Source organism: Gymnoscopelus braueri (assembly GCF_963280865.1).
Source record: "Gymnoscopelus braueri genome assembly, chromosome: 24".
NCBI classification, from domain to species: Eukaryota; Metazoa; Chordata; class Actinopteri; order Myctophiformes; family Myctophidae; genus Gymnoscopelus; species Gymnoscopelus braueri.
The window spans coordinates 4,516,556-4,586,871 of NC_137626.1; the positions used below are offsets into that span (position 1 = coordinate 4,516,556).

The 70,316-nt window shown below is 42.8% G+C and overlaps 1 protein-coding gene across 1 annotated transcript; it reads right to left on the reverse strand.

The window, feature by feature from the left end:
• Window positions 1-28,921: 28,921 nt before the first annotated feature.
• LOC308080239 (double-stranded RNA-specific editase 1-like) lies at window positions 28,922-60,084 on the reverse strand (the record flags this gene model as incomplete). Its single annotated transcript, XM_080422015.1, has 10 exons — window positions 28,922-29,473; window positions 30,583-30,761; window positions 32,371-32,555; window positions 36,818-36,986; window positions 41,318-41,472; window positions 45,368-45,536; window positions 47,617-47,731; window positions 51,351-52,424; window positions 56,772-56,815; window positions 60,021-60,084. The coding sequence occupies 10 exons, from the start codon at window positions 60,082-60,084 to the stop codon at window positions 29,297-29,299; spliced, it is 2,331 nt and encodes a 776-aa protein (XP_080278141.1). The 3' UTR covers window positions 28,922-29,296.
• Between the last annotated feature and the right edge of the window lie 10,232 nt (window positions 60,085-70,316).

Here is a 70,316-nt window from a genome sequence, read left to right on the forward strand (position 1 = left end):
CAGAATCGTAAATAATATTGGTGGGGACTGCGTTTGCCCCACTGACTGTGTAATTAAACTTACATAGACTATTTCTGTTTTAAAGGTTTGTGATTTCTGTTTGACTGTGCAGGGCAGAGGCGTCAATTCTCTGAGTCATGGTAACCGCAGACCCTCGGATTTAAAATTATTTCCACTCTTTCTTAATTCCAGTTAAAGATGTGTTTACATTATATTTTATAACTAAGGGATAGGTGCTAAAAGGTTACAAGCTTGGAATCCAGTTAGCATATCTACAGTTCTGCTGTTCACACCTCCATTTTGGAAGACAATGAGCTCCCTGTTGATGGCCCAATTGCTGATGGCTCTTGGTATCAATGTGTCTTCATTAATATTCTCACTAACTCAACAATGAGATCTCCCACTCAACTATGTGGTTTGATGTAGGTGATCAACTCCATTGTTTAGTTTAGTGAGAATTTGTGAAGGGTTTCAGTTCTGTTGGGCAGTTTAAAAGTTTAAACCACCTGGATATTTTGTGCTAAGTCTTGTGATCCATTCTTTTTCATGGAATCTTCTCTGTCCAATTGTCCAGCGGTCATTGTATTCCAAGCCACATACCTTTATAGCCTCAATTCCATGTGTCATAAAGTGTTGAACAATTAACAAATGGGTATCCTTTTCATTATTAATGGTATATTTATGTTGGCTTATTCTAATTGCTATGGAGTTGCTCGTCTCTCCTATATATTGTAATCCACATACTTGGCAAGTAATCAGATAAACACAATTTCTGGTGTTGTATGTGATGTTCTGTCTTAGGATAATTATATTTTTGTTTGTCCTGTTTTTAACAGTTTGTTTTGGGCTAAAGTAGTTAGGCCTTGTCCTAATTACCTGGTTCCAGGGTTTCAATTTGCTGTGGACCAAGTGGTCTTTTAAGTTTTTGTTTCTCCTGTAGGCCGAGATTATGTTGAAGTTCTGTAAGAGGTCCCCTCCCCTGTTTTCAAAATTTCTTTTGATGGCTCTGTTTGCCAGTAAACTTTGGCTAGAAAATGTGGTTACTAAAGCTAGTGTGGGTTTCTCATTCCTTATTTTCACTTCCTGGAACGTGTTGTATGCTTTCCTGAGAAATGTTCTTGTATATCCACGTTTCCTTAATGCTGTGAACAGAGTCTTGTAGGCTTTTTCAAAATCTGCTGCTTGTGTGCAGATTCTCTTGAAACGTAGGAGCTGTGACTTGACTATTCCTGCAAAACAATGGGTTGGGTGGAAGGAAGTTTTGTGGAGCAATGCATGTGTATCAGTCTCCTTAAAAAATACCCTTAAATCCAGTTTGCCGGTGGTATTGAAGTCTTTTCCTTTGAAGACTGTCACATCCAGGAAGTCAATATGTTCTTTGTTAGTGACATATTTCACTGTTATTGAGGCATGATGTGTGTTTAGGATTTGGATGAACTGCTCAAATTCCTCTGTGGAGTGCTCAAAAACTCCAAAAATATCATCTAGAAACCTGAAATAATGTGTGGGTTTGAATCTGCACTTTTTGAGTGCGGTTTCTTCCCACAAAGCCAAATAAATGTTGGCATAAGATGGTGCAAATTTCTTTCCCATGGCTGTTCCACTGATCTGAAGGAAGGTTTTCCCATCAAATGTGAAATCGTTTTTGGTCAAATTTATTTCTAGCAATTTCAATAGTTCTGCGTCTGGTCTTTGCCTGTCAGGGTACTTTATAAAGATATCTCTGATTGCCTTCAGCCCCGCCACTGTGTTTATATTGGTGTACAAACTGTCAACATCTATTGAAAACAAAATGGCCCCCTGAGGCACTGTGATGTTTTTTATTTTATCAATAAAATAAAATGTATCCTTAATGTAGCTTGGATGTTTTACAGATAGTGGGTTTAAGTAGAATTCAATAAATTCTGCTGTGGCATATGTTTCTGAGTTACAATCCGAAACAATTGGGCGACCAGGTGGAATTTCATAAGGAATAGTCCATGTACTAGGGTCCTTGTGGATTTTGGGTAAAAGGTAGAGAATTCTAGCTCTTGGGGAATTTTCGCCCCGTAGGTACTTCTCTTGTTTCTGATCTATAAATTTTTTCTTTCTTAATTCGGTGATGACACCCCCAACTTCTATTGCTGTTTGTTTAAAAATGGGTGCCTCCAACTCCACATAGTGATTTGAGTTATTCAACTGTCTTAAACCCTCAAAAACATATTGTTGTCTGTCCAAAATGACTATACGGCTCCCTTTGTCTGCAGGCTTAATCACAATGTCCTGGTTGTTAGCTAATGATCTTAGAGCTCTCACCTGATCTGTTGTGATGTTATTTTTTTCTCTCAGGTGTCCTGGTACATTTTGTACTGTGGCTCTGTCCATCTGGATCAATTGTTTTAGGTTGTCCGGTATTTTGTCCTCGTCTGGTTCCCAGTATGATGGAAGGTGGAAGCGCGGAATTTCCGTGTTGTTTCCAACTCCAAAATGTGTAGCTAATTTGAGTCTGCGATGGTATTTTGACACATCTATTCTCAAGCTTTGTGATTGTTGTTTGTAGATGTCCAGGGTGGGGACGAATGACAAACCTTTTTCCAAAAGTGTTTTCTGGTGTTCGTTTGGTCGGAAAAAATGAGACAGATTAATTATATCCGACTCTATAAGGCCCTGCCGGTTTGAGCTGTCGGGCCGTATTAGTTTAAAGAGTTGAGCCAGTGCTGTAGCATCAGTTTGGCTGTGTCTTCTTCCCAGTGGACGTTGTCTGATCCTGTTTTGAAGTGGGTTGCGGGCAATTTTGGGAGGTGGGGCTCTTTCTTTATTTCTTCATTTAGGCTTATCAGAATATTCTTCGGGTCAGTTCCTAGGCTTTCTGAGTAGTTGATTAGTGCTATGCGTCTGTCTGCGCAGGGGAATTGTTTTTTGGCTGTTGTGCGGAGTTTCTTCAGGGCTGTGTGGCTTGTTTTTCTAGTTCTTTGGTTCTTGTTGTTGATTCCCACCGAGATGATGAGGTGTGTGGCCGTCTCATTTTTCTCAGCTTTGCTCAGGACTGTTTCGGCCCATTCCAGGTTCATTCCAGAGTAGGATTCTATCTGGACTCTGTCATCTGTGATTGTCGGGATCCGAGACAGGTTGGAGTCTCCAATTATGATGATGTCTCGGTTTGGTACTAATCTCCATTTGTGTTTGTTTTCCTTATTTAAGCCTCTCCAGTGGCGTGGTTTTCTTGGTTCTGTCTCGTTGGTTTCTTCTCGTGCTGGGGACTGACTGACTGACTGACTGACTGACTGACTGACTGACTGACTGACTGACTGACTGACTGACTGACTGACTCCCGGCCTGAATTATTGTCCCAGTCTGGCCCTGCTTATAATTACAATTGTTGTTATTCAGTGTATGCGATGTCCAGTTACCAGGTACCTTTGAGAGTATCTCAGGGGGTTAGTTTTCATCAGTGAAACATGGGTTTTACAACAGAAGGAAAATGAAAAATGGAGTATGCTGTATGTATGCAACAGATACAATGGTAATGACTAGACATCATTAAAGTAAGGAAAATGTAATTTTATATAGCTAAGCTCTATCACATCTCAATCACACAAAAACAAAAACATTTATTTTTCTTTAGGGTGCATGACATTTAGGGGTGCTTGAGCACCCATGCATAGGGTCGAAACATTCAACTGCCTCGGTCACTGGCAGTGGTGTAAAGTAACTAAGTACATTTACTCAAGTACTGTACTTAAGTCCAATTTTCAATACTGTTACTTCTACTCCACTACATCTCAGAGGCAAATATTGTACTTTTACTCCACTACAATTATTTGAAAACTTTAGTTACTAGTTACTTTGTAGAGATTGATTATTATTACGCCAATACTTGTTAATTGAATTATTACTTCAATACTTAGCACTTGATTTTCTCCTACACCAAACCTCTTTGCCAAGAAAAATAGCAGATCTACAAGCTCACAACGCCTCGCAGCGCGAGGCGTTGTGAGCTTGTAGATCTGCTATTTTTCTGCACATACATTACCCACTTCAGCCCTATATACATTTCGGCCATTTGAAAATAGCAGATCTACAAGCTCACAATGCGTTGCAAAGCTTGCAGATCTGCTATTTTCAAAATATTTGTATACATTTGAAAACTGATGAAATGGGACATTTCACAAGTTGGGGGGGGGGGGGGGTCCAGGGGCCCCCAGCTAAAAGTAGTTAACAGGGTAATAGCATCACAATCATTTTAAACACTTTATCCATTAATATGGATTAGGATTGCTCCGTTTGAACAAAATGCCTCAAATCATGAACGCAGCTTGCGATTTCCGTGAAATTTCACAAACATATTTCCACTAGGCCAAGGAAGAAATGCCACCCTTTTTCACATTGGCCTGTTATAGCGCTACCAGCAGGTCTAATTTAGCAAAACACATTTTTAGAACAAAATGCCTCAAATCATGAATGCAGTGTCCGATTGCCGTGAACGACCTAAGAATAAATGGCACCCTTTTCACATTGCCTATTATAGCGCCACCAGGAGGCCACAATAACTTACCTGACCTGGCGGAGACCTGTGCTCCGAGGAGAACTTTTTCTAGTTTGGTTATGTTATAGTTTTGAACAGAGTTAAACTCAAAAGACGGAACGACAAGCGCAGGTGACAATCCGTTGATCATTTCATTGTAGATTTATAAGCAGCCTATGAGCCTACTATTGACTGTATTACAATATGGCTTGGCAACAGATGGCATTGAACATGAACTTGGATTTTGGAGCTGCAATGCTTCCGAGAAGACCGTGGTGTGAGTAACAACTTTAAATGATGAATGAAATGCTGCGCTGATGTAAAATGTTGTAAAAACGACCCATAACACTCCCTCCCTCCCTCCCTCTCTCTCCCGACCTCAGCCAGGACCTCCTGTTAAAGGTGGCTCTTTAATTGCTTCAGTCATCAAATCAATAGGTAAGCTTTTTTTATGGATGAAATTGCAAATGATACCCATTTTCCATTGCTATAATGCCTGATAAACTCCCCAAATTCACCAGAATACAGGAATGGATCTACTCTAAGGTTCTGTTGGAGGACCCCCAGACCCCTATATCTATCTGTTGATATGAAATGAAACTTGTTTGATTCTTTGTCATTCTTCTGTTTCTTATGTGCCTGTCTGCCTGCCTGTCTGCCTGCCTGCCTGCCTGCCTGCCTGCCTGCCTGCCTGCCTGCCTGCCTGCCTGCCTGTCTGTCTGTCTGTCTGTCTGTCTGTCTGTCTGCCTGCCTGTGTGTGTGTGTGTGTGTGTGTGTGTGTGTGTGTGTGTGTGTGTGTATGTGTCCGTCTGTCTGTCTGTCTGTGGACCGTTGGCCCGATTGACGTGAAACTGTGCAAACACACTCCCTGGATGCCAGAGCAGAACCTCTGCCCCAAATGCTCGATTTTAATTGCTTCTACACTTGTAAATATCCTACCAATTTCATATGAAACATCATCGATGTATGACTTTACAAAATAAATGTTTCGTATTATTGTATTTGCGAACGCAGCGGAAGGAGGCGCGCCGAAGGCAAGTGGAGCTTACTATGAAACCGTGCTTGGGTTGTGTGTGTGTGTGTGTGTGTGTGTGTCCGTCTGCCTGTGGCCAGTATTGTGTGCACTGCCTGTGTGCAGCCGCGCCCCCATGTGGCTGAAATCTGCCAGTGCACTACAGTGTGGCTGAAATCCGCCTGCCCCTGGGTGACTAATTACACTCCTCTGACAGAAATATAGCAGCTACAGTCAAAAATAACACATCTAAAAGCATCTAGACGAGTTCATCTATTGGGATATCTAAGAATTCCATGTCATTTGTGCATATTTCAGGCCGGATGGCAAGTTGCAAACGCCTTTAGATTGAGGACAGTTTTAGATTTCTTCAGACAATGCTGCTCCACATGAAGAAAACATGTGTAGACAAATCCTACACGCCCTCAAACCAGACGTGAGATCTGAGCGTGCCGTACGCTCAAGTCAAAGTCACGATGGAACCATAAAATGCCGACAATTGTGGTGATCTGGCCGTACGGCCATTATTTGGTCTGCACCACTTTGATAAATGAGGACCAGTATCTCTATGGGCATGTGAATGATGTGATCAAGACGGATCTGTCCAAGTTTTCATATTCCATCCTGATTGGCTAAGATTGAATTGGCATTGGGCACATTGGGCAAGGGGAGTCACAATAGGGCAAGACATGAGGGCATAAATGACAGGGAAGAGGGTCAGGTCACAGAGGGCATGGGGCAGAGGCCATGATCATGACAGAGAGAAGCTGTTAAAATCCCTTTGGGTCAAGGAGAATGGGGCGTGACAGACAGACAGACAGACAGACAGGCAGGCAGGCAGGCAGGCAGGCAGAAAGACAGGCAGGCAGGCAAACAAACAGACAAATAAGAGACAGAACACTGACAATGAATCAAATGGTCGATTTCATATCAGATAGAGGCTTGGTTTTTAGATTGTACATTGAAATACTGCTGTATTTAAATCCAAATAAATATATATATTATCAACCCTACTCTAGATCAGGACTCGGTTCCACAGATACAAATTGTGAAATTAGATCTACAAGCTCACAACGCCTCACAATGCGAGGCGTTGTGAGCTTGTAGATCTGCAATTTTCATTTTTTTTTTACCTCTTTCTTATATTATTTGACTATTTGGCCAATGTTTGACCAGTTGTTATGGTATAGTTTGTTGATTACTTTTGATGCAGTAATGGTCTTTTTCTTTTCTGTCTCTGGCAGGCAGGCTAAAATGTCAACGTTTTCTTTTTTGATTTTGATATTTAGTGGGTATCGTCCGAATACGTTGGATGCCGAGAGAGGATTTGCAGAATTCGGCATCAGACTCTTAATTTGGTGTTTATCCCATTTCTCAAGTTCTTGATTGGCAAGTGGGCCCCAGACTCTCTCTCTCTCTCTCTCTCTCTCTCTCTCTCTCTCTCTCTCTCTCTCTGACATTCCCTTTACACGCACTGACTTTTAATCACTGTCTTGTCACCAGTAGCAATGAGTGAAATTCCACCCCAGGTGCCAGGGCATTCCATGAAATTTTAAATGCTGTGAGGTGATGAAAGGTTGTGTAAAAAATGCCATCAATGATTAGGATCTTGAGTTATTCACCACTTTGGAGAGTGGCTTTTAAGACAAACTGAACTGGTTATTTAGTTTGATCGGTATGTTGGAATGCTGAGTGAAGTGTAGTTCCACCAATGTGAGTTGAATTTATTCTTATTAGACCGGTGCCCTTCGAGCATGTGTGTGTGTGTGTGTGTGTGTGTGTGTGTGTGTGTGTGTGTGTGTGTGTGTGTGTGTGTGTGTGTGTGTGTGTGTGTGTGTGTGTGTGTGTGTGTGTGTGTGTGTGTGTGTGTGTGTTCGCGTCCGTGTGTGTCCGTGTGTCCTGTCCGTGTGTTAGCAGCTAATCTCTGGCACCGTTGGCCCGGTCGCTGCGAAACTGTGCACACACAGTCCCTGGATGCCAATTCAGAACCAAAAATTCCAATGGGCCTGTTATAGCGCCACCTGGAGGCCGATATGTGCAAAACCCATTTTTTTACATTACTCCTACAGATTTTATCCAAACGTCATGCAAATCGGTACACAGTATCTCTATAGTCATGTGATCAACACGGATCTGTCCGATTTCCCATATTCCATCCTCATTGACTAAGGTTCGCTTCCAAATTTAGCAGGATTGCTCCGTTTGAACAAAATGCCTCAAATCATGAACGCAGCTTGCGATTTCCGTGAAATTTCACAAACATATTTCCACTAGGCCAAGGAAGAAATGCCACCCTTTTTCACATTGGCCTGTTATAGCGCTACCAGCAGGTCTAATTTAGCAAAACACATTTTTAGAACAAAATGCCTCAAATCATGAATGCAGTGTCCGATTGCCGTGAACGACCTAAGAATAAATGGCACCCTTTTCACATTGCCTATTATTGCGCCACTGGGAGGCCACAATAACTTACCTGACCTGGCGGAGACCTGTGCTCCGAGGAGAACTTTTTCTAGTTTGGTTATGTTATAGTTTTGAACAGAGTTAAACTCAAAAGACGGAACGACAAGCGCAGGTGACAATCCGTTGATCATTTCATTGTAGATTTATAAGCAGCCTATGAGCCTACTATTGACTGTATTACAATATGGCTTGGCAACATATGGCATTGAACATGAACTTGGATTTTGGAGCTGCAATGCTTCCGAGAAGACCGTGGTGTGAGTAACAACTTTAAATGATGAATGAAATGCTGGGCTGATGTAAAATGTTGTAAAAACGACCCATAACACTCCCTCCCTCCCTCCCTCTCTCTCCCGACCTCAGCCAGGACCTCCTGTTAAAGGTGGCTCTTTAATTGCTTCAGTCATCAAATCAATAGGTAAGCTTTTTTTATGGATGAAATTGCAAATGATACCCATTTTCCATTGCTATAAAGCCTGATAAACTCCCCAAATTCACCAGAATACAGGAATGGATCTACTCTAAGGTTCTGTTGGAGGACCCCCAGACCCCTATATCTATCTGTTGATATGAAATGAAACTTGTTTGATTCTTTGTCATTCTTCTGTTTCTTATGTGCCTGTCTGCCTGCCTGTCTGCCTGCCTGCCTGCCTGCCTGCCTGCCTGCCTGCCTGCCTGCCTGCCTGCCTGCCTGCCTGCCTGCCTGCCTGTCTGTCTGTCTGTCTGCCTGCCTGTGTGTGTGTGTGTGTGTGTGTGTGTGTGTGTGTGTGTGTGTGTGTGTGTGTGTGTGTGTGTGTGTGTGTGTGTGTGTGTGTGTGTGTGTGTGTGTGTGTGTGTGTGTGTGTGTGTGTGTGTATGTGTCCGTCTGTCTGTCTGTCTGTCTGTGGACCGTTGGCCCGATTGACGTGAAACTGTGCAAACACACTCCCTGGATGCCAGAGCAGAACCTCTGCCCCAAATGCTCGATTTTAATTGCTTCTACACTTGTAAATATCCTACCAATTTCATATGAAACATCATCGATGTATGACTTTACAAAATAAATGTTTCGTATTATTGTATTTGCGAACGCAGCGGAAGGAGGCGCGCCGAAGGCAAGTGGAGCTTACTATGAAACCGTGCTTGGGTTGTGTGTGTGTGTGTGTGTCCGTCTGCCTGTGGCCAGTATTGTGTGCACTGCCTGTGTGCAGCCGCGCCCCCATGTGGCTGAAATCTGCCAGTGCACTACAGTGTGGTTGAAATCCGCCTGCCCCTGGGTGACTAATTACACTCCTCTGACAGAAATATAGCAGCTACAGTCAAAAATAACACATCTAAAAGCATCTAGACGAGTTCATCTATTGGGATATCTAAGAATTCCATGTCATTTGTGCATATTTCAGGCCGGATGGCAAGTTGCAAACGCCTTTAGATTGAGGACAGTTTTAGATTTCTTCAGACAATGCTGCTCCACATGAAGAAAACATGTGTAGACAAATCCTACACGCCCTCAAACCAGACGTGAGATCTGAGCGTGCCGTACGCTCAAGTCAAAGTCACGATGGAACGATAAAATGCCGACAATTGCGGTGATCTGGCCGTACGGCCATTATTTGGTCTGCACCACTTTCAGCCAGTATCTCTATGGGCATGTGAATGATGTGATCAAGACGGATCTGTCCAATTTTTCATATTCCATCCTGATTGGCTAAGATTGAATTGGCATTGGGCACATTGGGCAAGGGGAGTCACAATAGGGCAAGACATGAGGGCATAAATGACAGGGAAGAGGGTCAGGTCACACAGGGCATGGGGCAGAGGCCATGATCATGACAGAGAGAAGCTGTTAAAATCCCTTTGGGTCAAGGAGAATGGGGCGTGACAGACAGACAGACAGGCAGGCAGAAAGACAGGCAGGCAGGCAAACAAACAGACAAATAAGAGACAGAACACTGACAATGAATCAAATGGTCGATTTCATATCAGATAGAGGCTTGGTTTTTAGATTGTACATTGAAATACTGCTGTATTTAAATCCAAATAAATATATATATTATCAACCCTACTCTAGATCAGGACTCGGTTCCACAGATACAAATTGTGAAATTAGATCTACAAGCTCACAACGCCTCACAATGCGAGGCGTTGTGAGCTTGTAGATCTGCAATTTTAATTTTTTTTGTACCTCTTTCTTATATTATTTGACTATTTGGCCAATGTTTGACCAGTTGTTATGGTATAGTTTGTTGATTACTTTTGATGCAGTAATGGTCTTTTTCTTTTCTGTCTTTAAAAAAAAATTAAAACAGGCAGGCAGGCAGGCTAAAATGTCAACGTTTTCTTTTTTGATTTTGATATTTAGTGGGTATCGTCCGAATACGTTGGATGCCGAGAGAGGATTTGCAGAATTCGGCATCAGACTCTTAATTTGGTGTTTATCCCATTTCTCAAGTTCTTGATTGGCAAGTGGGCCCCAGACTCTCTCTCTCTCTCTCTCTCTCTCTCTCTCTCTCTCTCTCTCTCTCTCTCTCTCTCTCTCTGACATGCCCTTTACACGCACTGACTTTTAATCACTGTCTTGTCACCAGTAGCAATGAGTGAAATTCCACCCCAGGTGCCAGGGCATTCCATGATATTTTAAATGCTGTGAGGTGATGAAATGTTGTGTAACAAATGCCATCAATGATTAGGATCTTGAGTTATTCACCACTTTGGAGAGTGGCTTTTAAGACAAACTGAACTGGTTATTTTGTTTGATCGGTATGTTGGAATGCTGAGTGAAGTGTACCAATGTGAGTTGAATTTATTCTTATTAGACCGGTGCCCTTCGAGCATGTGTGTGTGAGTGTGTGTGTGTGTGTGTGTGTGTGTGTGTGTGTGCGTCCGTGTGTATCCGTGTGTCCTGTCCGTGTGTTAGCAGCTAATCTCTGGCACCGTTGGCCCGGTCGCTGCGAAACTGTGCACACACAGTCCCTGGATGCCAATTCAGAACCAAAAATTCCCATGGGCCTGTTATAGCGCCACCTGGAGGCCGATATGTGCAAAACCCATTTTTTTACATTACTCCTACAGATTTTATCCAAACGTCATGCAAATCGGTACACTCTGGCCCTCATTTATCAACGCGGTGCAGCCCAAATAATGGGCGTAGGGCGAGATCACCGCACCTTTCGGCATTTATCAATATATCCTGACGTGGGCTTCATCCTACCATACGCTGAGATCTCACGTCTGGTCGAGACCAGTTGTTGACGTTGGCTGCGCCCGTTTATTCCATTCTAGACCTGCGGAGCAGCATTGTCTGACTGTCTGACAGGCATCTGGACACATAATCCACTCCTAAATGTATATCTACACACTAATAAATAATCCCTGTGAAAATATAACATTTTATAAAGTAATTTAAACAAACTGCTTTAACAGTCATTCAGTTGCATTGGCTATTTTAAAATAGCAGATCTGCAAGCTCAAAAACGGGTCGCATCGCGACGTGTTGTGAGCTTGTAGATCTGCTATTTTCAAAATATACGAGCGCTTTTGCGTCGGGACTCGGGAGTCCCGCGGTCGGGACTGCCGACGATCTTTTCATGGACAGTGCGGTGTACAAACTTACAGTAGCGTGTCCTATGTTATGGAGTTATGTCATAGAGAGTTTTGAAGACTACAACCTGGATGGGTTAAGGATATAAACCCGACGCTCCAATCTCTTATTAACGGGACGGACCGAAACCACTGCCGTCTCACGGGGAATATCCTACATGACTGCTTGTGCACTGCTCGGTATGGGTTAAATAAATTAATATACAAACGTATTCCATTCATGGCGATGTGATTGGTATCATAATATGTCATTCATGTAGGCTACAAGCCTACGTGACAAAGATTGTACCGCTACGGTACGGATTACAATACATGAAAAACACAGCTGGGCGGGCGTGTGTGTGTGTGTGTGTGTGTGTGTGAGAGAGAGAGAGAGAGAGAGAGGGGGGGGGCGTGTGCGTGTGCGTGTGTGGCGAGGCAGGCGGGGGAAACTCTTTCTCATTGGCTTTTGATGTCTTTGGTCGTATTCTGGTCCTTCTTCATGTCGTAAAATCGGGGCGTTTTGAGAATATTTAAGGGCGTGTTATTTAAATGACGCTAGGTTTCAGCCGTGACATTTATCAAGCCTGGGACCAAATGTAGGTTCGGATCAGCTGTGTAGGATTCGTTGATAAATGTGACTTCGACGTTGGTGTACGGCCGAATATATGGAAAAATATAAGCCGGTTTATACGCTGCGTTGATAAATGAGGGCCAGTATCTCTATAGTCATGTGATCAACACGGATCTGTCCGATTTCCCATATTCCATCCTCATTGACTAAGGTTCGCTTCCAAAATTAGCAGGATTGCTCCGTTTGAACAAAATGCCTCAAATCATGAACGCAGCTTGCGATTTCCGTGAAATTTCACAAACACATTTCCACTAGGCCAAGGAAGAAATGCCACCCTTTTTCACATTGGCCTGTTATAGCGCCACCAGCAGGTCTAATTTAGCAAAACAAATTTTTAGAACAAAATGCCTCAAATCATGAATGCAGTGTCCGATTGCCGTGAACGACCTAAGAATAAATGGCACCCTTTTCACATTGCCTATTATAGCGCCACCAGGAGGCCACAATAACTTACCTGACCTGGCGGACACCTTTTTCTAGTTTGGTTATGTTATAGTTTTGAACAGAGTTAAACTCAAAAGACGGAACGACAAGCGCAGGTGACAATCCGTTGATCATTTCATTGTAGATTTATAAGCAGCCTATGAGCCTACTATTGACTGTATTACAATATGGCTTGGCAACAGATGGCATTGAACATGAACTTGGATTTTGGAGCTGCAATGCTTCCGAGAAGCCCGTGGCGTGAGTAACAACTTTAAATGATGAATGAAATGCTGCGCTGATGTAAAAAAAAGAATTAAACGACCCATAACACTCCCTCCCTCCCTCCCTCTCTCTCCCGACCTCAACCAGGACCTCCTGTTAAAGGTGGCTCTTTAATTGCTTCAGTCATCAAATCAATAGGTAAGCTTTTTTTATGGATGAAATTGCAAATGATACCCATCATTTTCCATTGCTATAAAGCCTGATAAACTCCCCAAATTCACCAGAATACAGGAATGGATCTACTCTAAGGTTCTGTTGGAGGACCCCCAGACCCCTATATCTATCTGTTGATATGAAATGAAACTTGTTTGATTCTTTGTCATTCTTCTGTTTCTTATGTGCCTGCCTGCCTGCCTGCCTGCCTCCCTGCCTGCCTGCCTGCCTGCCTGCCTGTCTGCCTGCCTGCCTGTCTGTCTGTCTGTCTGTCTGTCTGCCTGCCTGTGTGCGTGTGTGCGTGTGTGTGTGTGTGTGTGTGTGTGTGTATGTGTCCGTCTGTCTGTCTGTGGACCGTTGGCCAGATTGACGTGAAACTGTGCAAACACACTCCCTGGATGCCAGAGCAGAACCTCTGCCCCAAATGCTGGATTTAAATTGCTTGTACACTTGTAAATATCCTACCAATTTCATATGAAACATCATTGATGTATGCCTTTACAAAATATATGTTTTGTATTATTGTATTTGCGAACGCAGCGGAAGGAGGCGCGCCGAAGGCCTAAGGCGCGCCTCCGCGCAAGTGGAGCTTACTATGAAACCGTGCTTGGGTTGTGTGTGTGTGTGTGTGTGTGTGTCCGTCTGCCTGTGGCCAGTATTGTTTGCACTGCCTGTGTGCAGCCACGCCCACATGTGGCTGAAATCCGCCAGTGCACTACAGCGTGGCTGAAATCCGCCTGCCCCTGGGTGACTAATTACAGTCCTCTGACAGAAATATAGCAGCTACAGTCAAAAATAACACATCTAAAAGCATCTAGACGAGTTCATCTATTGGGATATCTAAGAATTCCATGTCATTTGTGCATATTTCAGGCCGGATGGCAAGTTGCAAACGCCTTAGTTTGAGGACAGTTTTAGATTTCTTCTTGCTATGTTATATTCGAGCTGCGTTCGCTTCCCGCGTTCGCGCGTCTTACTTAAGTATTATTTCTTAGTTTTAGAGCTATACATTTTTTAAGTGAATACATAATTATGTTTAGATGCCTCAGATTGTCAGACAATGCTGCTCCACATGAAGAAAACATGTGTAGACAAATCCTACACGCCCTCAGACCAGACGTGAGATCTGAGCGTGCCGTACGCTCAAGTCAAAGTCACGATGGAACCATAAAATGCCGACAATTGCGGTGATCTGGCCGTACGGCCATTATTTGGTCTGCACCACTTTGATAAATGAGGACCAGTGGCCCTCATTTATCAACGCGGTGCAGCCCAAATAATGGGCGTAGGGCGAGATCACCGCACCTTTCGGCATTTATCAATATATCCTGACGTGGGCTTCATCCTACCATACGCTGAGATCTCACGTCTGGTCGAGACCAGTTGTTGACGTTGGCTGCGCCCGTTTATTCCATTCTAGACCTGCGGAGCAGCATTGTCTGACTGTCTGACAGGCATCTGGACACATAATCCACTCCTAAATGTATATCTACACACTAATAATTAATCCCTGTGAAAATATAACATTTTATAAAGTAATTTAAACAAACTGCTTTAACAGTCATTCAGTTGCATTGGCTATTTTAAAATAGCAGATCTGCAAGCTCAAAAACGGGTCGCATCGCGACGCGTTGTGAGCTTGTAGATCTGCTATTTTCAAAATATACGAGCGCTTTTGCGTCGGGACTCGGGAGTCCCGCGGTCGGGACTGCCGACGATCTTTTCATGGACAGTGAGGTGTACAAACTTACAGTAGCTTGTCCTATGTTATGGGGTTATGTCATAGAGAGTTTTGAAGTAGTCAACCTGGCTGGGTTAAGGATATAAACCCGACGCTCCAATCTCTTATTAACGTGGCGGACCGAAACCACTGCCGCCCGTCCGAGTCTCACGGGGAATATCCTACATGACTGCTTGTGCACTGCTCGGTATGGGTTAAATAAATTAATATACAAACGTATTCCATTCATGGCGATGTGATTGGTATCATAATATGTCATTCATGTAGGCTACAAGCCTACGTGACAAAGATTGTACGTCCGCTACGGTACGGATTACAATACATAAAAAACACAGCTGGGCGGGCGTGTGTGTGTGTGTGTGTGTGTGTGTGTGTGAGAGAGAGAGAGAGAGAGAGAGAGGGGGGGCGTGTGCGTGTGCGTGTGTGGCGAGGCAGGCGGGGGAAACTCTTTCTCATTGGCTTTTGATGTCTTTGGTCGTATTCTGGTCCTTCTTCATGTCGTAAAATCGGGGCGTTTTGAGAATATTTAAGGGCGTGTTATTTAAATGACGCTAGGTTCCAGCCGTGACATTTATCAAGCCTGGGACCAAATGTAGGCTCGGATCAGCTGTGTAGGATTCGTTGATAAATGTGACTTCGACGTTGGTGTACGGCCGAATATATGGAAAAATATAAGCCGGTTTATAAGCTGCGTTGATAAATGAGGACCAGTATCTCTATGGGCATGTGAATGATGTGATCAAGACGGATCTGTCCAATTTTCCATATTCCATCCTGATTGGCTAAGATTGAATTGGCATTGGGCACATTGGCATTGGACAAGGGGAGTCACAATAGGGCAAGACATGAGGGCATAAATGACAGGGAAGAGGGTCAGGTCACAGAGGGCATGGGGCAGAGGCCATGATCATGACAGAGAGAAGCTGTTAAAATCCCTTTGGGTCAAGGAGAATGGGGCGTGGTGTAGTTTTAATTGTTGGTGGAATGAAGAGAAGTTGAAAACGTAACAAAAAAAGCTGCTGTAGCAGGCCCGGATACAGAAATCATTAACTGGGGGGGCATTAATAAATGCTGGGGGGGCGGCGAATTTTTTTCGCGTTTTTCTTTAGTTTTTTTCGGCTGTTTGTGTAATACTGCTTCCTATTGTTCTTTTGGGCTTGTTTTCCTAGGCTTCTTTCTCTCGCAATATCTGGCAACACTGCCCATGGAAAATCAGGGCAGAGGATTATTTGAATTGTGCAATGATACATGATGGAATATGATTAAGGATTATTTTGATTATGGTAAGCTCACATTTCATATCATGACATAAATGTAGCTTTCAAACCGAGTAGCTAAGTATGTACACATTTGTGTGTGTTTGTGTGTGTGTGTGTGTGTGTGTGTGTGTGTGTGTGTGTGTGTGTGTTATGTGCGTTGTGCGTTGAAACATAATGGTCAACATAGAAGTTATAAATAACCTGTTCTCCTACTTGTGAGTCTCTCTCCCTCTCTCCCCCCCCTCAAGGTACACCTGAAACCATAAATCACAGCAGAGTGACAAGCTAGTGTGTGTATGTTTGTGTGTGTGTGTGTGTGTGTGTGTGTGTGTGTGTGTGTGTGCATGTGCATGTGCATGTGCATGTGCATGTGCATGTGCGTGTGCGTGTGCGTGTGCGTGTGCGTGTGCGTGTGTGTGTGTGTGTGTGTTGGGGGAGGGGGTGAACAGCTTCACATGTTGTGTTATCACATATAACCTTGTTTATAGAGCTTCTCATTGTAATCTCCGAGTCCTCAATATGATTAATTAATTCCTTCATTGTTAAAATCAATTGCTTTTCACATACATAGACAGACAGACAGACAGGCAGACAGACAGACAGACAGGCAGGCAGACAGGCAGTCAGACAGACAGACAGGCAGACAGACAGACAGGCAGGCAGGCAGGCAGGCAGGCAGACAGACAGGCAGGCAGGCAGGCAGGCAGACAGGCAGGCAGGCAGGCAGGCAGGCAGGCAGGCAGGCAGACAGACAGACAGACAGACAGGCAGGCAGGCAGGCAGGCAGGCAGGCAGGCAGGCAGGCAGGCAGGCAGGCAGGCAGGCAGGCAGACTGACTGACTCCCGCCCGGCCGGCCGGCCTGAATTATTGTCCCAGTCTGGCCCTGCTTATAATTACAATTGTTGTTATTCAGTTGTTATACATTTCAAACCAGTTGGGGGGGGGGGGGTTCCAGGGGTCCCCAGCTAAAAGTAGTTAACATAGCATCACAATCATTTTAACCACTTTATCCATTAATGTTGGCTATTCGAAAACAGCAGACCTAAAAGCTCACAGAGTGTCACTTCCTGCCGCACTGAGAGCTTGTACATCTGCAATTTTTTGATTTATTTGTATTATTTATTTTCTGTTTTTTACATAAATCTTCTCTGCTGGTGAAAAACATTTTCAGATGGGGGTCCTCGGCCAAATAAATATCAATTTGGGGGTCCTTGACTTAGTGATTTACACACACGTTCAAAAATAAACTCCCAATGTTTGATAAATCAGGATGAAATCCTGACACAGGAATGGAGATGGAAAGGTAATGGTGGAGATCTTTGTCCCTGTCCAAATGGACTCACCACCAGCTCCACAGTGACTCCTACAGGTCATCACATGCACCTGCAAGACAGACTGCATCAACCTGAGGTGAGCACTGTAGAACTGCAAAGGAATGGGCTAAGTAGCTAAGTATGTACACATTTGAGGTATCTTTACTTTACTGGAGTATTTAGAATTTTCAATAATTTTACTTCTACTCCACTACATCTCAGAGGCAAATTGCAGTCCACCAAAATTATTTGAAAATTTTAGTTACTAGTTACTTTGTAGATTTTTGTTTTCATTTACAAAACATACATTAACCACTTTAGCCTTATATAGTATGAAGTGGCAATCTCCTTTCTTCCCTGTTAGATTTGCGCACTTCTGTGTAGCAGTCATTGGCAATCAGCTTGACGCACAAAATAAGTCTTCAGACAGTAAAACGTTAACAAAGGTGCTTTACTTAAACTAGAACAGTACAACTTATTTTCTTGTGAGTGTGGTCAAAAAACTATGTTGCTCCCAACACTGCTTCACTCTAGTGCATGGGGTCTTCAACAGGGGGTCCGGGACCCCTAGGGGGTCCTCAGAGTTACTACAGGGGGGCCGCGAAATCTTTGTGTGGTATGATTTTTCTTTACCACTTGAACCCGAGCATCCCTATTCCATGGAGAACTTAAGCCAAAAATAGCAGATCTACAAGCTCACAACGCCTCGCGCTGAGACTGTGAGGCCTTGTGAGCTTGTAGATCTGCTATTTTTGGCACAGGGATATAGGTGTCGAAGGAAAATGGAGCAGACCAAGTAAAACTTTTTATACAATATAGGGGGGTCCCTGCTTCGTCCCTGCAAACACTCTGTGACAGTATTTGCGAAGGACTCACTGGGCTTTTTATTGAAACAATGGCGCGTCCACAGGGGGGAAACCCCTGGTGCCGTTTGGTGAAGATATTTTAAATCATAAATTAATAAACAAACCTTCGGGGCTCTGTGTCAGTAATTGTCCATGCATGCGTTTGTCCTTCACGCCCTCTGCGTGGGATTCCAGTCCATGAACATTCCGTTTACACTGTGTCGGGTCCTATGTTGCCTAGAACAGAAACATTGGAATTAGTCTCCGACATATATAACACCAAGTACTGAGGAGGAGAATAAGTGGAGGTTCGCTTACCGCCTGTGCGCCTGTCTGGTCAACGCGGAGAGTCAGGCCACACGGAGGCAGAGACGGTGCTTTTGGTCTGTCTGTGCGCTCCCCCAGCTGGGCAATGCAGGTGCGCTCACTTCAGGGTTATTCCGCAGATAGATTGGCAGGTAGCCTGGGAAGCAAGGCTTTTCGGGTCTATGATCCGGTCGGTCGGGAGCGGAAGTAGTCCTACGTCACCAGGCGCGTCATCCGCGTCATCAGGTGACCGGATTGCGACAATCCGGAAAGACTTCACCCCAAAATCGGTCCGTCCTAATAAAATCCTTGATGCAGCGTAGTTTAGCTTATTTTTTAAATATAAATGTGAGTGTACTTTCTGGAGACTATTTAGCGTCTGTATTATCCCACGGGGAAATTATATTCCATTTAAATAGGGATTGGGGAACCAAAACAAAGCGACACCGCAAAACCGGATCGCGACAATACGGAACGAGAATTATTATTATTATTATTTTTTAGTAGGCGTGGCCTAGACCGGATCACACAGGCCTTTAGTAACGTAAGTAAGTAGCGCCCGTCGATGACGCAGTCCAGCTGGGGGCGGGGCCTGGCTGGTCGCGCACCGCCTCTGCCCCATTGACTCTCCCCGCTTACCTGACAGGCGGTTGCCTAGCGACACTCCACAATACATACATGTTTACATGCATACATAGTACATACTGTAGCTACAGGTTGGATCACATCCAGTAGCTTCATATGGTGTTCACAAACCCTATCAAGGGGAGTGTAGAGCCACACAGTGTGGGGGGTTTCAGCACCAGTGAACTTGGTCCTGGAGTGTACTAAAAATAAAGTGATCATTTAAACTCCTGAACATGCTCATTAAGTCTAGCAAGTTTTGCATCCGTTTCTTGCATTGCAGCCAGTAGACTACTAAACTAAAATACATAATGTATTCACCAGATTATAAATAACAGCTGGTGATAATATGACACAATAACTCCTTACATGCATGCTCATCACACTGTATACTTTACATTCAACATAAAACACATTTGCTCTGTTCATTCTGTGTTTGTTTTTTTTACAAAGCATCAACGTTTTGGCACCTCAAACAATGCTTTCACCTAGAAACTCCATTCACACTTTTTATAATTCATCTTACTGTGGACACAAATGCTTGAACTTTTTACTTTAAAATGTTTTGTAGTTTTTGAGATATTTAACTTTAAAAACGTACATTTGAAAACTTTGGCACCTCGCTGTTCACAATTTAAAAATTCCACCTTACTGTGGACATGTATGCTTGAAATTTTTACTTTGAAATAATTTGTCCTTTTTTAAATATTTAACTTTAAGCGGCCAATGCATTGTCATTGGCAATGGCCATGAAGGCGAAAAAAGATAGTAGACCCGTGGGAGCCAGATTGCTCAGATGCCGAGTCTGCCAACCAGGATGTTCTGGTTGCAAGCGCTGTATCGAAACCACTGCACCACAGTGATTATTACTTGTTCTGTTCTCTTGCGTGCTCTTAACTGAAAGATTAGATAAAGGTAAAAGCCCCAGGTAAAAGTTAGAAAGATGTCCTTGCTGGTTTTGAACTCAGAAACTTCTGTGTGCAAAGCCTGTATCTAAACCACTGCACCACCATTGTTCATGCCTTCTCTGGTCTCTTGCACGGTCTTCAGTGAAAGATTAGATACAGACCACAAGAGTCATATAAAACTTGGAAAGATATCCCTGTTGGATTTGAACCAACAACCAAGAGGTTGAAAGGCCTGTATCTTAACTACTGCTCCAGCATGATTCATACTTTCTCTGGTTTCTTGCACGCTCTTTAGTGAAAGATTGGATAAAGGTGCAAGAGTCAGGTAAAAGTTGGAAAAATGCCATAGTTGGATTTGAACCGGGAACTTTTTGGTTGCAAGCCCTGTATCTAAACCACTGCACCACAGAGGTTCTTACTAATTCTGTTAACTTGCATGGTATTCAGTGAAAGATTAGATAAAGGTAAAAGCCACACGTATAAGTTGGAAAGATGTTCTTGCTGGTTTTGAACTCAGAACCTTCTGTGTGCAAGGCCTGTATCTTTACCAGTGCTCCACCATGGTTCATACTTTTTCTGGTCTCTTGCATGCTCTTCAGTGAAAGATTAGATAAAGGTACAAGAGTCAGGTAAAAGTTAGCCACGGAAACCCATGCCTTTTTTTTGTTTACTTCCCCACTGGCTGAAACTTCAACTCAAACTTCAACTCAGGCTGCATGTGGTGGTGATGACGATGATGATGATGATGATGATGATGATGATGATGATGATGATGATGATGATGATGATGATACAGACAATTTACTCCAGCGATGACCAGCGATGTTTGAGTTAATCTTCGTCAGTGTGGATCAATGTCAGTGTGGATCAATGTCAGTGTGGGTCAATGTCAGTGTGGATCAATATCAGTGCCAATTTGGCAGTCGCAAATATTTTGAAATATGATATTCAAAGAATTCCGTTTTGCTAATCAATGCCAACATGTACAGTAGCTATGATACAGAGAGGTGTTGCACCGATAAACTATCTCCACATGATGGCAGGAGAGTGCTTTATCACTGTTTCAAAATCTATTCTCTTTATTCATCAATGTGAATTTAAAACGGTTGAGAATCAAATCAAGAAGATGAAACTATAGGAGAAAATAACCCTTTATTCTGGGTTAACCCATTAAAACCAGGAAAGCATCTGTGTCATTTTAGATGTTAGCTATAAACTGTATAGAAACATGTGTCATTAACTGTATGTGAGGTGATGACATCTCATTAATGGGTCCATAGCAGGTCAAGCAACTAATGGCCATACAGTTTTAGACAGTACTGCATGTGTAGAGTGCCTAAAATCATGAATGCAGTCTACGATTGCCATGAAAGGCCTAAGAATAAAAACTCTCTGGCTAGATCCGAACTGGGATCCTTCTAGTTGCAAGACCTGCATCTAAACCACTGCACCACAGCGGTTCTTGCATGTTCTGTTTACTTGCGTGCTCTTAACTGAAAGATTAGATAAAGGTAAAAGTTGGACTTATTGGTTTTGAACTCAGAACCTTCTACTGTATGTGCAAGGCCTGTATCTTAACCACTGCTCCACCATGGTTCATACCTTCTCTGGTCTCTTGCACGCTCTTGAGTGAAAGATTAGATACAGACCACAAGTCAGATAAAACTTGGAAAAATATCCCTATTGGATTTGAACCAACAACGAAGAGGTTGCAAGGCCTGTATCTTAACCACTGCTCCACCATGATTCATGCTTTCTCTGGTTTCTTGCACGCTCTTCAGTGAAAGATTGGATAAGATGCAAGAGTCAGGTAAAAGTTGGAAAAATGCCCTGGTTGGATTTGAACGGGGAACCTTTTGGTTGCAAGCCCTGTATCTAAACCATTGCACCACAGAGGTTCTTACTGGTTCAGTGAACTTGCGTGGTATTCACTGAAAGGTTAGATACAGGTAAAAGCCACAGGTATAAGTTGGAAAGATGTCCTTTACCGGGAACACATCTGTGTCATTTTATATTTATTTGGCTATTAAAAAATAGCAGATATACAAACTCATAGCGCGGCACTCATGAGCTTGTAGATCTGCTATTTTTTTTTAATCGTGATTTTATTTTTGCAAATCTTTGAACACATATTTTTTAAAGCGAACATTTGTAACTGTCAAATCTCTCAACAAATGTCTTAATTTTTCTGAAAAACTATTGTTGCTGGATCAGTGGTGCTCAAACGTTTTCTTGTCAAGGAGTAAGGACCCCCCAAAAATTATGTTTTTGGCCACCGATCCCCATCAAAATATGTTGTTCCAGGGACCCCCAGAAGCAAAGATTTGCACATATTTTCAAGATCTTTCAAAAATAGCAGATCTACAAACTCGTAGCGCGGCACAGAGCTTGTAGATCTGCTATTTTTGAATAGCCAAAGTATAAGGTAATGGTTAAACTGGTTACACAGGGGGTGTCCGCTGGCCTAGTGGTCCAGGCGCATACCATGTGCTGGTAATTCCAGCTTGACAGTGTGCCGTGGGTTCGACCCCCGGTCCAGACGGCCTTTCCTGAATGTCTCTCCCCATTTCCTGTCAATAAAGGCAGAAAAAGCCCCAAAAATATATTTAAAAAAAAAATGGTTACACAGACGCGGTGCGCACCTCCTGCGCAAGTTGAGCTGTTGGGAAGATGGAGAGAGAGCAGCCCTGCTGTTGACAGAGAGAGTTGATGAATTATGAATGTTGTGTTTCTACACGTTTTCATCACTTCAGCCTCCAACTTCCTGCCATCAAGTCTCTTTTTTTATTTCTTTTTTGATGTATTTGGCTGACTCCAGGGTGGTTACCATGGTAACAAGCCCACCAGGTGCAGCATTTCAAGCTCTCCCATGAGGTGTCAAGTCTCACTGTTGTCTCCTAAGAATGAAGGAGTCCAACACCTGAAGCGTCTCTATATTCTATAACCTTTTTCATGTGGCTGTGGACCCCCATCTCAAATGTTTTGTTCCAGGGACCCCCCAGAAGCAAAGATTTGAGTTACAAATGTTCGCTTAAAAATATATATGTTCAAAGGTTTGCACACATTTTCACGATTCTTTCTTTTTTTTGTAATAAAAAAATAGCAGATCTACAAGCTCATAGCGCGGCACTCGGTGCCGCGCTATGAGCTTGTAGATCTGCTATTTTTGAATAGCCAAAGTATAAAGGTTAAAATTATTGTGATGCTATAACCCCCCCTGACCCCCTGGAACCCCATACTGTCGGGCAGACAGCTCTTATCTCCGTATTTTAACTCTTTTCGTAAATTAAGGCCGTACTTCGCCATTCTATGTCACACAAAAGTTGCAAAAATAGCCGATCTACAAGCTCAAAACGCGTCGCACTGCGACGCGTTTTGAGCTTGTAGATCTGCTATTTTTTTTTATCGGAATCCTGTTTTTTTCTTTTCTTGGCTGTTTTTGAATCGAAATCCTGAAAAGTTACATTTTCATTTAATTTCAAATGCATTTAGTTATATTGATGTTAACTTTATGTTAAATAGTTCAGTTAAATACAAATACGTTGGACATAAAAAAGACAACATACTGTAATTGTAATTCTAGTCATTAAGCTACTAATATAGACTGAAGTAATTAAAGCGGGTTATGTTTGCATGTTAGGAATTGTAATCAATGATATATCACTATTCTGATATTAACCTGAGGGCCGCATTAAGTGAAGGTGGGGGCCACATGTGGCCCCCAGGCCGCCAGTTGCCAATGTATGATCTAGTTAGTTGAGCTGCACAAAGTAACAAGCCCTGGTCTATAGTAACAAGAACTAAGGTAATGAGACTGTCCATAATGGTCTGTCAGGCGCACCTGGGCCACGTAGCCTACCGTGGAGGGGGGGGGGGGTTTCGCAGTGTTGCCAAGTCTGCCTGGTTACTTGTTTCTCTCGCATACTTGGCAACGCTGGTTTGGCAGTGTTGCCAAGTCTGCTTGTTAAGCGATGCATTTGGACATGCATTCACGGACCTGGTTGCTTGTTTCTCTCTCGCATGTAACTGGCAACGCTGGTTTCACATTGAAAACAGGAAATACAAAGAAAAGGTTCAAATGTAATTTAGATAGCATGTTATCAACTGGACATGATGATAATAAATGGAGATGTTTGGACGTTGGATGGACATCTACTGGTGAGTGCAGAATGTACACAATTAACTGGCCGCCGTGCCTGCTGTCAAAGTACTTGAGTTAAAGCACATAAGTACAAAATGTGCTTAAAGTATAAAAAAAAAGTACTCATTATGCAGAATGTGCCATTTCAAGTTGGCTGTGGACCCCCATCTCAAATATTTTGTTCCAGGGACCCCCCAGAAGCAAAGATTTGAGTTACAAATGTTCGCTTAAAAAATATATATTCAAAGGTTTGCACAAATTTTCACGATTCTTTATTTAAAAATATTTAAATATATAATAATAATATAATATATATTTAATAGAGACAGTGTGTGCTCCCCGCCTACCGTGTGGGGGAGCTTCGCAGTGTTGCATATAGAGCTTGTAGTCCAATCTACAAGTTCTGTGAGCTTGTAGATCTGCTATTTTCAAATGGTCGAAATGTACAGTATATAGGGGCTGAAGTGGTTACCACGTCAGCCCTATATATATATATATATATATATATATATATATATATATATATATATATATATATATATATACATTTTGGCCATTTGAAAATAGTATTGTGAGTAAAAGTGTGAGTAAAAGTACTGATCAGTTTGATGGCAGAAAATGAAGCTGACCTGCAGAAAATGTTAACGTGTGCTGATGGATGGTGTAAGAGATCAGATGGTGCCTATTAAGTGGAGGATGAAACCCACTTTCTATTGTACTGCCCATTTTATCATGATTTAAGAACATTTCTATTTGATAAAGTACATCTGTCCCTGGATAATGATTTAGTTGATTAACCATACATTCGCATACTTTCATATATTTTATCCATAAAGCCTGGAACCGAAGAAAACATAACACAACTTATACATAGTGACACTGGGATGGATCATACCAACTTGTTCTCACCCCTAAGCTTTGAGTTCTTTGTATTGATAATACAATATTTGAGTTCACAGTATTGTCTAAGTTAAACATTCAAGTCTGTCTTCTGTCTTCTGTTCTTTTTTTCTCTCTCTCTCTCTCTCTCTCTCTCTCTCTGATGCACAGATGGCATTTTTTTTTTTTTACTGTACATGAACTGCAGCTGCGTTCATATTTTGTTATTTAAAAATGTCTTTAGCACTTACACTGCCTGATGGCTGATTGGTTTCTCGGGCTCGTATTAACCAACAGTGTTGAAGAAGAAGAAAATGCAAAGTAAGACTTTTGGGGAGAAAGGATGCAATTACTGGGGGCGAGAAAAAAAAAAGTAACAAGTTACTTTTGGCAGGGAGTAATATGTAAAGTAATAATATTACTTTTTAAACAAGTAACTAGTGGTAGGTAATATATTACTGGTTTTGAGTAACTTTTCCAACACTGTTACAACTCCTGTTAATAGGTTATTTCCTTGACCACCAGCGCTGTCCGAACGGCTGAATATCCACCAGGCTGTGTTCCTCCTTCAAATGAACAGAGGAGGACAGATGAGAGGAAAGGTGTTATGAATGAACAGAGGAGGACAGATGAGAGGAAAGGTGTTATGAATGCAGAGAATGCGTTAATGCCTGATGTTTATCTTTTAATGACCCCGTCATTTCCCACCCACTCAACCATTAAACAGATACATAATAATCACTACCGTTTATTTGTATCTATTTTTATTTTATTACTTTTAACGTGTCATTTGCTGACAAAGGAACACAGGGGATTTAGAGGATTCTTGATTGCAAGAAAAAAAGAACAAAAGAAAGAAAGTAAATGATATCCGTGCAAAAAAAAAAATATATATATATAAACAATATCCTGGTCACCTTGAAATAAAGGAACTGAAATAACACACCACTTATTTGAAAGTGCAAGAGAGACATTTTGAGGTTATCACAACATAGCTACTGCTAATCAGGGACGCAGAGAGCATCTTGCAACCGAAGGGGACCGTGTGCGTTCCGTGCGTGTGTGCACTTTGGGGTCCCTGCGTGTGTGAAAATGTGAGTTCTTTTGCGGTTTTTACCCCCTGTTATTTCTGTTTTTTCTTACTTTCATTCGGTTAATTCGGTAAAAAAAAAAAGTACTCCATGAAGTGTAGATGTGTGACAAAAAGGAAACGTCTCTCATCGCGCACCTCTCCATTCAGAAATGGAAAACAAGAACCGTCGTCCTAAAACACCCTCGCCCCGGGTCTAATCCGGCGGCCTCGGTCCGCAAAAAAAACAAAAATGGGGCCAGTGTGTTTTAGGACGAGCTTTCCGTTTTCCACCCGTGAAAAACCGTCGGAGGTTTTCTCTTTTTCTTTTTTCTTCGTCCCTGAAGTGGGGGGGGATATCCAGGGCCGTGTTAATGTCAGAATGCGCCCTAGGCAACTGACAGTCCCCGCCCCCCCCAGGGCGCGCTCGTGCATGCTGCGCGACCCGTGTGCGCTTGCACGAAATTTTGCGGTTATTGGGCGGATTGTGACCGTTTTGGGGCGTTTTTTTGTTACTTTATTTCGGTTTTAGGGTTAGGGTTAGGGTTAGGTTAGGCTTATGTTATTTAATTAAAAATACATTATTATTATTTTTTTATGGGTGAATTTTTGGGCTTAAACACGGCCCTGGGGATATCCCCCCCCCAATGGAACTGGATACATCTACCCCCCCCCCCCCCACCCCACTGCGTCCCTGCTGCTAATACTAATGTATAAAGAACAGAGGAGAAAGGTAGAAGCTAAAATATTACGGACGTCCTGGTAATACACAAACAGGCAAAACCAACACCTTGGTCTACTCACACAGACCTATACCAAGTTCAGTTTTACAATTCAATTATTATTTACAGTTGCATAATCGATTAAATAACAGTTTCACTTTCGAGCAACAGTGAAAAAATGTGTCCCTAGCCAAGAGTAGGAAGTAAAAAGCTGTAATAAAATTAAGGTGAATAAATTAATAAAAAAAACAGGAATCATAGAGGTCAAAAGTGTGTCTCTGTTAACCAATAACACACAATTGCAATTCCACGAGGACCCCCTGTCAAGGGGTCCAGTTGTGATGAAAACGTTCCACCACCCCGCCCCCCAAAAAAAAAATAACCGCTGAAAGTTCTTTCGGTTCCACAAACATAGACGGCTTTCCTGTAGATCGTTGGTTCTCAACCAGTGGTCCGGGGACCACCAGTGGTCCTTGAGGGGGTTCCAGGGGGTCCCCAGCAAAAGGTGTTTTTCACCCCTTTATCCATATGGTATTACGTTGGCTATTCAACAAAAATAGCAGATCTACAAGCTCGCGTGCCGCGCTGCGAGCTTGTAGATCTGCTATTTTTGAACGTTTTTAAAAAATCGTCAAATCATTTTAAATTTTTTAACACAAATCTTCTCTTCTGGGGGTCCCTGGTACGTTTTCAGACGGTGGTCCGCGGCCAAACGTTTATCAATTTAGGGATCCTCGGCATGAAAAAAAGGTTGAAAACCCACTGCTGTAGATCTCCAAATAGTTCCAGAAAGCGCAAACCAACAAAGAGCCCTTTTTGGAGCCATGGGCTGTCCCACATGCCCACCCCCCCACCCTGCCCCCCCCACCCCCCGCCCCCCTCCACAGAGAGACAATAGGCTCTTTGCACAGCAGCCATATTGGAAATAAATTGGGCCTCTTCCTTACTTACCTTCACAGGTCTTACCAATGATGCTAATTAAGGTTGTGTTCCAACAGAGTCAGGGCGCTGATATTGTGCATGTTGGCTCAAAGTGTGGTCCAGGGACCCTCATGGTTCCTTGAGGGGGTTCAAAATGGCCCCCTTACGGGTGTGTAGCTCTGAGAGTGTGCAAATGGGACCAAATGGACCCGTACGGGTCCATTTGGTCCCATTTGCACACTCTCAGAGTTATGGGGGTCCGGCTTGAAATGAAAACGTTTTGGGAGCCACTAGTGCTACACGAAATGGAACAGAGCCTTCAAATAGAATTAGGGGTGTGCCGATATATCGTCCCGCGATATATCGGCATACGTTTTCGTGACGGTATGTATCCTTTTGGGGGGGGGGGGGGGGGGGGATCGTTATTAATCTTTTTTTTTTTTTTTTTGCAATAATAATAATCAGGCATGCAAACAGCCCCGAGGTGAAAAAAGTGACAACATGTTGTTGTCTTTCTGGTCAGGTGTCACGCAATTGCCCTGTTTGGATTCAAAACGGCAATTGTAGCTGAAAAGCTACAAGTTTTCATGTCTGAATAATGCAAAAACAGAAGTATTTGTTTGCATTAGCATTTTTTCCCCCCCATATATTTTCATAAGCTTTTTTCCCGCCCATATATTTTCATAATTAAAAAAGTGCCATATATCCAGGCGTGCACATAACTTTTTAGGTCTAGTACTCAGAAGAGCACCTGGAGATTTGACTTGGTGCTCACCAAATAAATGGTCTCCCCCCCCCCCCCCCCCTGCCGTTTTGTCAACGGGGGGGGGGATTCAGCACGGTGCCCCCGGGACAGTTTTGTCAACGCGAGAAAAAAGGACGCTCTGCTGCCAAATTCCGCCGCTTTTCGCCGTTCTTTTTTTTTCACGCCGTTTGGTGAACCCCCCAAGGTTGGTGCCCTGTGCTGCGCTGCTTTTATCCGCCAGATTGGGAGGTTCACGGCATATTTCGCACCATCACGGTGCGTTCATCATCGGTGACGAGTGCCTCTAACACCGCCGCTGCTGGCTGCGTGCAGCGCGCTGCGAGTCGCCGCGTGTCTGTGTGTCAGGATGCGAGGCCACACTCACACAATCACGTGCAGCATGCGTCCCCTCCCCCTGTGCCTAATGGCTGTACATGGGGCCGACGCGTGCTTTAGCGTGATTGTGTGAGTGTGGCTTCAGGAAGTCAATTCCTAGCCTCGATCTCCAGGCTTTTATTTTTTATTTTTGCTAAAAAATAAAAGCTTGGAAATTCCTGTCCCAGCTGTTGGTACGCAAAAGCGCCTCGCGTCGTCTGATGTGCCGCGCATTATTTATTTGCGGATGTCGTGAGCCCAATATTGTATCGTATCGTTTCATGAAATTAGTGTATCGGCACACCCCTATGTAGAATCATTGGAAACACCTGTGAAGGAAGTAAGGAAGAGGCCCAATTTCTTTCCATTATGGCTGCTGTGCACATAGAGCCTATATATATATATATATGGGGGCTCAGGAGGTGAATGTGAACTGGTCCTGTTCTGTGGGCTTCTTCACCCAGCCCCCCAGGCCAGCCTTGTGGAAGGCCTGGACGAGAACCTGCGTGGCGCCGTGGTACTCCAGCACGGCCCGCTTGGCCTCGTGGTACGTGGCGGGTCGGGGCGTCTGGACCCTCAGAGTGGACGAGAACTAAACACAGGTCACACGAGAGACGAAGACGTTTTAGATATCAGTGCATGGGGGGGGGGGATTCCTTACTTTTTTTATAACTGGCATTAACAAACACATTGAGTAGCAGTGGTGTAAAGTAACTAAGTGCATTTACTCAAGTACTGTACCTGAGTATACAATTTTGAGCTGCTTTTACTTCGCTGGGGTATTTCCAATTTGTAATACTTTTTACTTCTACTGCACTACATCTCAGAGGAAAATATTATACTTTCACACCAAGGTATATATGGTCTGATGGTAAGAGCTGATCAGCTATTTTCGGCAAAAATATTTAGTGCAGAGGGCAAAAAATGAGGCGGCCTAGTATAGACCCCTGGGGGACCCTGCACTGTCTAACAAGTCTATGACACCTGATTCGGATGCTATCAATGCATTGAATGGGACCTTATCACCTTTTATTAGACCATTGAATGGGCGAAATATTCGACATACTGACCTACCCGCGATTTATCAGACCATTCATTGGGTGTTATCAAGACATACTGACCTACCAACGGAGATGACTTAAATAGTTCAGTTTCGGTTTTGGTTTTGGTTTCGGACCATGACGGAGGCGCGCAGTCTCAGGCGAACTGTCACCCCGTGAAGGACCACCGAGGGAGCTAAAGCGACCGAGTTGCCGTCCTGAACGGTGTGGCGTTCGCCTGTGCCTACTCAGCGCCGTTGGAGTTATGTACCGATATGCACAGAATCGTAAATTATGTTGTGGGGACTGCTCCGCCTCCAAGTAGGTCAGTAGCTCCTGATTACGCCCCATGAATGGTCTGACAAATCACGGGTAGGTCAGTATATCGCCTACTCGTCGCCTACTCGCCCATTCATTGGTCTGATAAAACGTGATAATCTCCCATTCAATGCATTGATAGCATTCGAAGCCGGTGTCTATGAAGCCTATCTATGAAATCTATGAAAAATTTTAATCTGCAACACAATGTTATACAATATTTATAGTGGAGGGTCCCTGCTTCATATCTCTCTCTCTCAGCTAAGGGGTCCTTGGCCCGAAAAATGTTGAAGACCCCTGCATTAGACTTTGTCTCTCTGCGTTATGGTCCAGAGTAGTATACCTTGCCGTGCAGTCTCATCCAGCGGCTGTAGAGGGCGTGTTTGCACAGCCTGGAGGGCCGTCCCAGGTCATCCTTCCCCGTGGTGGCGTTGATCACCTCTAGTCCTGGATCTCCCACCGTCCAGTTCACACTGAAGTTCGGCGCTTTCCCCGGCTGCCGGGCCTCTGCGTTGCTGATCCCTGCAGAGCAGAGTATAGTGAATTATGTGAGGGAACCTCTGCGTTGCTGATCCCTACTTAAAGTACCAAAAGTAGAAATACTTGTTATTCAGAATGTCCCATTTCAAAGGTTTTCAAATGGATAAAATGGATAAAAATCTTTTGAAAATAGCAGATCTACAAGCTCACAATGCGGCGCATCGCGACGCATTGTGAGCATGTAGATCGGCTATTTTCGATTGGGCGAAATATATATAGGGCTGAAGTGGTTAATGTATGTTTTGTGACAATAATGAAAATCTAAGTAATTAGTAACTAAAGTTATCTAATAACTTTCGTCCAATGATCCGTGGGTCGGCGGTTCGAATCCCGGCTTCTCCTGTCCACATGTCGAAGTGTCCTTGGGCAAGACACTGAACCCTACATTGCCTCCAATGAGTCGGTCGGCGCTAGCTTGGCCACCATTGGTGTGTGTGTGAATGTGGGAAAAGTGAGGACGCTGGCGTCGACTGTTTGCCGCTCCACCTCCCAATGCCCCCCCCCCCTGTATGTATGAATGAATGAACCATTGTAAAGCGCTTTGAGCACTTGGAAAAGCGCTATAAAAAAATGCAATTCATTATAACCCTTAACTAATATAGTTGGTTTCACTATTTTGTTTAGCCTTTTATCAGAGCAATTGTATGTGTGCATGTGTGTGTTTATTATTGTACTACTATATTATTATTAATACATTATTTTATATAATTATATATTATATGAAATATTAGAATATATTCGAATATAAAAAATAATAAAGCATTGAAATTCGAATGGGATTATAGAGGAGAACTGACAGCCCTAGTGTGAACCACTGAACACTCCAGCTTGCAGAGAGCTTGTAGCAGTCTCTAGTGCGAGACAGACGGAGTGTGTGTGTGTGTGTGTGCAGGGGTGGACTGGCCATATGGCATACCGGGCATATGCCCGGTGGGCCAGTGGGCCACTGGGCCACTGGGCCACTGGGCAAAACATAATAATATTTAAAATTTATATTTTTGCTCCTGTTCATTTCCGGGTTGCACGGCCCAATTATTAGTTACGGTAATGTCCCTGACCATTGGGAAGGCTAGGAGATCTAGCTTGAGGCTGGGGGGGTCGGCCGCGCACAAAGCGCGCGGGCGCGGAAAATTGCGGTAGAGTGTCTGCTATCTGTGCGCCGGTTGTGGTGGGCCGGTCTGGGCCAAAATGCCTGTGTGTGTGTGTGTGTGTGTGGAAATAATGTCATGAAACCTTAGTGATTGAATTTGCAGCAGCTTTGTGTGTGTGTGTGTGAGGGCCGCTTCTCCCTACACGCACACTACGCAGGCTGCGTGGGGCCCCGCCCCACGCAGGGCCCCTACCCACCGAAAAAAAAAAAGAAAAAAAACGCGCGCGTGCATGTGTCCTGTATCATGCTTAGGGCCCCTGTGGAGTCTAAAGCGGCACTGTGTGTGTGTGTGTGTGTGTGTGTGTGTGTGTGTGTGTGTGTGTGTGTGTGTGTGTGTGTGTGTGTGTGTGTGTGTGTGTGTGTGTGTGTGTGTGTGTGTGTGTGTGTGTGTGTGTGTGTGTGTGTGTGCGTGCGTGCGTGCGTGTTTTCCGTCCTCCTCACCGCTGAGGAGGGGCTTGTTGAGCGTGAAGGGCTGCGGCAGCTCCTCCATGTCCGCGCTGATCCTCTGGTACACGGCCCGGGACAGGTGGTCGGCGTGGTACAGGCTGCCCAGGATGATGCTGCCGAAGTACAGGGGCTCCGTGAAGTAGCTCATCAGAGAGCCCTGGAAGCCCACCACGTTCCACCTGCAGACACACACACACACACACACACACACACACACACACACACACACACACACACACACACACACACACACACACACACACTGTCCTTTCAACCTGATGTCCATCAAGTTCAGATACATTACATTATTTATTATTATTATTATTATTAAAAGTTCCGTACACACAGCACTAGGAAATTGAGGAAGAGCCCATAGCCGCGGGAAGATGTTTTAAGGTACGGGTACTGTATGCACACAGTGGGACCGCGCCCGCCTGCCTCACCGCCCCTCAACTTCCCCGCGCGTCCCAAATGATCGCCCGCCTCTCTTATTGAACATGAATTACATAGGCGCGTCGGCCGCTTGCCGTCTGAAAGGACCCTAACTATGGTCTGATTCCTTGTGCTCGAGGCAGAAGGACTGTACCACAGGCCTGTGTGTTTACCCACTGTACATCTCCCCTGTCCACCTATTGTATTAACCCATTAAGAGATATGGGTTCGGCATCGGGTTCGGCATCGGGATCGGGGTTGGCAAAATGACACGCATCTGTGTCATTTTAACATTTCTTTGGCTATTCAAAAATAGCAGATCTACAAGCTCAAAGCGCGGCACCGAGTGCCGCGCTATGAGCTTGTATATCTGCTATTTATTTTAAATCGTGATTTTTTTTTGTGCAAATCTTACGTATTTTTAAAGCGAACATTTGTAACTCAAATCTTTGCTTCTGAGGATTTTACAAATGTCTTCTAAATCCTAACAGTTTTTTTTTTAAAAACGTATTTGCTATACTATCAGTGGTTCTCAAAAAAGATAAGGCCGTGGACCCCCATCTCAAAATATTTTGTTCCGGGACCCCCAGAAGTTGTAAGAGAGTCAAAAATGTTCGCTTTAAAAATATATATATTCAAAGATTTTCACACATTTGCACGATTTAAAAAAAATAGCAGATGTACAAGCTTGTATATCTGCTATTTTTGAATATAGCCAAAGAAATCTTACAATGACAGAGATGCGTTCCCGGTCTCAAAGGGTTAAAACAAAGACAATACAAGTGTAACTACATGTCATTGTCATTATGGGCCATATCATTTACATAACCCTCCACCATATTACCCAAAATGAGTTCTTTAGATATGGTCTTTGTTTACCCATATTCAATAAACATTACAGAATGTACCTGAGATTATTTGGTCAGCGTTAGCTAAATCTCACTGAATCATTGAAAGCCATTAAAATGCATATTTAAATATGTATTAGAGTAATGCAGCAATTCTTTAGATCAAATAAACAGTATAGTTACTTTCAAAAGGGTAACTTAGCAACTTTAACGTCTCATAGGCTGAGCTCTGCTAAAGTATACACTGCATATACTTATGTGCACATGTGTTGAAGACGGGGGCAATCTGTGCTAATGGCTTGAAGTCGACATTAGACTGGTGTGGGCCTTTTTAAATGGTGGATTCCCTGAGATTCCCTGGTTATTATTTTCCCAGAGATTCTTAGCACAGTGCCAGGCTCCCTGGCTTTGAATCAGAAAGCCCAATCAAGCTCCTGTGTCCTGAAGACACTTGGTAGAGCAGCTCACAGAGACAAACACATGGCTGCATCTCAGGTCCTTAAATTACATCCTCATTTCCTACACTTGCATCCTTCCCTTGCATGTTTGTCCCTCCCACAGAGGAAACATGTAGGAAACGAGAAGAGGAGAGAGGAAAGGAGGACATTTTGTTCACAGAAGTGGAACGTAAATTCCTGTGAAGTGTCATGTCCATTTCTAAAGACAACAACACAGCTGACACACCCCCTCCCACTTCCTTTTTTTTTTATCCCACGATTTTGTAACCCTTATTTTTCACCCGGTGCCAATTTTCTAAGTGATCCTGGGCACTACACTCCCCTCACCAGCCTAGGGAGGCCAGGGCCGAGCTCATGCCTCCTTCAATGCATGCGAGCCAACTGACCTTCTTGTCACCTGACAGGGGAGAGTTTCCCTGGTTGGACGTAGCGCATGGAAGGAACACGTTATTCCAACCAGTTCCTTTCCCCTCCATCAGGCGCCCCAGCTGTCATGCATGGGGAGGCGTTATAGTGACCAGGATTACTACATGTTTTTGTGAGGGTATTAACTACCCTGAGAGACACGGGGAGAACATGCAAACTCCACACAGAGTAGGCCCTTTCGCCAACCCCACCTAGGGTATGGGCGCTGATGACGCGGAGGAGAAGACACGCGCCCAGCGCCCACAGCGTCCCCGGCGGGAATCGAATCCAGGACCTTCTAGCTGTGAGGCGACAGCGCTACCGACTGCGCCACCGTGCCCTCGCCGGGCTCCCACTTCCTAATCCTATTTCCTATGTCCTTCGAACAGGCATAAAGCCAAATTCGCTCACTCCAGCTTGACCCGGAAATAGTTTTGTCCCAATTGGTAATTTTTTAGAGGAGCCGAGTGGAGGAGCCGAGTGGAGGAGCCGAGTGGAGGAGCCGAGCGGGCTCTCCGAGTGCGCTTGGAGCGGCTTTCACTGAGTGTACATAAAGTGTAGGCTCGGCAGAGTTTCACGTCTCCTCGCGGGAGACTTCCGCATCACGTGTACAATTTTTTTTCCTTCTTCCTTGACGTTTACATGGTCCTCCTCCACATGTGGCCACACACACACACACTGCTTGAAACCCGAAACCGACCGACCGAGCGGCAGCTCAGAGAGAGAAACACAATGATTGTACTGATGACACGTGGGCTACGGCAGCTCAGAGAGAGAAACACAATGATTGTACTGATGACACGTGGGCTATGGCAGCTCAGAGAGACAAACATAATGATTGCAACACGACAGGGAGGTAAAGTGGCTTCTTTTCAAACATTTCATAATCATAATCATTTGAATTGCAGTTGACTCTGGTGGAAGAGACAACAACGTACTGAATTAAAGGGATTATCCCACATCATATTTCCTGTTTTGAAAGGAAATGTGAGCTGAATTTCTGCTGTGTTGTTCCACCTGCACAAGTCAGCTGATGTCTTTGTAAATCAGACAATAATACTACATTACCCATAATACATTGTGGCACTGACTAGCAGACAACCAGCTGCTCACTGTACTCATCAGATACATATTTCTTGTTTTCTTCTGCTTTGTAAAACCTGAATGTTGTTCATTTCTACAGCAGAATGGTCCTCATTTACAGCAGACATTCTGTACTGTACTGTCCTCTATTTGCTCCAACAAAAAACAACTAAAGGATTAATATTACTGGGGAACTCTGTTAATTATAATGATCACCACGTGACCAACGTATTTTATGATGATTAACTACTGTCAATGTCATTACAACCCGGGTTGACAATCAGTTATTAGAAATAATTATTATCGTTTACAAATAGCAGACAAATAGCAGAGTACAGTCTAGAATGTAAGAGCAGGAAATAAAGGAAGGTAGGTTTCAAAAGTTGACACTTGTTCAAGCATGAATATTAAAAATACTGAGTCTCAACTGATACGGAAATAATGTCATGAAACCTTAGTGATTGAATGTGTGTGTGTGTGTGTGTGTGTGTGTGTGTGTGTGTGTGTGTGTGTGTGTGTGTGTGTGTGTGTGTGTGTGTGTGTGTGTGTGTGTGTGTGTGTGTGTGTGTGTGTGTGCGCGTGTGTAAGTGATTGTTTGCGTACGTGCATGTGTGTGCATGTTGTGGGTGTTAGCCTATGTGTGGGTGTATGTGTGGGCAGTGGTGGAAAAGGTACGTTTTTTTTTAACTTTTACTAAGTAAAAGTATCGATACTGCGATGTAGAAATAGTCTTCCGGAATTAAAAATGTACTTGAGTAAAAGTACGAAAGTATTGGTATCAAATGTACTTTAAGTACCAAAAGTAGAAAGAACTCATTATGCAGAATGTCCCATTTCAAAAGTTTTCAAATGTATAAAAAAAATTATAAAAATATTTTTAAAAATAGCTGATCTACAAGCTCACAATGCGTCGCGATGCGACGCATTGTGAGCTTGTAGATCAGCTACTTTCAAATGGCCGAAATGCACATAGAGCTGAAGTGGGTAATGTATGTTTTGTCAAAAATCTCCAAAGGAACTAGCAACTAAAGTTTTCTAATAATTGTAGTGGAGTAAAAAGCACAATATTTGCCTCTGAGATGTAGTGGAGTAGAAGTAAAAGTATTGAAAATTGAAAATGCTCCAGTAAAGTAAAAAAAAAAGTACTGTACTTGAGTACATGTACTTAGTTACTCTCCACCACTGGGTGCATGGGTGTGGAGGCAGTGGCAGTACCTGGCTATCTTATCGCTACAGGACATGGTGAGCAGCCGCTCCCCCTGCAGAACTCCGTCCCAGGTCTGCAGGGTGCTGCTGGAGCGCACGGGGATGGTGCCCTCCCCCGACTCTATCTTGGTGCGCAGCTGGCCGCGGGCCTTCCTGTTCGGGTGCCTGTCCCCCTGGTCTGTGTGACAGAAATGACATCAGTTTGCAAGCCAGGCCACTGACACGACCTTAAAGGAGAATTTTGGACTAAAGTTTTCTTACCTTTTCTATGACGTTATGATATCTTAGGATGAATGGTACAGTAGAAAAATGTCATAACTCCACCCCTGAGCCGCCACGGATAGGCCTTAGGTTAGATCACATATTTTAATAGCTTTAAAAAAAAAAAAAATTGGTGAGATCTGACGTTCATAGTGACAGAACACTATGCAACCAAAAAAAAAAAAAACAGAAGTCTCGCTAGACGAGATTGAAATCTCGAGATTTCAATCTCGTCTAGCGAGACTTCTTTTTTTTTTTTTTTTTTTTTTTTTTTTGGGACAGTGTTCTGTCACTATGAACGTCAGATCTCACCAAAAAATATATAAAAAAAAGCTATTAAAATATGTGATCTAACCTAAGGCCTATCCGCGCACCTTTTAAGCTGTGGCGGCTCAGGGGTGGAGTTATGAAAATTTTCTACTGTACCATTCAACCTAAGATATCATAACGTCATAGAAAAGGTAAGAAAACTTTAGTCCAAAATTCTCCTTTAAAGGTAGGGTAAGTGTTTTTCTTAAATAGCTCTATATTCTGATAGTACTCATTGCTATAGAGTGTTTGTTCAGTAAAAGGAGTCTCCTTGTCTCTCCAGCTCTTCATAAAACAGAAAATGCATTTTCGTTTCAGTTTCAGTTTCATTTCCAATTTTATCCAATCAGGATAGAGAACTCAATCAGGATATAGATTAAACAAGTGAAATTGGAAGTGATGACACTAAGAAATGAGCAGGCGAAATTGGAACTGGAACACTATAAAAATGAAGCTTAAAAATGGGTACTTTCTCCTGATTGGCTGAGATTTTGACACCTACCGGAAAATGTATTTTCTGTTTATTAAAGAGCTGGAGAGACGGGGAGACTCCTGTTACTGAACAAACACTCTATAGCAGCGCTACTCAACCCGCGGCCCGCGGGCCGCATGCGGCCCGATCGCAGCGTCTTGGCGCAGCGTCTTTTTTTTTAAGCACAGGATAAAAATATACATTTCCGTTCAAATATATGGGTTGCTAAAACATTTTTCAAAAACAAACAGACAGACATACATACAGGTGCGTCAATTGTTACAGGTATAATGCATAGTTTTCTATGCATTTCGGGTTTTTGGGGGGGTTTGACCCCCAAATTTTTCCGGCCGCGCGGCTCTGCCGCGCGCCCAGGATAGGTGTCTGCCACTGGACATACACACAACACAAAATAAACTGGTACAGTGAAAATAATATGATAGGACCGTCATTTTTATGGCGGCCCCTTGGACTTTTGGTATTTTGCTGAGTGGCCCCTGAGCCATCTTAAGTTGAGTAGCCCTGCTCTATAGCAATGATTCAGAATATAGTGCTTTAAACTTTTAACAAAATACTTTTAGTTTTAACCCAAAAATATCACTTACCCTACCTTTAACCCACGTTCCCCCAAATCCTATAAACTACCATGAACCCTAAAGACCCTATTCTGGGCATGTCATAGTACTGTAGGTGAACATTTGGCGAAAATAGGCGAAGGTTGTTAAATATTTCAGATCTATAAGCTCACAAAGCATCGCGTCCGAGTGCAAAAGAGAGGGGACCAAGTATAGACCCCTGGGGAAACCCGTCAATATTTTTGTGTAAAAAAGAAATTGTGTTAATAACTCTTGCTTCATTGCTATTGAGTGTTTTTCAGTAACAGGAGTCTCCCTGTCTCTCCAACCCTTTAGTAAACAGAAGATACTTTTACAGTTCAGGATACTAATTGTATTCAATCAGGAGAGTGAAGTAATACACGATAAAGGCTATAAAAAAAGTTAAACGGGAAGTGAAATTGTAACTGGAACACTATGACATTGAAGCTGATGAAATATCTTTTGTAGGGTTCTCTCTCCTGATTTGATTTATATAGAGCTTTAACTGTTTAACAGAAAACATATCACTGAAAATTGTTGCCCATCATTTTTGCCTATAATAACATAACATAATAAGTAGGATAACAGGTTGACAGTGGTTAATAGCACGCACAGTCATGCTGAAAAACGTTCCAATGGCTCGTGTCAATGCTCCCAAAAGAAGAGAGAAAGCAAAGCAAAAAGGCCATTAAAGAAATACATGCAGCATTGTTGTTTTTCTCCACTAACCCTCCATGTCAGCTTTGTGGAGTTAGAAGATGTTTAGTTTATGTTTAGTTCTAGTAAGTGAGAAGATGTTTAGTTTATGTTTAGTTCTAGTAAGTGAGAAGATGTTTAGTTTATGTTTTTATGTTTAGTTCTAGTAAGTGAGAGGATGTTTAGTTTATTTTTAGTTCTAGTTAGTGAGTAGATATGTGTAGTTCATGTTTAGTTCTAGTAAGTGAGAAGATATGTTTAGTTCATATTTAGTTCTAGTAAGTGAGAGGATGTTTAGTTTATGTTTAGTTTATATTGAGTTCTAGTTAGTGAAAAGATGTTTAGTTTATGTTTAGTTCTAGTAAGTGAGTAGATATGTGTAGTTCATGTTTAGTGTTCTCAGTAGAATCCACTCACCCTCCATGCCGGCTTCGTGCGGTGAGAAGATGCTTTATTTATAGTTGTAGTTAGTGAGTAGATATGTTTATATTTAGTTCTAGTTAGTGAGAGGATGTTTAGTTTATGTTTAGTTCTAGTAAGTGAGAAGATGTTTAGTTTATATTTAGTTCTAGTTAGTGAGAAGATGTTTAGTTTATATTTAGTTCTAGTTAGTGAGAAGATGTTTAGTTTATATTTAGTTCTAGTTAGTGAGAAGATATGTGTAGTTAATGTTTAGTTCTAGTAAGTGAGAAGATATGTTTAGTTTATATTTAGTTGTAGTAAGTGAGAAGATGTTTAGTTTATATTTAGTTCTAGTTAGTGAGAAGATGTTTAGTTTATATTTAGTTCTAGTTAGTGAGAAGATATGTGTAGTTAATGTTTAGTTCTAGTAAGTGAGAAGATATGTTTAGTTTATATTTAGTTCTAGTAAGTGAGAAGATATGTTTAGTTTATATTTAGTTCTAGTAAGTGAGTAGATATGTGTAGTTAATGTTTAGTTCTAGTAAGTGAGAAGATATGTTTAGTTTATATTTAGTTCTAGTAAGTGAGAAGATATGTTTAGTTTATATTTAGTTCTAGTAAGTGAGAAGATATGTTTAGTTTATATTTAGTTCTAGTTAGTGAGAAGATATGTGTAGTTAATGTTTAGTTCTAGTAAGTGAGAAGATATGTTTAGTTTATATTTAGTTCTAGTAAGTGAGTAGATATGTGTAGTTCATGTTTAGTTCTAGTAAGTGAGAAGATATGTTTAGTTTATATTTAGTTCTAGTAAGTGAGAAGATATGTTTAGTTTATATTTAGTTCTAGTAAGTGAGAAGATATTTTTAGTTTATATTTAGTTCTAGTTAGTGAGAAGATATGTGTAGTTAATGTTTAGTTCTAGTAAGTGAGAAGATATGTGTAGTTAATGTTTAGTTCTAGTAAGTGAGAAGATATGTTTAGTTTATATTTAGTTCTAGTAAGTGAGAAGATATGTTTAGTTTATATTTAGTTCTAGTAAGTGAGTAGATATGTGTAGTTAATGTTTAGTTCTAGTAAGTGAGAAGATATGTTTAGTTTATATTTAGTTCTAGTAAGTGAGAAGATATGTTTAGTTTATATTTAGTTCTAGTAAGTGAGAAGATATGTTTAGTTTATATTTAATTCTAGTTAGTGAGAAGATATGTGTAGTTAATGTTTAGTTCTAGTAAGTGAGAAGATATGTTTAGTTTATATTTAGTTCTAGTTAGTGAGAAGATATGTGTAGTTAATGTTTAGTTCTAGTACGTGAGAAGATATGTTTAGTTTATATTTAGTTCTAGTTAGTGAGAAGATATGTGTAGTTAATGTTTAGTTCTAGTAAGTGAGAAGATATGTTTAGTTTATATTTAGTTATAGTAAGTGAGTAGATATGTGTAGTTAATGTTTAGTTCTAGTAAGTGAGAAGATATGTTTAGTTTATATTTAGTTCTAGTAAGTGAGAAGATATGTTTAGTTTATATTTAGTTCTAGTAAGTGAGAAGATATGTTTAGTTTATATTTAGTTCTAGTAAGTGAGAAGATATGTTTAGTTTATATTTAGTTCTAGTTAGTGAGAAGATGTTTAGTTTATATTTAGTTCTAGTTAGTGAGAAGATATGTGTAGTTAATGTTTAGTTCTAGTAAGTGAGAAGATATGTTTAGTTTATATTTAGTTCTAGTAAGTGAGTAGATATGTGTAGTTCATGTTTAGTGTTCTCAGTAGAATCCACTCACCCTCCATGCCGGCTTCGTGCGGTGAGAAGATGCGTGCGTCCCCGCAGGGCGAGGTGCTGATGTACAGATGGAACTGAATGTTCTCCTTCAGCTTGAAGCCGTGGTTGTTGTCACAGCGGCAGAAGACAGAGCTGTGCTGGTCCTCTTTGTTGGTGCTGCGGACAAAACACATGACGCGTTATTGTCTTTCAATGTGCAAAACAAGTACATTTCTGCAGATACATACGCGCTGTGAGCTTGTAGATCTGCTATTTTTGACAACTACTATCTGTTCTAACTACTATCACTGTTCTAGATACTACGAATTTTCTGAAAAACTTATGGTGCTATATAGCCTGGGATCAACGCCGTTTTCGGGTTGATGATCGGGCCAGGAGTGGAAGTAACCCTATACGCGTGTCATCCGCGTCATCAGGGGGGGGGGCTTCAGAGGTGCGCTCCCCCACTTCCAAAATTATCACTATAGGAACCGCCACGAGAAGAGGACGGTGGTTATACTATAGTGTTAACTTCTTCTTTTTTGTTTTGCCACCCCACTATTTCCTTCAGAAATGCCCCCTCAGGCCTTACAGGGCTGATGCATAACCATGCTATATGCCTGTCAGCTGACAGCTGTGGACTATCACTCCCACTGCACTGATTGGTGCCTATACTTAAATAACGTTGCTGCTGCTATCTGCTAAACTCCCTTCACCGCCCCAGCCTCCACCTGCTTTGGTTCTGCTCTATATGCACCCTGAGTGGGTTTCAGTGGTAAATTAATCCTCACGGGGGATTAGGCTATGCAATGCTCCCTGCATGCTTTATCAGGTTTATTTCATGCCGTTTTGCTGTATTGCGGCAGGAGAGAGCCCTCCACAACGGTAGAACCATATACTGCCAAGTCAACATTACATTTAATGGGCTGGTTATGGGATACGGTATAGTGTAGTGGTAAGATTATCAAGAGGAGACATGAGTACAATTAACTGACCTCTCTGACAAGCGTCAATGTTGAGTTCCACACTATATAATTGAACTAACATTAAAGGTAGGGTAAGTGATTTTCTTTGCTCAAAATAAGTGTTAAATAGCTCTATATTGTGATAGTAATCATTGCTATAGAGTGTTTGTTCAGTAACGGGCGTCTCCATGTCTCTCCGGCTCTTTATTAAACAGAAAATGCATTTTCAGGTCAGGATACCAATTCTATCCAATCAGGATAGAGAACTCAGTCAGGATACAGATTAAACAAGTGGAATTGGAAGTGGTGACACAAAGAAATGAGCTGAACCAATTGGAACTGGATCACTATCAAAATGAAGCTGATAAATGGGTACTATCTTCGGATTGGCTGACATGTCACCTACTGAGGATGTCACCTACCTGAAAAAAATGTTTTCTGTTTAATAAAGAGCTGGAGACACATGGAGACTCCTGTTACTGAACAAACACTCTGTAGCAATGAATACTATCAGAATATAGAGCTTTTAATACAAAACTTTTTGTTTTAACCAAAACATATCACTTACCCTACCTTTATTGTAATTCAGAATCAGAAAGGCAATAATCATATGTGACATTTATTTTTTAAATGATCTCTTTCAATCTCAGACAACTTGACATGAAGAACATGAATCATTCACTCTCTTTTGTAGTGCTGCACTGTGGTGAATGTTCCCTTACAGTGTTAGCATATCCTTTTCTTTTTTCTTATATTTTTGGGGGCTTTCTGGCCTTTATTTATAGTTGTACAGTAGAGACAGACAGGAGACGGGGGGAGAGAGATGGGGAGAGGACATGCGGAAAAGCTCGTCAGGCACGGGACTCGACTCATTGAAGCCTGGGTGCCTGGACCACTACGCCAGCCGTTCGGGCCGAGTATATATTTTCTTAGATTATTTAATGTTAACTAGTATGTCGCTGTTCTGTTTCAGAGTTGCCGTTTCTTATCTCTTTGAGCGTCGTTTTTTTTTGCCTCCACAAGAGAGCAACCCCACCAAGTCAAACTCCACACGCATGAACGTGCGCGTTGGCAACGAATCAATTCTGATTCTGTGTGCTTGTGTTTCTCTCAGCGGTACAATTCTTAACCCTTTTAGACCGGGAACGCGTCTGTGTCATTTTTAGATTTCTTCGGCTATTCAAAAATGGCAGATCTACAAGCTCGTAGCGAGGCACCGAGTGCCGCGCTACGGGCTTGTAGATCTTTTTTTTTTTTAAATGTGTATATAATATGTTCTTCTAAAGCGAATTTTTTTAACTCAAATCTTTGCTTCTGGTGGTCCCTGGAACAACATATTTTGAGGTCTGTGGCCAAATACTTATTTTGGGGGTCCTTGACATAAAAAAGTTTGAGGACCACTGTTATTATAGCAAAATATTAGGATCTAGTAGACATTGTAGAATCCCCCCAGAAGCAAAGATTTGAGTTAAAAATGTTCGCTTTAAAAAATATATATATTCAAAGATTTACACAAATTTCCAAGATTTTTCAGAAAATAGCAGATCTACAAGCTCATATCGCGCTATGAGCTTGTATATCTGCTATTTTGGAATAGCCCAAAGACATCCTAAAAATGACACACAGATGCGTTCCCTTCCCGGCCTTAAAGGGTTAAGGCCAATTCACACTTCATCACACGACTGTGTCGCTGGATGAAAAGAGATGATTTTGAAAAGCAAAAGCCAGGCGGCGCGTTGTGTGAATGAATGAATGAATGAATGAATGAGCCCCCCTTCAGCCCCTACAGAGACTCACCTGAGTGGGCCCTTTCACCAACCCCTAGGTGGGGTTGGTGAAAGGGTTTACTCTGTGTCTAGTTTGCATGTTCTCCCTGTGTCTCTCAGGGTAGTTAATACCCTCACAAAAACATGTAGTAATCCTGGTCTCTATACCGCCTCCCCCATGCATGACCATAGATATATATTAAGGCTAGATGACTCACCCGCGCTGCTGGCCAATGGAGTACGACGTTGCCACATGGCGGCCATCTTGCGACAGTCATTATTAACATTATGTCTATGGTGCATGTACTATTGAAATAACCATAGCGTGCTCAATTTTCATCCGATTTTCAAACGGTTTGGTGTGTTGTAAACACCAAAGATGTAGTTATGATACTGCATACTTAATGTTATTTAAAAAAAATAAACACATGATTATAATTATAAGTAGGCCTATGCAGTATCATAACTACATCTTTGGTGTTTACAACACACAAATTGAGCACGCTATGGTTATTTCAATAGTACATGCACCATAGACATAATGTTATGAATGACTGTCACAAGATGGCCGCGGTTGAGCTACGCTTGCGACGCCCCCTTGAGCCATCTAGCCTTTATATATATCTATGTGCATGACAGCCTGGGCGCCTGATGGAGGGGAAAGGAACTGGTTGGAATAACGTGTTTTTTCACAGTGGTGGAATGAACTTCCCACTGATGTCAGGACAGCAGAGTCACTGCCCATCTTTCGCCGCAGGCTGAAAACCCACCTCTTCAGGAAACACTGCCCTTCCTCTTTGCCTGGCCTACTTGTGGTTAACTAGTTGTACGAACTCTTGTTTTATTGTTGTATTGTTTTATTGGATCTTGTTTAGTCGATACACTTATTTGTTTTAGCTCTTGCTCATTTGATTTTGCTATTTTGTCTCATCTGTTTAAGAAGGTAGGTAGCTGATTACACTGATTACACAGTAGCACTTTTACCTTAGCGCTAGGTATACTCTTGGTTGCTTGTTTTTGCAGAAAATGCACTTAAGACTTCTGGTGATTAGTAGTTTTCGTTCCCTACCTATGTTGAATACACTTATTGTAAGTCGCTTTGGATAAAAGCGTCTGCTAAATGACTGTAATGTAATGTAATGTAATGTGTTCCTTCCACGCGCTACAAGAAGGTCAGTGGGCTCTCATGCACTGAAGGAGGCATGAGCTCGGCTCTGGGCTCCCTAGGCTGGCGGGGGGAGTGTAGGGCCCAGGATCGCTTAGAAAATTGGCACCGGGTAAAAAAAAAAGGGTTACAAAATCGTGGGATAGAAAAAAAATTAGAAAGAAAAAGAAACTCACCTGAGGAAGAGCTCCAGCTGGCAGTAGAGGTATCTGATGAGGGAGCGGCGAGCCACGATCTCGGCGTGGCAGTCGTTGAGCGCCAGGCCGCGGTCGCTCATGTACTCGCCGTTGATGCATTTGGTCCCCGTGGACACGCAGATGACCTGGGCCTCCTTCACATCTGAGCCTGCACCGGTACAATGTATGGAGAATGAGACTTTTTTTTTTGTTGATTTTCGCCCCCTTTTCCCCCCCCGATTTAGTCGTTATGCGTATTGATTCCCCCCCACACACACATGTGTGTTGTCATTGCTTTTGTATCCAAAAAAAGAAATATGGACAGGGTCACGCCATTGGTTTCTACTTTCTACTGTATAGACCGTAAATGAAGCCTATTTTTGCAGCCATTTCAAATCCGCCATCTTTCTATATTCGGTTGATATCCGGTCCGAAATGCAAACGGAAATGAATGCTATTGGCTGAGACCGCAGCGAGGGCTCGGTAGAACCAGTAGAAACCCTAGAAACCCTACTTTATCATTATTTAAAAAATAAATGGGACTATAATTTACCAAAACACATATCACGGTGATTGAAAGAAGACTTTAAACTAGCGACTGGAAGCATATAGTATTTATGACAATGTTTATTAAGGTAATAAAATCAAGTGTAAAGCCATGCGCTTGAATAGAGCCTAATTGCTTCTGCAACCAGCAGGGGTGAAACAGCGAGACTAACAGGCCATTCGTATGAACTGTCACACTTCCTATATAGCCTCAGTTTACAAGCCGGATGCTAGCCCCTTGGTGCGTACACATTACAACAGTGGTTCCCAAAATATTCTGGATCAGGGCCCACTTGAAAATCCCGAAAGCGTTCGCGGCCCATCGGCTGCCACGTTAAGTGGTCAGATGTCAGATGGGTGGGCCATGTGCGTTTTCGGAGCTCATGTTTATTTTAATGACCAATCGATGGACTGTGTTCCTGCTTTGATCAATGTTACTAATATAGTAAACGTTGAAGGGGTATGACACCATATAGGCTGATTTTATAGTTTTGTTTTCCACTTCAGGTTAAAAGCTACAGCAGGGTAAAAACATGGCAGGCTGCAAAATCACTGTACTATTTAGGTGTGTCAACACTGTCTACCATGCTTTGCACATTGGCTCTGGAAACACCTATGAAAACCTAACACAATCATTATTAATGTGTTTGGTGCAGCTGTGTTGTTTTTAATCTGCTGTAGTTTTGAACCTGAACTGGAAAACAAACTACAAAATCATCTTTGGAGGTCACTCTTCGATATAAGAAAACCGGGAACACTCGTAAATCAAAGAGTGCGGCCATTTATGTCAAGATTAGACTGATTTAGCATTGCAGCATATCTTTGCCTATACTTGTGTGACGTCAATGACCAAATATCACTCCCATAGTATGTCTCTGAACATTTTCAAACAGGAGTTTGAATTTATAAGCCTCTGAATTAAAACATAGCAAAAATAGTAGTCAGATGATCAGAGATCTCTGCCTGCTGATGCATCTGGTGACGTAAATGCAATACAGGGGATAAAAGTGGGAGGAAAGTTCTTCAGAGATGAAAAGTACGGTCCTTCATATTAGGACAGTGAATGTGAAATGATTTGTTTTCAAATCATTTTTATGAGTGCCAAACTCGAATCTTCGTTTTTTCATTAAAAATAAAAATAAATCCCCCCACAAGGGGCGCTCTAACGCAACTTAGGAATGATCCTAGGACCCTTTTTAAATGAAATGGACGGATGTGACGTCAGCCCCCCAAAAAACGTCCTCTCCAACGATAGGATTTGGAGAAAAAGGTCCATATATCTCCATACATTTTTTACAGTGTGCAAAAAAGATCCCTCTGCAATGGCGGATATCGTGGTAGAAATGTTATTGTTCCAGTCGTTAGACCCGGCCATCACCCAGACAACCCTTTGTTTACATCCGGGTCCTCGTGGAGGCGTCTACAACTCTAAGAAGAACGCCGTAAACGGTAAGAAACGCTGGCACTGGATGTACCCTGTTTTAAAAAAACCTCTGGCACTCATTGTGTTAATATGGGCCGATATAATATCGGGGGGAACAATATTATGGGACATCTCTAGTGTCAAGCTTGTAGATCTGCTACTTTTGATGCTTTCGTGTGACGCTGTAGTGTGATCAAGTAGGGAGCTAGTTTACGAGAAAAAAACACAAAGAGTTAAAATAACGGAGACAGGAGGTTTCTGCCCCGACGGCGACCAATACCTGTAGTCATGACAACGCCGGACAGGACTTTCCGCCGCGCGTGTGGAGACGACAAGTTGTCCGTCAGCTCGCTGAACTTGTCGACGACCAGGCGAGAGACGGCGTCCGCCAGGACCTGAGGAAAGCGACCGAGCCAAACATTAGAACAATCACAGTACAGAGGAAGGGTTCCTCGAGGTGAAGGAGCCAAACATTAGAACAATCACAGAACAGAGGAAGGGTTCCTCGAGGTGAAGGATGGAACGGGACAAACAGGGAGGTCCTTCCGGAGGATAATGACTACCTAAAAGAAACTGCTTCTGTCAGATGTTACTACACTGTCAGTCCCGGATCTAGGCATGGGCGAGGGGGGGCAATGCCCCCCCAAATGCCCTGACTGCCCCCCCCCCCAAAACAATCTTTTTTTGGGGGGGGGGGTGGGGGGGCTTGTGAAAGTTACATTCATGTCATGATATGAAATGTGAGCTTACCATAATCAAAATAACCCTTAATCATATTCCATCATGTATCATTGCACAATTCAAATAATCCTCTGCCCTGGTTTTCCATGGGCAGTGTTGCCAGATATTGTGAGAGAAAGAAGCCTAGGAAAACAAGCCCAAAAGAACAATAGGAAGCAGTATTACACAAACAGCCGGAAAAAAAATTGAAAAAAAACGCAATTTGTTTTTTGGGGAAGCCGCCCCCCCAGCATTTATTAATGCCCCCCCAGTTAATAATGTCTGTATCCGGGCCTGCTGTCAGTTATTTTTTCTCGCAAATGCCAACCTCACATTTGAGAGAAAACAAGACAGGGTCTAAACGGCTTATCCTATCTGTCATGTGGATCTCATTATTGATGATGTCAGTCTTGCCCAAATATGGAGAGACTGTCGGGTACAAGAAACGTGGCTCTGATCAGTCCAGTGGTTTGTGAGACTAGCTGCGGACACACTGACCAGACAGACAGACAGACAGGACTCTCTTCTTGCCTCCTAGAACCTGCACCATAAAACTCATGATCTGATATAAAGGGAGGACATTTTTCCTTTTTATTCAGTGGCCGAAATGGGCTTCCATACTAATAATAAGAATGAGCTATGATGTAGACATTAGCGTTCGGCATGAGAAATAGCAGGTAAAAAGCACTGAAACTGTCACCATTTCAATTAAACAAGGTTGTGCTGCCGTGAATGACGGCTGGACAAGCGGGAGGCTTTAAACAGTAAAACTCCTGGCATTCCTGACTGATCTGTGTGTGTGTGCGTGTGCGTGCGTACATGCGTGCGTGCGTGTGGGGACGCTTATATAATCAATAGCGGTGTTTGACTAGCACTCAGGAGGTGATGTTAATTAAGATAGCGGTTTACTCCTCTGCACCATTGTTATCTGTGGCCGTGGATTAGCGGTGGTGGGGGATTAAGCGATGTGCAAACAGATGTCCAGTGCACGCAGCATTGAACTCCTCTCACGGCCTTTCAATCAGACTTTGTCAGAGAGAATGGGAGGTAATGAGCAGCGATAGAAGACAGAGGGAGTGGGCTGAACGGTGCGATCAATCAAAGGGCTTCTCTAATGTTCTCGGCGCAACGACACGTTAGAATGTCGTTCTGCACGATGCCAACTTTGTCGCAAATGATACAACAGAAGTTTCTACGCCGTGGGTTGAAACGTCAACAAAAAAAGACGATGAAACAACAAAGATTATGCTGTTCTGTTTTGTTTCTTCTTTTTCAAGACCATAGTGGTTGTCTGGCATGTTTAGCCCATTGATAAAGACTCACTGCTCACCATTTTCCAAAGAATAATATGGTTTGTTTGATTTTCATGGAAGCCATTTGATTCCCTTGAGATAACATTGATTCATGAGTGAAAGTCAAACGCTCTTGACATTTGGCCAACATTGGCTGAATTGTTCAGTTAAAGGACGACTTCACCGATTTTCAACCTATCTTCATATAATTGGTCCCCACTAATACTCATGATAAAATGGTACAATTTTTTTCTAATTGGTCTGTGTCTCATAGGAGGGCTGTGGACAGTCCAGAAACCCGTCTAACAGTGACATCATCGTTAGGCATGATTTTTTTTCCCAACAAGATTTCACATTTTTTATTTCGATTTTTATTAACACGAGAACAATGGCTTCTTTTATTGCATTGCAACTTTCCAGGAATAGAAAGCCTGCAGTTTCTATTAGCTTGGATTCCCCATTGATGATGTCACTGGTAGACGGGACTCTGAACTGTCCACAGCCCTCCTCTGAGACACAGACCGAGTAGATTTTTTTTTTACCATTTTATCATGAGTATTAGTGAGGACCAATTATATGAAGATAGGTTGAAAATCGGGGAAGTCGTCCTTTAAGTTTGTAACGTTTCAGTGACTTTGGACAATAATTAATGTTAACATACCAAGGTACGCTTTGGGAAATGGTTGACAGCAATGTCGAGGTAAGCAAAGCTACAGTATGTTCCCTCAAACAACCCAGACCCCTAACCCCAACCCACACCCTTAATCTGGAGTGTTGTGTTGCGGGAATTCTTCCAATTGAGACCGGGAACGCATCTGTGTCATTTCAGATTTCTTTAGCCATTCAAAAATAGCAGATCTACAAGCTCATAGCGTGGCACCGAGTGCCGTGCTATGAGCGGCACACATGTTCTAATCTCTTAGAAAAATCGTGAACATTTGTGCACATCTTTGAATATATTTTTTATAGATAAAATGTTTTACGCAAATCTTTGCTTCTGGGGATTCTACAAATGTCTTCTAAATCCTAAATCCTAATTCTAAAGTGTTTTTTGTTTTGTTTTATTTTTTACTTATGTTGCTATAATATCAGTGGTTCTCAAACTTTTTCATGTCAAGGACCTCCCAAAATGATATGTATTTGGCCGCGGACCCCCATCTCAAAATACGTTGTTCCAGGGACCCCCCCCCCCCCCCCCAGAAGCAAAGATTTGAGTTACAAATGTTCGCTTTAAAAATATTTATGTTCAAAGATTTGCAAAAATAGCAGATCTACAAGCTCGTAGTGCGGAGCTTGTAGATCTGCTATTATTGAATAGCCCAAAGTATAAAATAATGGTTAAAGTGGTTACACGGATGCGTTCCCGGTTTTAATGGGTTAACATAGAGCGGACCCCCATGTCGAGAAGAAGACAGTGAGTCGTAGTCTAAGGCCTAAAAAAAAGACCAGGAGCCAGTTGCACCACCTCACACTAAGTTCAAACTTAGCCTATAGTTACAGCTTAAATGGCTTTTAAAAAGCCTTTTAGACCAGGAAAGTATTGGTGTCATTTTAAGATTTCTTTGGCTATTCAAAAAATAGCAGATCTACAAGCTCATAGTGCGGCACCGAGTGCCGCGCAATGAGCTTGTATATCTGCTATTTTTTGAAAAATCGTCAAAATGCGTGCAAATCTTTACAAATATATTCTTTTAAGCGAACATTTGTAAAATATTTTTGTTCCAGGGACCCCCCAGAAGCAAAGATTTGAGTTGCAAATAATAATAATAATAATAATGAATTACATTTTATATTCAAAGATTTGCACACATTTTCACGATTTTTCAAAAATAGCAGATCTACAAGCTCATAGCGCGGCACTCGGTGCCGCGCTATGAGCTTGTAGATCTGCTATTTTGAATGGGTTAAGCTATAAATAGGCTAAGTTTGAACTTAAGTGTTGCGGTGGTGCAACCTGGGACCTGTTCCCTTTTGGCTGTTCTCCTTCCTAGACATTGCTTACCTGTGGCAGGTGCAGCTGCAGTCCTTCACTGGGTATGGGCTGTTTGGACGGCGCCTGGTCCACCTGCATGTCGAACAGGGCGGAGAGCGCGGCCTGGGCGGCGCGCGCCTTGGCCAGCTTCTTGTTGCGCCCGGAGCCCCGGAAGCCCTGCGCGTCCACCGTCACCGACATGACGAAGCTCTTGGCGTGGCTCTCGCCGCTCTCCGACACGAACTCGTACCTGAGGCCCGGCCGCAGCTCGTTGAGGATCATGACGGGGTTCTTGCTGCCCGTGGTGGGCGAGGCGAAGGCCAAGGGGCCCAACGGGCCCAACGGGGCCTGGGGGATGCAGCTTGGGACGGGCGAGGCCGGCGGCGGGTACTCGGTCCCCGACGAGCCGAAGGAGCCGTCGCCGTTGGACGCGAGGTAAAACGGGTCGTCGGCCGCCCGGGCGGCGGACGACCGCTCGAAGCCGTTGAAGAGGGCGTCGGCGAAGTCGGCCTGGTCGGAGGTGAAGTCCGTGTGCACGGACAGCGTGCGGCCCATGGCGACGTGGGCCTCCGAGGCGTTGGGGAACTGGACGAAGGAGCGCAGGGCCCTCTCCGCCGCGTTCAGCTTGGCCTTCTTCTTGGTGGGGCCGGAGCCCTGGAACGTCTGCCCGTTGACCTCCACCGTCATGACGAAGACGGGCGCGTGGACGGGCCCCGTCTGGGACAGCATCCGGTACTGCAGGCCCGGCTTGACCTCGTTGAGCTGCATGAGGGCGTTCTTGGGCAGGACGGGCCCGGGGGCTTTCTTGCGCTTCTTGGGCTTGTACGCGTGCCCGTTATTGCCCTCCTCTAGGGGGCGCTTCCTGCCGCCGCCCCCGGCGCTCCCGTTGGGGAGCAGCGCGGCCTCGGGCCCCGCCGCCCCCTGCTTGGAGAGCAGGTTGTCCACGTTGCGGTTTTCCTTGACGTCGGTGCTGCAGGAACCTGCGGTGCCCAGAAAGAGTAACTTACAACGCCTTCGATGCAGGACCTTGTAAATGTCAAATTTAAGAGATTCCTTATCTCCCTTTGTAACAGAACTATTGATTTGTGTTCCTTCCTTTGACACCTTATTGTTAAAGGACGACTTTTTGCCCAATGTCAATGTCAACCTATCTTCATATAATGTTTTTTCTACTCTGTCTGTGTCTCATAGGAGGGCTGTGGACACTTCAGAAACCTGCCTACCAGTGACATCATCATTAGGCAGGTATTATTTTTTTCAAACAAGATTTATATATGTTTCATTTACATTTGTATTAACGCAAGATCAATGGCTTCCATCATAGCATGCTAACTTTCCAGGAATAGAAAGCCTGCAGTTTCTATTAGCTTGGTTTCCCCATCGATGATGTCACTGGTAGGCAGGGTTTCTGAACTGTCCACAGCTCTCCTCTGAGACACAGACTGAGTAGACAGACATGGTGCCATGTTATCATGAGCATTAGTGAGGACCAGTTATATGAACATGGCTGAAGTTATCCTTTAAGTTTTAGTTTGTGGATAAGTTGTAACAGTAACATTAAAAAAAATAAGATTGATAAGCTTGTGGCCATATTTAGGTAAATTAATAATTAAAAACAAAAAATGAAACAATACCAAATGATTAATAGCACAGGTGCATCTAGTATTAAATGCAGTAATTTAGGCTATATATATATATATGTAATACTTCCTTTAACTACTGAAGGTAACATCAAATACTACATAAATATGGTAAACTATTAAGTCAATGAAGCAACATTTTAATGTCTGTGGATTTATTTAGATGCGGTGATCATCTACATACTATCAAACATATATTTGCTATTTAGATTAGTATCAATGCTGCTACAATGTCTGATGAACCAAACAAAAAAATATTTTTTTTTCTCTTGACATTGCTATAAGTGCTACACAGCCTGCTTTTAACCGATAGGCTACTTTGTTGTAATAATGAGTTGCTCTGGATGCACTAGGAACACATATCAGCGGGCCCTGTTAACAAAGTTGATGGAACTTAAGGTAAATTTCCATTTATAACATCCTCCAGCAAAAGATCGATAGGTTACTGCTTTCGGTGCTCAGGACGGAAAGCCATCCTATAAAAAGTAGCAGGTTTAGGGGAGGCTGTGAGGGGAGAGAGGGGAAATAATTGAGTTGTTCTTTGCGATAATGAAGCCCAAGGGCCTGACACGCCTGTTCACATTGTCTGTTTAAAGGTAGGGTAAGTGATATGTGTTTGGTTAGAACAAAAAGTAGTTTTCTGTTAAAATGTTAAAGCTCTATATTCTGATAGAAATCATGTTGTTCAGTGTTTGTTCAGTAACAGGAGTCTCCCGGTCTCTCCAGCTCTTTAATAAACTTAGAGAGTACCCATTTATCAGCTTAATTTGTTATCGTGTTCGAGTTCCAATGTTGTCTGCTGGTTTCTTCGTGTCATCACTTCCATTTTCACTTGTTTATTCTGTATCCTGTCTGAGTTCTCTATCCTGATCCTCTATTCTGTTTAATAAAGAGCTGGAGAGACATGGACACCCCTGTTACTGATGATGATTTCTATCCAAAAATATAGAGCTATTTAACACTTATCTTAACCAAAGAAAATCACTTACCCTACCTTTAATTTACAAATGGTGTCACATAGTGTGGATGGTCTGTGCTGCACATCAAAGCTCCAAAATGGAACTGAGCTCTGAGAGGCGCATCAACAGGTTTTGACATGGCGTGTCCAACGTTTCAGTGTTTCAGGACCTTTAGACTTGTCAAAAATCAACTGAACCACAAAACATTCTCGATGCGTTTGATCAAAAATCTGGCAGGTCACTTCCAACAGGAAAGAGAAGAAGAGAACAGAGAATTAGCGCGTTAGGTCAGAGATACAACATTAAGTGTTCCTCTTTCACCACATTTGTGCCGAATGTGGTGAAAGATGCTGAATTTGGTCACGCAGATCAAGCCATTAAGACCAGGAACGCATCTGTGTCATTTTAGATTTTAGCTACAACCATTAAATTATACTTTGGCTATATTCACAAATATCAGATATACAAGCTCGTAGCACGGCACTTGAATATCTGCTATTTTTGAAAAAATCGTGAACATTTGTGCAAATCTTTGAATGTATATTTTTTAAAGAGAACATTTGTAAAATATTTTGTTCCAGGGACCCCCCAGGAGCAAAGATTTGAGTTACAAATGTTCGCTTTAAAAAGAATATATATATTCAAAGATTTGCACACATTTTCAAAATTTTTCAAAAACAGCAGATCTACAAGCTCATAGTGTGGCACTCGGTGCCGCGCTATGAGCTTGTATATCTGCTATTTTTGAATAGCCAAAGCTATTCAATTCGGAGAAAGTAGCTGATCTACAAGAGAAAATAGGCGATCAACAAGCTCAATGCAGCGCGTTGTGAGCTTGTTGATCGCCTATTTTTTGGAGAATAGATTTGGTGTACAGAGGGAAAAAAAGGAGGGATTAGAATAGAACCATGGGTGACCCCAGTCAACAGAAAGATCGTTGAAACGTTATCGTTGAAAATATTCAGATAGACAATCATTGCTATGGAGCGTTTCAATATAACACACATCGCCCCATCTCTGCAGCTGTTTAGTAAACAAACAGAACATATTATGTTCAGGTGGGTTACAAATTACATCCTATCAGGAGAGAGAATCACACCAAAGATCGTTCATCGGCATACATTTAATAGTGTTACAGTTCCAACTGTGTGTGCTAATGTATTTGTTTTACAAACTTCCAATTTGACTTGTTTATATCCTTGGTCGTGTAAATGTATTTTCTGTTTACTAAAGAGATGGAGAGATGAGGAGACCTCTGTTACTGAACAAACACCCTCCATTGCTATGGGAATATAGAGCTATTTAACACCATATTTTTATTTATATATATATATATATATATATATATATATATATATATATATATATATATATATATATATATATATATATATATATATATATATATATATATAGCTAGCCCCATCCCCCATCAAGATAGCGTCACAATAATGTCACTTTGACCATTATTGTATACTTTGTCTATTAAAAAATAGCAGATATACATACAGGTTCAGATTGTGTCAGGAAGCAGCTCTTGACATCCATAATCTACCCGTGTTGACACATTTAACCCATTCAATCCGGGAACGCATCTGTGTCACTTTAGATTTATTTGGCTATTCAAAAAAAATAGCAGATCTACAAGCTCATAGCGCGGCACCGAGTGCCGCAGATTTTTCGAAAAAATCTTAGAACATTTTTGCAAATCTTTGAAAATACAGACCTGGAACAAACTATTTTGAAATGGGGAAGGGGGGGGGGGTCCGCCAAATACATATCATTTTGGGGGTCCTTGAAATGAAAAAGGTTTGAGAACCACTGATATTATAGCGACATAGGTTTTTCAGAAAACTGTTAGGATTTAGAAGACATTTGTAGGATCCCCCCAGAAGCAAAGATTTGAGTTTCAAATGTTCGCTTTAAAATATATATTCAAAGATTTGCAAAAAAAATCCAAATTTTCAAAAAAATAGCAGATCTACAAGCTCATAGGGCGTGCTCTGAGCTTGTAGATCTGCTATTTTTTTTTTAATAGCCAAAATAAATGTGAAAATGACACGAGATGCGTCCCCGGTGTTAACGGGCTATGACATCCATATAATCTGCCCCGTGTTGACACATTTAAAGTGGCTGTCACTGTGTTGTGACGCAGCCTGTCATCCTGACACACGTCCACACACAATGGGCTTTGGGCTCACTGTCACAGCACAGAACGCAAAGGAAATAACCAGCAAGCCAGAGGGGAGAAGAAGAAGAAGAAGAAAAAAATATCATAAAACATAAACACAATAGCATCTTAATGCCCTGAGCAACAAGCAGAGTGATTATAGGTCTGTAGGGGAAGGTGGGGAGAGAGAGAAAAAGAGCCTTCATACTGTAGCACATCGTGCTGCACTTCTACGGCTACGGTTTTATTATTACATTATAAAACATACATCAACCACTTTAGCCCTATTTTAGGCTATTTGAAAATAGCAGATCTACAAGCTCACAACGCGTCGCACCGCGACGCGTTGTGAGCTTGTAGATCGGTTATTTTCAAACGTTTTAGCATTTTACTTTTGGTACTATTAAGTACATTTTGATACCAACACTTTTGTACTTTTACTCAAGTGACATTTTGAATTCCCGGACTTTTCCTTGTAACAGAGTACCTCTACATTGCGGTATCGATACTTTTACTCAAGCAAAAACATTTGAGTACTTTTTTTCCCACCACTGCCCTTGGACAACCTTGACTTATAGCGCCACCATCGCGCATCGCTCATGCCTGTTATAGCGAAACCCCCCTCCCCCCCTTCCCCCCCCCCACTATAATCCACACACTCTCTCTCTCTCTCTCTCCCTACCGGGTTCACTTCAGCTTCACGCAGAGACCAGGGGGAAAGGATTACTGGTGTCCAAACACAAATCACAGAGTATTTACAAAACGGGGATCCGTCCCGTTATAGCGCCGTGGCGGAAACAAAAAGCCAGGCAGCGGGCCAAAAGGCGCCAAAGTGTCAATTTTTTTTGCTATCTGGTTCAGCGTCTTTGAGCAACAAAGATAGACAGCCACTTGGGCTTGAAAATGGGTTTGAAAATGGGTTTGCCCTCTCATCCTGATAGCGGGTTCGGATCTGTCCCCCCCCCCCCCCCCCCGCCAGCTAAATAGACGGCTTATCGAGCTCAGCTTGCAATTTCTTCCAAATGAAACGGAAAGAAACAGGCTTTTTGTTTTTCTTGAGCAGACCGCCGGCCGGCCGGCCGCTCTATGAATGCCGTGAGAGCTAAAGTAAAAAGCCGCTGCCACGCTAAACTTCACAAAGAATCTTCTGCATGATCCAACCTTTTCCTTAACCCATTAAAACCAGGAAACGCATATCTGTGTAACCACTTAAAGGGATAGTTCACCCCCAAAATGATTTTTTTCCCCCCTCCTATCGATTAGTCACCCCGTGGAGATTCTAAGCCAATTCCAATGATTTGATGACCGGCAGCGGTCCCGTCCCGGTAGGAGAGTCTCACAGAGAGTCTCCTTTGTGTCTCCTACCGGAACCGCTGCCTACCGGTCCGGAATGAATTCAAGTCTCCATGGGGTGACTAATCTTTTGGGTGAACTATCCCTTTAAGCCAGTATTTTATACTTTGGCTATTCAAAAATAGCAGATACACAAGCTCGTAAGCTTGTATCTGCTATAGAGCACAGAAGTCCTGACGTCACTCGTTCATCCCCAGGTTTGCGGAAGTAATTTCTCTATGGAGAATAACATTGGGTCATCTTAGAATCGTCTCATATAAGAATTGTGGTCCAAAAATAAACACCGCGTGTCGGCGTTATTGTCAGGGAGGAGGTTCTGTATCGTTTATGATAGTCAGTCACTTATATTTGATACAGTCTGTTTCTAGCGAAAATGTAACTAATTCGGCGGAAGTAACATTAGCGTTTTCTCACCGTCAGTTGATGCTTCATATCCATAAGAGTCAACACGCCGGGGTCATTTGTTTATTTTTGGAACACAGTTCTTATTTGACGCGATATTAAATACGTCTACGGGATTCAGAACGGGGGTGGAAAACTGCGAACCAGGTAGACAAACAAAGGATGTGTAAATGACGTCAGACTTCGGCGGTCTATTGCTTACGAGCTACGAGCTTGCAAAATATTTTAATATATATATATTTTTAAAGTGAATATTTTTTACTCAAATCTTTGCTTCTGTGGGGTCCCTGGAATTATTTATTTTTTAGATGGGGGTCCGTGGCCAAATACATATACTTTTGGGGGTCCTTGGCATGAAAACGTTTGAGCACCACTGATATTATAGCAACATAAGCGTTTAGGATTTAGAAGACATTTGTAGAATCGTTATCTCAGGTCTTGAAGAGTTAAAGACCCCCACTTGGGCTTACGCCTGCCATGGTTTATACTTGGTTGCGCCGTCGTGTCGTGCAGCGCACGGGAAATAGTCGATCTATAAGCGCACAACGTGAGCTTGTCGATCGGCTATTTTCAGTGAGCGACACAGACTGGGCGACTAATATATAAATCTAGGGGCTTAACGGTGGTTTGAGTCCTGAATGGACCCCCCCCCCCCCTGCATCTATAGGTGTCATTCAGGGGGGTTTTAGGGAGCTTTTTGGTTGAGAGCAGGGGGGGGGGGGGTCAAGCTTACAATCAACCATCAGAATGGACTGAAATGACACGGCAGATACACCCTGACCCTGGGATTAAGCTCTGATCCTGCGTCTCCCGAGCAACGAGGAGGAGGAGGAGGAGGAAAAATGTGTTGGGTGCCGTGTTTTCAAGGACAATCTAAAACGTATAGGAGAATGACAAACACAATGGGTGCATCCACACATAAGATGCAAGTCATCGGAAGTCCCATCCACTCCCATGTTATAGGAAAAAACGGATGCGCGTCTGAAGCTCATATCCGGGTTCCGCTCTTCCTTGAGTAACGGCCAGAAATGGCCGGAACCGGAACAAGGGCCTGGGACAACTAGCGTCAACTAGCATCTTATGTGTGGATCCACCCAATGAGAGGCAGGGAGGGAGATTTAAGCTTGAGTTGATGTATTTACGTTTCCTGGAGTCACTCTTTCTATCTTTAATAACAACCTAGCCTTAGATCAAGACTATCGTAGATGTGTTTTATCGAGTCTGACTTTTACTTTCGCGTCTACGAGAGTCTTAGCTCCACCCCCCCCCCCCCAGTTTGCCCTGAGATGTCACCAGTAAAGCCCGTATTTCAACAAATGCAAAATATAATAATTTGCCTGCCACAAATGTTAAGTCTGGCGTGTTTGTGCAGAGTATTAGTCCATATTTTTCAATAAAGAAGTGTTTTAATCCCGTCTGTGGCCGATTCTGTAGGAAGTTTCCAATGGGCGGTTGTGACCGGGCGCATCCGGTGAAAGCCGGAATTACACTCAATGTAAACAGGAAGTAAACGAGGGGGAAAAAATGGCGTTCGGCCACAGACGGGATTAAAACAAATCAAATATGGATTAATACAATGCGCAAATACTCCGGACACCTAGCTAACATTTGGGGCAAGCGGGTAAGCACCTTATCTTTTGCATTTGTACATGTTGGGAGAAATACGGGCTTTACTGGTGACATTCCAGGGCAAACTGGGGGGGGTGGCTAAGACTCTCGTAGATATAAAAGGACCACCAGGGGTCCTTGAAGGGGGTTCCAGGGGGTCCCCAGCTGAATGATTGATAGCTAGGAACCAAATGGATCCATAAAGTTCTGTAACTCTTAGAGTGTACAAATGGAACCAAATGGCCAAATGGACCCTTACAGGTCTGTAACTCTGAGAATGTGCAAATGGAACCAAATGGACCCATTTATGATTATGGGTCCATTTGGTTCCATCAGCACATTCTCAGGAGTTATAGGGATCCGTTGCCTACTGCATGGCAAACTTGGGGTCCTTCAAATAAATAAAAATAAGTGTGATAATAATCACTGGTCTAGGAAATTAGAGGTGATTGCTTACACCCACTGCTTCTGTGTGAAAACAACAAGCCCTCGTTCCAAGTTAACTTTAAACGCTTGTTTGTTTGTTTGTTAGTTTTTTTCCTCCTGTAAAGGTCAAAGGTCAACTCACTCATGCTGCCCTCTCCGTCTCCCTGCATGGCCAGCAGCCTCTGTTGGCCTCGGTGTGGACGCATGCCGGCTCGCCCTGCAGGACACACACACACACACACACACACACACACACACACACACGCACACACATAAAACTCATTTAGAGGGACACAGTTCACTCGTGATTCTCTTTACATTTGACTGTACAGTCTGCTCCTCAGCCCACATGGGACTTTGACTTGGTGTTTAAACGTTTTTGGACATTTGTGACTAAGGGGGCCATGGGGACATTTTTCAGTTCTTTACAGATTATGAAAGTACAGAATGCAACCTTTCAAATGATGTGTTGCTTATTGAAATTGGAAAATATTTGAAGAAGTTATGTGTCATTTGAATCTTGTCTAACCAGAATTGTCAAAGCACATTTAGGCATTTCATAGGCTCTATGCACAGCAGCCATATTGTAAAGAAATTGGGCCTCTTCCTTACTTCCTTCACAGGTGTTACCAATGATACTAATGAAGGCTCTGTTCCATTTCGTGTAGCACTAGTGGTTCCCAAACCTTTTAATTTCAAGGACCCCCATAACTCTGAGAGTGTACAAATGGAACCATTGTACGCGAGCGTGCGCACATCAGCACTCATGCGCGCGCGCACGGGTGCGCGTGCATGCGTTAGGTGTCCTCTTTTTGGGAATTCAGAGTATGGTCACCCTGTGTATGTTTAGTGAGTCTGTACTCAGAAAGTCCACTTGTCTATGCTCTGGAAGAACAGTAAATACTTTTAGGTTTGTCTGCTCTGCCTGTTGCCTGCTTATGGGTCCTCCTCCAAACCCACTCTGACAGACCGGCTACATGGGTGTATTTATTTATTTTGAATTGAACCGGCACGTTCTATTCATTGTTTACAATTAAAATACATCTATATGGTGCCTCAGGCGACGATTGTTATTTTCACCCTAAACACAGTTGTACTGACAAAGATGTTGGTTTCCTGTGGGTGCTTAGCCTCAAAAATAAGCTCTAAGACGTGTTTTCTACGACTCTAGCATGGTTAAAATGGAGTTTGAATTTGCAATGGGTTTTATAGGAAAGAAAAAAAATCTGTGTCTGAAAAAAATTTAAAACTGTCTGGGGTGTTCACAAAAGCCTGAGTAGATATAAAAATGACCCTTCAAGTGGTTAAACGCTCAGAATGGACTCGCTCAGACATGCAAGGCGGAGGACATACACTCTCAACTCAGCTCTCACTACATTGTCAGAATACATATTCCAGCAGGGCCTAATCCTTTCTGTGCTGACGTCCCAGAAGAGGCTGCATGAGCAATCTCCCTGCCTCTTCCATTCCATTAGCCCTCAGTTCAAGCAGCACGAGTCTGCAGGATCCCTGAACTTTACTCAATCTGTCACAGAGCACAGCAAACATTGTTTAGAGAATTGACACGGTTGTGAAAATGTACACGCAATTAAAAATCGTCTTTTTCTCCTCACTATAATATCATCTTATGTCCCCTGCCATTTTTTTATGCCATTAAATGAATTTTTAATTACATTTTTTAATTTGCCCTGAGTGAGGAGGTGGTAAAAGGACAGAGAGGGTCATATAAGTTGGCGTTGAGTGGTCGCTGTCATATGAGACACTGATATCGTCCTTCTAATGCGTGAGGAGACCGTGTTTTTTCAATTATTTATTATATTTTTTCAATATTCAAAAATTATTTCATTTTTCCAAATAAAAAAAAATAATGAAAAAAGTAATAGAAGTATTAGAAGGACAATATCAGTCACCAGAACCAATTATGGGTGATTTCAATGAATCTAACATGGTTAAAATGGAGTTTGAAGTTACAATGGGTTTGTGTAGGAAGGGGGGCGTGTCTGATAAAAATGAATATCAAATATCTAAATAGTGAATCAAGCAACTTAAAAACTGTACGGGGGGAAACGCAAAAGCCAGAGTAGACGCTAAAGGGATAGTTCACCCCCCAAAAAACGTTTTCTTTCTATCGATTAGTCACCCCATAGAGACTTGAATTCATGGATCTTTTTTTCCCGGTAGGAGACACAAAGAGTCTCCTTTGTATCTCCTACCGGAACCACTGCCAACCGGTCCGCTGGTCATCAAATGATTGGCTTAGGAATGAGACAAAAACAAAAAAAAAATCCATGAATTCAAGTCTCCATGGGGTGACTAATTGATAGGGAAAAAAAGTACTTTTTTGGGTGAACTATCCCTTTAAAATTACATAAGATACACTGGCAGATCACCTGAAGCCGTGCCTCTCACACAGACCAACGCTCCTCTCACTCATCAGCCATAAGATGCGCTGAGACGCCATTATTCCTCGCGGGCTAATCAGCAAACTGCCACTCCACATGCCACCCTCGGACATAAATAAATACAGTCCGCCCGGCGACGGCGTAATTGCCCGATGATAATTATCGCTGCTTTTCAGTGGTGGAAATTAACTACGTAACTACTGTAATTTACTCAAGTACTGTACTTTTAAGTACAATTTTGAGGTATTTTTTTTACTTTACTGGAGTATTTCCAATTTTCAATACTTTTACTTCTACTCCACTACATCTCAGAGGCAAATATTTTTTACTCCACTACAATTATTTGAAAACTTTAGTTACTAGTTACTTTGTAGATTTAAATCATTATATTATAAAACATACATTAACCACTTCAGCCCTATTTTACACATAGGCTATTTGAAAATAGACGATCTACAAGCTCACAACACGTCGCGATGAGCTTGTAGATCTGCTATTTTCAAACATGTTAGTACTTTTTGGTGCTTTAAGTATATTTTGATGCCAATACTTTTGTATTTTTACTCAAGTAATATTTTGAGCACAGGCCTTTTACTCGTATAACAAGAGTATTTTTATATTGTGGTATTGCTACTTTTAAGTAAAATATCGGAGTACTTCCTGGCCGAGGCACTCGGGGATTATAGGTGTGATATTATAGGTATGATGATGTGACTATGTTGAGCGGGGGTCGTTTCTCCCCAGACTGGGGGGGCCTGGAGGCAAGCTTATCTCGGGGGGGATTTAACACCGAAGTGGCTGAGACGTACAGCTGTGAGGCAGGTACTGTATCTCTGGTCTGGCTTCATCATCCTGGTCAAATATTACTGTGAAAAGTCACTCAGTCAAATGTAATCAAGTTAACCCCTTAAGACCTCCAGAGGCCGATTCTACAAATGCCTTCTAACTCGGTAGTTTCATTTTATCGCGCCAACGACCACCAAAATGATATGTATTTGGCCGCATACCCCCCCATCTGTAAAATGTTTTAGTGCCAGGGACCCACCCCCCAGAAAAGTAGATTTTTGTAAACATCTGCTATTTTGGAACATTTAAAAAAAAATCTTTTAAAGTGTGAATAATTATTTTTTAACAAAAATCTTCTATTCCGGGGGTCCCTGGCTGGCACGAAACATTTTCAGGTGGGGGTCTGTGGCCACTTGATATCTTCCCTTGGTCCTTGGCATGAAAAAGTTGGAGAAATACTGATTTAGAAAGCATTTTGTAGGATCGGCCTCAGGTCCTAATGGGTTAAAGGGCAAGACCACTCTGGTAGAGGTTTAGGTTGTGTAGTTACCCTGCCATGATGTAACTCCAAAGGTGGACGAGAAATCAAAAATAATTACTCAATTGATTCGAAATTGATCATTCAAAATATGCTCCTCATTGACTTACATTGTACGGTGAAACAGCTCTCAAAGTCACTTCTTTAGGATGTAAACGAACACAAACAAAGCTGATTCAGACAATATAGAACATCACCAAACCCAGTACTGTTTATTTTTTTTAATAAAAATGTCAACTTCCTGTTGATTTTACTATTTGAAGATCCGGATCCGCGGATCCAGTCCGGGTTTTCTTCTTGATAAAAATAGTCAAATCAACAGGAAGTTAACATTTTTATAAAAAACTTTAAAATATTGCTGGGTTTGGTGATGTTCTATATTGTCTGAATCAACTTTGTTTGTGTTCGTTTATGTGCTAAAAGAGTGACTTTTTCCACATCACCAAAACTGCCTTCTTCCACCTCCGCAACATTGCCCGCCTCCGTCCCAGCCTTTCACACACTGCTGCTGAAACACTCATACACGCATTTATTACATCCCGCCTCGACTACTGCAACAGTCTACTCTATGGCATCACCACCAAGGTCCTCAATAAACTTCAGTATGTACAAAATTCCGCCGCCCGCCTGCTCACCAGGTCCCGATCCAGAGACCACATCACTCCTGTCCTCCGTGACCTTCATTGGCTCCCATTGACTTCAAGATACTCATCACCACCTACAAAGCCCTCAACAACCAGGCCCCCCACTACATCTCTGTACTCATCAAACACCATGCCCCCTCCCGCTCCCTCAGGTCGGGTGATGACAACATCCTGGACACCCTCTGGACAATTAAACGAACCTGGGGTGACAGGGCCTTCTCTGCGGCTGCCCCCAAACTGTGGAACTCACTCCCAGCTCACATCAGAGCTGCTCCCACCCTCACCATGTTTAAAACCACACTCAAAACCCACCTTTTCAGAATCGCATTCCCTACATAAAACCCCAACCCCTGCCCCTCCCTTTTATCGTACTTTTCTTTTATAGATTTTAATCCTTTTTAACTAGTCAATTCTAATAAAGTTGTTATTTTTCTGTGTAAAGCGACTTTGAGTATTTAGAAAAGCGCTATATAAATCGTATGTATTATTATTATTATTATTATTACTTTGAGAGCTGTTTTACCGTACAATGTAAGTCAATGAGGCGCATATTTTGAATGATCAATTTCTAATCAATGGAGCAATTATTTTTGATTCCTTTGGAGTTCCATCATGGCAAGGTAACTTACACAACCCAAACCCCTACCAGAGTGGTCTTGCCCTTTAAAGCAAGAGTCATATTCCAGGACCACGGACAGCGCATTTTGTTCAGCAAAGACACAGAAAAGCTCAGGACAGCAACAAAAAAAAAAGGTGTCAGCGCATAGCCGCTCACACAGCCGCTCACACAGCCGGTCGTACAGCCGGTGTCACCATGATGTTCAGTTTGATTACGGACCATGGCAGTAGAACATATGCTGCTGGGTAACGCCTCCATTAGCTCATACATCTCTAGGGAGAGACCAGCAACATGCCGTGAGAACTGTCATTTCATGTGGTTTTCTAAATGCCCTGCGGACTAACCCCTTATGTAGTGCAGTGGTTCTCAAACCTTTTTATGTCAGGGACGCCCAAAATGATATGTATTTGGCTGCGGACCCCCATCTAAAGTAAATATATGTGCCTTGGGTCATGACGCATCTCCCCATATAGGCCATTTGCGTATATTTGATTTTCCGCCATTTTGAATTTTCTTCAAACACACTTTTAGCTCCTCCTCCCACATATTTTGGTCAAATTTCACAAAAATCGGTACACATGATCTCTGGACCCATGCAATAATCTGGACCGAAACAGAATTTTGATAGTCCATACCGTTCGTCCGTAAATGGCTTCAAAAGTTAGCGGAAGGGGCCCGTTTTACAAAAAAGGGTGGTTTATTCAACAAATACCCAAAAGCATTTCCACTTTGATCCATAGGGGTGCCACAAATGCTCAAAATGTAACCGTTTGATGCAAAAACCTTATGTTGGGGGGATCAATCCTCTCAAAATGAAACGCAAGTGATCTCAGGAGTTATGTGACAATGTAATTGGCGCAGCCTCCGACGGTATTCCTCCCAGCGTATTCCTCGAGTCCCGGCGGCAGCGACCCGCGACTCGCGTCGGCGCAACCACACTCTGCAATTGCCCGGAATTGCGACGCGTCTAGTTCCGTTTAATATACACAATATTCCCTCTAGTGTTCAGCACAAGGAAATGCATTTATTTTGATGAAGCGAAATTATTAATTTTCAATGAATGAACAATGCTATCGAGTACCCTGAATAATAACCTATCGAGTTATTATTAACACCTGAATTGAATAAAAGGCTGTCTTCTGCTTGTTTCCTGGCACACAATACAGTCTTTCCGAAATCGGTAAAAAGGTGTCGCTATACCGCCTCCCCCATGACAGCCGGGGCGCCTGATGGAGGGGAAGGGAACTGGTTGGTATAACGTGTTCCTTCCACGCTCTACGTCCTACCGGGGAACCCCCCCCCCTGTCAGGTGACAAGAAGGTCAGTTGGCTCTCATGCATTGAAGGAGGCGTGAGCTCGGCCCTGGCCTCCCCAGGCTGGTGGGGGGGAGTGTAGCGCCCGGGTGAAAAAGGGTTACAAAATTGCGGGATAAAAAAAAAAAGGAAAGCACATCAGAAATCATGGCGGTTCCCTAACTAACTAAATGGACCGAACGGAATTAATGGCCATCACACTACAGAGCACAATGGAAACGTGAAGCCTTGAATATACAAGCAGAGTTGTTGCTTTGGTCGCATTCATTCCTTTTACAGCGAATATAGAATCCAAACACGACACGAGAGAGAAGTGAATGGTTGCGGTACGTCGTTCCACGCTAACTGAATCCTACGGGCTATACGGCTACGGCTAGAAGGAAAACGCCGTCTCCGCTAAGCTAAATGTGAAAGCGGACCGTCGACAAATTGGCAACAAAATGAGATTCCCGGGGATAAATGTGTGAGGAAGGCGCAAGGGAATGGGAAGCGGCATTTTATATTAACCCATTCAATCCGGGGTCGCATCTGTGTCATTTTAAGATTTCTTTGGCTATTAAAAAAAAACCAGAAATACGAGCTTGTAGATCTGCTATTTTTGAAAAATCGTGAAAATGTGTGCAAATTTTTCAATATATTTGTATATACAGTATATATTTATATATACATATATTTGTAACTCAAATCTTTGCTTCTGGGGGGGTCCCTGGAACAAAATATTATACAAATGTTCGCTTTAAAAAATATATATTTCAAGATTTGCGCAAATGTTCACGATTTTTCAAAAGATTGCAGATCTACAAGCTCATAGCGCTTGTAGATCTGCTGTTTTTGAATAGCCCAAAGACATCTTAAAACGACGGAGATGCGTTCCCGGATCGAAGGGGTTAAAGCGAACCCGTGGGCTGCCATCCATGTCGTGCGGGGAATCAGCTTTTTTATCAGACAGCCGGCGCGCCCCAAATAGATGAAAATCAACGTTTGCCAAAATGTCCGCTTTGCAGCGCTCTCTAGACAGACGGCTGCAGCCAGGAGCCCAGCGCATCACGCACCGCGGCACACTAATGCAAAACACGCTTCACGACTCCGCGGACCGCCTCTACCTGGAACCGTACGACACAGAGAAGCAGCGGGTGGAAGAACTACTCTGATTTCTTTTTTTCACTTAAAGGGATAGTTCACCCCCAAAATGAAAATGTATATCGATTAATGATATGTTTTTTTTTTTTTTTGTCTCATTCCTAAGCCAATAATTTGACGACCGGCGGCGGTTCCGGTAGGAGACACAAAGAGTCTCCTTTGTGTCTCCTACCGGAACCGCTGACTATACCGGTCCGCTGGTCATCAAATTATTGGCTTAGGAATGAGACAAAAACTAAAAAACATCCATGAATTCAAGTCTCCATGAGGTGACTCATTGATAGAAAAAAATATTGTTTTGGGGTGAACTATCCCTTTAACCCATCTGTGTAGCCGCTTTAAACGTTTTTTTTTTTTTACATTTTTTAAAAATCGTGAAAATGTGTGAAAATCTTTGAATATATATATTTTTTTACTCAAATCTTTGCTTCTGGGGGTTCTACAAATGTCAGTTTTTTTGAAAAAACTTATGTTGCTATATCATTGGTTCTCAAACTTTTGTACTTTTATGTATTTGGACTCCTAATTGAACACCTGACAAAAAAAAATCTAGGCGGTATTGTTGCCCGCTTACAAACAAAGACGCTGAACCGAGACGTTTGAACCACGTTGGCAACGATCCAAGCGGCTCGCTGCTTGACCTTCTCCGTTTGACAGGTGCAAATAGAATGGATATTAACCCATTGAGACCTGAGGTTGATTCTAAAAAAAGTCTTATAAAACAGTGTTCTGAAAAACAGTATAAACAGACGGTATAAAGTCGGCGAAATGTTCCCTGTCTGTCTGCAACACAGCAGAACGCACGCGACGCCGCTAGCCTGTGATTACTCTGATGCGGCGGGGGGGAGGAGCAGGAGAGCTGACTGACACACATGGCCAATCTGAACACCACGGTGATTTTAGCAATAAATGAGCTCCCAGAAGCAAAGATTTAAGTAAAGAAAAATTTGCTTTGAAAAAAATATATGGACCTATTCAAAGATTTGCAGAAATGTTCATGTTTTTTTTTTAAATAACAAATCTACAAGCTACGAAGTGACACGCCGTGAGCTTGTATATCTGCTGTTTTTGAATAGCCAAATAAATCTAAAATGACACAGATGCGTTCCCGGTTTTGATGGTTTAACCTGCGAGGCTATTTGTGTGGAGGGCAGACAGCGGGGTAGAGGGTTTTGAGGTGTTGCTCTTGTTGCTCTATAGGCATGTTGGCGAGGGTGATATATTATGCTGGAGGTCTAAAGTATCGATACTGCAATGTAGAAGTACTCTGTTACGAGTAGAAAGCTCTATGTCCTCCAGGTGGGGACTCCTGACCGGCAGGTCCAGGGCCGGCCGCTGCTAGAAGCAATATAAGCGGTCGCTTAGGGCCACAACCACTAGGGTTGTTACTTTCATATTGTAATTATGTCAACTAAAGCCGACAACTAAAGTTATTATTTTAATATTCAATAAAAAGATGTATCTCATGACATAATGATTTTATAATGGGGGTGTTTGGGGGGGGCCACCAACAAAAATCTTGCTTAGGGCCACGAAAATCCTATAGGGCCCTGGGCAGGTGAGCCAGTTGGATACAAAAGCAGTGACAACTGAGATTTGGTGTGGGGGGGGAGGGGGGGGGAGAGAGAGAGAGAGAGAGAGAGAGAGAGAGAGAGAGAGAGAGAGAGAGAGAGAAGAGAGAGAGAGAGAGGAGAGAGAGAGAGAGAGAGAGAGAGAGAGAGAGAGAGAGAGAGAGAGAGAGAGAGAGAGAGAGAGAGAGAGAGAGAGAGAGAGAGAGGAGAGAGAGAGAGAGGAGAGAGAGAGAGAGAAGAAGAGAGAGAGAGAGAGGAGAGAGTGAGAGACACATACCTTCTGTCATTGCTTTACTGATGATTCCTGTGGAGAGACAGAAAGACAAAACCCACATTAGTCACATGAACCATGTCGGTGCGAACGTTCGGCACACATAGCTGGGATGCCATTATCACGCGGATGTGTAGTGAGCTTGTAGATCCTATATTCTCGGGTTGAGTGTTTTGACGTGGACCATGGGTCTTCAACAGGGGGTCCGGGACCCCTGGGGGGTCCTCAGAGTTACTACCAGGGGCGCCGCCAAATCCTTCTGTGATGGGAGCGTTTGTTGACTATAAGTAATAATAGCATATGGGTTTAAATCAGTGGTTCTCAAAGTGGGGTCCAGGGGACCCTCTGAGTTACTAGAGGGGGTTCTAAATGGACCCTTACAGGTCTGTCACTCTGAGAGTGTATGAATGGAACTTAACGATCATGAGATTGTGAGCTTGCAAATCTGCAATATTTCGGTGTACGACACGAGCACCATAACTCTCTCTCTCTCTCTCTCTCTCTCTCTCTCTCTCTCTCTCTCTCTCTCTCTCTCTCTCTCTCTCTCTCTCTCTCTCTCACATCTCTAAACCTAACTTCTACATGTCTAATCCTAAACCCTAACCCTAAAAAGATTCAACCACTTTTGTCTCGTGAGGAGGACCAGGAAAAATGGTTCTATTTCTATTTCTCATATTCTACTATACTTGTGGTGGAAATTTGGGTCCTCACAAGTATTGTCACACACACACTCTCACACTCACACACACACGCACGCACGCACACACACACACACACACACACACACACACACACACACACACACACACACACACACACACACACACACACACACACACACACACACACACACACACACACACACACACACACACACACACACACACACACACACACACACACACACACACACTCCATCATGTCAGAGACATTAGCCTATAGTGTCAGTGTGTCAGGCTCTTGCACACGGCCCTCATGGGAAAACCCATCAAGAGGAAGGAGACTGGGATTCAGGCAGAGCGTCCGTCAGCCGCTAACCAGTGACTGAAGGGACAGTGATGGGTGGAGGCCCCGGAGGCTGCTGCAGGCGCCTGCAGGGCCAAAACCACTGCTGCTGGTGTGCAGCTATTTGAGTGCACAGGACTTGGGAAAGT